This window comes from Atractosteus spatula, chromosome 14 (assembly GCF_055471065.1).
Source record: "Atractosteus spatula isolate fAtrSpa1 chromosome 14, fAtrSpa1.hap1, whole genome shotgun sequence".
Classification (NCBI taxonomy): Eukaryota; Metazoa; Chordata; class Actinopteri; order Semionotiformes; family Lepisosteidae; genus Atractosteus; species Atractosteus spatula.
The window spans coordinates 17,152,409-17,213,780 of NC_142719.1; the positions used below are offsets into that span (position 1 = coordinate 17,152,409).

Below are 61,372 nucleotides of genomic sequence, written 5' to 3' on the forward strand. Positions count from 1 at the left end.
TGCCAGTAGAAAACATGGAGAACAGGCATGAAAAGGCAGTGGTAGACAGTCATCATTTACCATTATCCAAAACACCAGGTCATTCATAAAGACCAGTGAACTACTTCAGGGCCCACAATTAAAGGGGTCCAAGGATACACATGGAAATTAAGAGAAAGTCTGTTCAAGGTTGGGTTAGCATTGCTGCTTTGCAGCACAGGGGCTCTGGGTTCCTGGGGTGTTGTCTATGTGGAGTTTGCATGGTCTCCTTGTGTTCACATGCGGTTTTTCTCCAGGTGCTCTGGTTTCTTCCCACAGTCCAAAAACATAGCGGTAGGTTGATTGGCTTTTGGGAAAACTGATCCCAGTGTGAATGTGTGTATCTGTGGTCCTGCAGTGCTTGTGGGATTGACTCTGGTTCCCTGTAACCCTGAATTGGAACATGGATGGGTTAGAACATGGACGGATGTTCAGGGCTGAGATTAAGAAGCGCTTCTTCAGGAAGGGGAGGAGTCCGAAAACGAAACAGCCAGTTTGAAAAATGGCACATGGCACCGGGGTGCTAAAGTGTGTATTTACAGACACACATTGAAACGAGGGCAATGAAGAGGACACACTTTGTTTAATTTCTCTTAGCCCTCCTCCTCCCCGCTCCCACTCCTGGGTCTCCAGGTCCTGTATTAAGGGATTAGTCCTGAGAAGAGGCACATGAACAAGATCTGTAGGTCCTAAGCAGGCAGAGAGCTGGTCGCCGGGGGGAGAGCAGAGTTAGGAGGCGAACACGTTGCTCTTAGCAGAGAGCAGAGTGTGAAGGCCAGGGTCGAGGGGGGGGCTCTCCCGCTGATATCTTTTGGAAGCAGGAAGGAGTGGTTGGACAAGTCACAGCAGCGCGGCACTGACTGGAAGCTGCTAAGTGGTTTTACCCCCCCCGTGCAAAGACTGATTTAATGCCGTGTTTTAAAGTGAAAGCCTGACACGGGGCAGGTCCCAGCAGGCAGATAAGAGGGCTTGGTGTTGCACAGCCTGGTTCATGTGCTTTGTTATGCAACAGCGGTTACGATTCTGCCAAACTGAGGTCTGGGTCGGCTTTTTTTTTCCGTTTTCGTTTTCTTCCCTGCTCCCGTTTTGCCTTCATTTCCCCGCGGTCCACAAACAGGTTCAGAGACGCCCAAGCGGTCACTTCTGCTCCCGGGGGAGAGAGAGAATCTGCATGCTGAAGCTTGTGCAGATTGAAAGGAGGCTTTTAATTCAAAGTCATTTTGTTTCCTTGAGCCTGGGCGTATTGTCGCTCTTTTACAGATCTATATCAATTAGGTTCATGTTATTGACACCAGCCTGCAGCTGTGTGTACTGACAGGCCTTTTCTGTGTAAACTGTAGGCTTCTGTGGAAAGTCAGAAAAGCAGATCTGATTTATAGCACAAAATGCATCCCCCTCCACCCCCCTACCTCCAGTTCGGCATTACTTCTTCCTACATATTCTCTTCTAAAACCCTGCACATTGTTTTTTAGACACTGATAAAAGCTCTTCAGAATTATAAAAAGCAACAAACCGGACACAGTGGCAATACAACTGTGACAAAAGTCCTAGCACAAAATGGAGGAGGCACAAACAACAGCATGCCCTCATCCTCCTTTGGCATGGAGAGCATGAAGCCAGTAGTCATTCAGAAGGTCAGGGTTTACCTATGAGATACAATACATATTTAGCTATGCATAGCACTGTCTAGTCTGTGCATGTGAATATTTATTTATATATATACACGTGTTTCAAAGGAAGTTTAACAGCATGGTGCAAAAGTATGTAATAGTCTGTTTATTTGTTTAAAGCTTTAGCAAATCACAAAAACTTTTCCCACCATATAAAAACACAGATTTCTTAGGCAGATAAACCGAAGCCTGTGTGAAAGCATGTGTTTAAACTTGAATGTCTTTTTTTTAACCACATTATACAAATTACATTTTGGTTGCAGGCATAATATTTCCAGTAAGGAGCAAAAAACAAATAATAGTTATCAGAAAAAAAAGAAGCAGTTCAGCATTCGAGAGTGACAATGCCACAGAGCTGTGGTCTGCCAGTTTGCAGTGTAAGACAAGCGGGGGTAGATAACCGCACTCAGAATCGACACACAACTGAGATGGGGCCCCCGAAACCAGAGCTGGGGGCTGAGGGGTGGGGGCTAGGGGGGCAGTGAATGAAGAATGGTTCCTGCACAGCTGGCGCAGCAAAAGTGCAAGTCCTTTGCAAAACAAGTGGCACGCTGGGCCTCCTGATGGTCTCTGCTCATGTAACGTTAAAGCGCACTCGAGGTACACGAGCCCCTTCCCGGCTGGGATGGGACACTGTATAGAAGAGCACCAGCACTGCTGTGGATTAACATCCCGATAAGGCTAATTCTAAACTAGGGCTGGGGCCCTTTTCATATACAGCTGGGAGAGGCTGGAGAAGGAGCCTAGCGCTACGATACAGCATAAATATCCGCACTATGACTGAGGGTGCAAACCCCTAACTCTCCTCTCTGCTACTCGCTGTTCCTATTGAGTCAGGCTGGATCTGGCAGTAAAAGAATGAGACTGGGAAGCCTTTTGGAATGAAACTGTTCACAACAAGAGAGTCCTCTGGCAGCAGCTCACTGAGCAGAGAGTTTCACATCCTGCACTGGTGTAAGACTCGCATCACACAGCAGTTTGATCCTTTAATTTCATGTAAAGAAGCTGAAACACACTTTGCAGAAAACGGAAGCAAAGCAGAAGAACAAATACATTAACACATATGCAGACTCGCGCTATACGCTCCATATGCTAAGGCCCATGCAATATCAGGAATAGTGAATATTATATAGCTCCCATTCAGCATAACTTTGTGCCACTTGGAGAAGAGATGCTAAAAATGTGACACAACACTAAGCACAAAAAGGAGCAAAGAGACGCTCATCTGCATGTGATGGATAGATACTTTATTGATCCCGTGAGGGAAATTGCAGTGCAACAGCAGCTTTACACAGACAACACAGCCACAGTGTAACGAATGATACAATAATAATAATACAATACATACAATACAATCAGTACAGTGAGGGGTGCACTAAAAGAGTTACTCACAGTCCAGGACACACAAAGAACAAACTAGAACAGAACAGTACGCAGAAAAATCGTATCACACATATGAATCTAAATATAGATGTAAATATAGATATAAATATATATCGTACTGTATTGCACGGGTCCCTGGCATATATTGCACAAAAAACGGTTGTAAATGGGAAAAGAAAAAGAACAGATGTGGTAGCTTGGCCTTTGTGTTAGGCTCAGTTCAGCATCAACCCCTCATGCACAGAAGCACTGGGGGTAATGGTGAGGGAAAACTCTTGGTTGGAGATGGAGAGTGCTCATTGTTATATGCTGGAGACCTGCTGAACAGTGCAACGGGGGTAGACTTGTTTGTGCTCAGGCTCTGGACAGTGTTTTCAGAGCAAGGAAGAGGCATTTTCCATCCAGCTACATTTAAACTGCTCCGACAATCCGGTTCAAATGTAAACGTTTAAATGTAGCTGGATGGAAAATGACTTCCTGTCTAGGAGGGATGTTTCCTCGGTTTGTCTTGGGGTATTTCTTTTTTCCTCTATACTGTAAGTCAACATTCGCCCACCCCTTGATTAGCTCCTGTTTCGGTGTCTGTTTCGTTTCATGATCATGGTGCTCTTTGTTGCTGCAGAAGCCGATGTTTATTCCGAGTTTGAAGCTAAATTACAAAACAAAATTACGAAATTGTCCTCAGTTTCGTCTCCCATTGCCCAAATATCCTATATTTTGTCCTCTATGTTGAAGAGGATTGTGCCAGATATACTTTCCCCCAGTCTCATAAAACGTGTGCTGTTTAAAATTACAGCATTAATGAGGTGCAGAGATCACCCAAGGCAGTGCTCTAGATAAACTATAATTACTATTACTACTGAAAACCAAATAAACTAGTTTGCTGACAAAACTTCCCAGCTTTGTTTTTAATTTCAAGGTCAATAAATTGTCAGACTCGTTTTTCCATGTTCCACAGATTTCTGTTTCTCATTGTTTTTGTGATCTGTAGAGGTTTTGCAATTCTCTTATTAGCTCTTACTCAGCAGATCCCTAAAGATCCTCAGAATCCCATTCAGATCTGAGAAAGACCTTGGTTTGAACACAAAGACATTAGTGAAATTCCTGAATTAAATACAACTGCAGTGCATTTATAATTTTTTAAGGAAATGGCGTGATACTGACTGCTTTGCAGCACAGCTCAACCACAGCTCACGTGTGTGTTTTTTTCTTTCAATTTACTGGCTTCAGCCAAATAAACAAAAACAGTGAAGCAGAAAACGTTCATTTAAAAAAATGCCAATTAATTTATAAAGGTGTAATCCCAAATTAAGCGGGGTCTTTATTGAAAGCTCTCTCAAAGTAGCCAAATTACTTTGGAAAAGACAACTTGGGTCATCATAGATCTTGATAAAATCCATTCAGTATTCAGCATACATCCAGTCCGAGCAGCCGGCGGGCTCGCTCTCGCGCGGGGCGCGCACGGCTCTGCGCACGGCTCGCCCCTGCCTGCCCCCCCGCGGCACGAAGCGATCGCCCTCTCGCTCAGCCTGCGAGGTTGCGAGGCTTACTCCACTGTAACCGCAGGTGTGTGATGGACTCGCTGATTGCTGCTGTGGTTTGAGAACGCCTGCTCGGGGCTCTCGGTCCTAGCCCGAACGAGAACGCTGACAGGCGAGAGAGAGGTGGAGAGACCATCAAGCGAAAGCAAATCAGCTGAACACAAACCCTCAGCCCACGCTGCTGTCTGCCGACACAAACTTGGCACAAAAAACACCTCCAGCTCAGTGTCCGACACAGGGTCACCTACAGTGGCCACCAGATACCCACGAACACCACTGTAATAAAGCAGTTAATTACTCTTACTTTGGGAGATCACCTTTTTGAATTCATACTTCTGGGGAAAGGAAAAATAAACGTTGTAGTGATTTGTATAGAGTGTACATGCAAAACACCATATCTTCTCATTAGCAATTTTCTTCAACCTGCTCTTAATCTGAAAAGTAATTCTTTGCATAAGTAACTTGTAGTGGCAACTATTTATGGGGAAGGATTCATTTCTCACAAGTTTCTCACAGAGAAAATACAGTGAACAGACTCTCCCAAACATTTCCAGATCTTGCTCTCAAAATAAATCAGAGAAGCAGGGTCCCAGCACAGGACAGGGATATGTTGGTGGGCTTTCTAACTGACCTCTTTCCACTTGGAGACAGGATGGCTCTTACATGTTGCCAGTGAATTGAAACAAGTCAAGCTGTGACCTTAAGTGGAATGACAACATAGGGTTAGTCTCTTCGTTCTTTTGGTCTATGAATGTTTCCATTGGGTCTTTACAGTGCTCCAGTGGGTGGCTTTGCTGCCTCGCATTGCTGGGGCCCTGGGTTCAATTCCTGGAGTGCCATCGGTGTGGAGTTTGCATGTTCTCCCTGTGTTCGTTTGGGTCTCCTCCAGGTGCTCTGGTTTCCTCCCACAGTGTGAAGACACGCTGGTAGGTTAATCCGTTTCTGTGAAATTGCCCCTGGTGGGAGCGTGTCTGTGTGCCCTGTGATGGACTGGCGTCCCGTCCAGGGTGTATCCTGCCTTGCGCCCACTGCTTCCCAAGAGTGGCGCAGGGCCACCGGGGGCTTGGATAGGATAGGCGGTTAATGAAAATGATGTGATGGGAAGCGAAGCCAGAGCTTTGACCAGGTCTGCACCAGTGAGCTCTGTGTGGCAGTGCCAGCCTGCTGCGTGTCCCCACAGAGTGGCAGACTTCCGGTTTGGGAACCTGCTTCCTCATGGCATCAAATGATGCAATGCCACGTCACCAGATGGACCATCTCAGCTCAAAGATGCTGATCACTCACCACCGAAAAGAGGGAAAAAAAAAACTTGCGGTCCTATTTTTTCCGGTTGAGAATGGCAAGAGATCTCACAGCATGTTCTTTGCCGAATCCTCTTATGTCTATATAAAGAGCTGGTTAAAAAATAACTAGCGGGGGTTGGGGGGGGGGGCGTTTGAACAGGGTTGAATTAGCTTGGGGAAACATGCCGGTTTGAAAGACTGTTACATGTGCATGCAAAGAGAGAGGGAATACAGGATGTGGATGAGAAACACAGCTCGTTTCTTTCCCTCCAGTGCTTTCGCTTCTGCTTCGCTAGGAATGTACGGTCTCATTGTGCTCGGATTCCGGACCGGTAAGCTCTCCGCCACAGCGCTCGCATATTGTTGAACTTTCTCATTCATCTGCTGTTGCTTTCAACCGCAAGGGGATTTTCTCACCCTTTCAGAGACGCCCCGCGGGCCGGCACGGCTCTCTCCTGTTCATGCCAGGACAAGACCTGCAGGTAAAGCCTGTTGTGCTGTCCCATTAGACCACGGCGCAGGTTTTTCTACACAGTTTATCTAGGTGAAGAGTCCATCAACTCTCGGTGCTTTATGTTTTGCGAATGCCTCAGGCTCTGAACATCTTTAGGAAGCAGTGCTAGACCGCGGTTAAGGAAACAATATGAGAGACCAGTCAGCTTTGCCTTTTTTTTTCCCCCCCGATATTGTATAGCAGGACGAGCCAAATTAAAAAACTTTAATGCAGTCCAGGACTGTCTGCAGCGTATTTTCTCAACATTCACTGGAATGTCCCTCCCCTGCTTCTCCATCCCACCCTTATTTGGAGCAGGGCCACGCTCTTTTCGAATCGGGACCCTCTGTAACACAAACCGCCGGAAAACACAAAAGTTGTGGGGAAGCCAAATTTGTGCTAAAAACATTAGGCCTTCCCAGTCTCCAATGTATGTGGCCATGTTATAGACAAAAATAGTGGGCCTCAACTTCTATATTTAAATCAAATACTCTAACGGAGCAGGGACTACCTAACCATCTTTAAGAAGCATTCCATTTGCTGCACATGCTGCAGAAGCACAAATATTAATATTATCATAAATATTAAAATTATAATTCCCACTGCACAGAAGTTTGACCCACTTCTGGTTTGCAAGCTGCATGCCCTAGTATAAGTATTGCCTGCTTTATTGATACATTAACCCCAGTTGTCTGCCCATGCACATTTAGGCAAAACTGGTGAATAGGCTTAAAATATCCGAGCACTACCTCTTAACTTACACTCTGAAATGGACCGCAATTGTTAAGGAAAGGGAGCAGTACTTCTCTGCATGGAATAGGTGCAGTTCATTGTGGGGTTTTTTTATGTTCGTTTCTGCCTGTGTTGCCCTTCACCACGCTATTGAAATGAAGAGAGGAGAGCTAAAAACACTGCTGGGAATCAAGAACTCCCGAGTCCTTGAGAATGATGGATTGCAAACATTAGGCTCACAAACTGACAATTCAGATAAACTACCCTATCCAAACTGTGCATAAAATGCGGTTCTCAAAATAGTTCTGCATTCATTGTGCCTTTCACAATCTGCCACACGTCACATCCATTGCAGTTGAAGTCTATCGGTTGTGGAACCGGTACAAAGGAAATGCTGTAGGTGACAAATTTCTTTCTTCCCTTGCTTTCCCTGCAGTGGTGTTAGACAGCGTCAACATTTCCAACTTTCCTCCCACTCTCACTTCTCCCATTCCCCTCCCTGAAAAACATCCAGACACTACCTGTAGGTTTGAGCAGTTTTCCCAACGGGAAGGAATATCGGCTGTCAGCCTGTTTCATTTGAATGTCTCGCCACACCTGGAGGAAGGTGCGGCCTGAGAGTCAGAGAGTAATTGGACTGAACCGGCATTGTCTTCTTCCCAAATAAAAACCACAACATAAATGAAGAAATATTGCATTTCCTTCTAGATCACTGCTTCCCAGCTCCGGTCCTGGAGGAACACTGTGTTTGCTGGTTTTCATTCCTTGATTATTTAATCGATCTGCTGAGTTTAGACTTTTATTTGACTTGATTTTTCAGTCAGTGCGGAATGTCACAAATTAATTATTTTAAGGGTTCTGTTTACAACACCTTCAGCACACAGAACTGTAGGCAGCTTCTCCTCAGGTTTCTTCTTGTAAATTTCTGCTCTCACTAGTTGACCAGTTAATGATGAACAGTCACAGGTGGGAATGACACTGTATCAGACATGCCCACAATGAATGTTTTTTTTTCTACAGAGGTCCAATTGGTTACATTTCAGGCAGCACACCTTAACGAGGGCACTCGTTCTGAAACTCAGAAATTGATACCAATTACAAATCCCATTTGACCATTGAAAAGCTGAAAGCAAATTTTCAAATCTGCCCAAAAGAGAAAACTGAAATCAAGTACCCTGTGATTAAGAGCTCAACTGGAGCAAAAACCAGAAGACTCAGTGTTCTTCCAGGACCATGACTGGGAACCACTGATCTATTGTGTTAATTCAAAATCAGCCAAGAGATGAAGATAGCAGTCTGGTCTAGATATTTGTTCCTTGCCTTCTTTACATAATGCCTACAGCTATGGTGCTTCCAGCTCCACTGAACACTATGAGACGCCATCAACAGGGAAAGCCAAGGCCCCAAGCTGCTATTTTTTTTGCGTGGGTGATGTGGTGACACCTACAGTATGTCTGGGTTCTCCAAGCAGAAGCTCACAACTGACTTGGCTTTTAGTCAGTCTGGGATCCCTATGACTTGCTGGGCACCTGTGGCCCTACAGCAACATCAATGGGATGTGTCCCGTTTCTCCAATTGGCATTAATGTCAGTTTTCAGGTGCTTTGGAGACTGCAATGTGTCGAGAGGTAAATATAATGATGGGTGGGCATGTCCATCCTTATTCTCCCCAAATCCCGCGGCCGGGAGAGGAATCCTACTCCGTTGGGCCGCTGAGCAAGGCCCTTAACCCCAGATGCTCCAGGGGTGCTCTATAAATGGCTGACCCTGCGCTCTGACCCCAAGCTTCTCTCTCCCTGTCTGTGTGTCTCATGGAGAGCAAGTATGGGGTATGTGAAAAGACAAATTCCTAATGCAAGAAATTGAATATGCCCAATAAAATGATTGATCTTATCTTAACAGGCAGTGCCATGCCCCCTCCTAGTGGAGCACTGCCCCTTCACTCCCGGCTTCTGTGCCAGTTGCCATTACAGCTGGCTACACCTCTTTTCTCCTATCACCTGTGCCGGTTCCCGTGGCAGCTGGCTACACCTCTTCAGTCCTGTTTTTTGTACCAGTTGCCATGGCAGTGCTCCAGCGGGAACTAGCACGACAACCCCATGTCCATCAAAAACAAGAGAACATGGTTCCAAACAAGAGAAGGTCCATTCAGCTCCTTCGCTTTCTACCAGGTTTCTATTAGAATAAGGATGCAAAGATTCCAGCTGTTTCTTGAAAGAAGCTCAAGAAGAGGTATGAGCTTCAGCAACATGGCTGGGCAACTTGTGCCAGATAGCCAGCACCCTTTGGACAACAGGGCACAATTTGGGAAAGTTCTATGTTCTGCATGTTGTGAGTCGCCTGACTTCAAAGCCATGTCTCTCCAAACCAATGAGAAACTCAGTAATTTTCCTCCAAAGTCAGACATTGTTCCACCACCTGGAGATCTGCTGGGGATGGGGTGATAAGGCAGGAGAATCGGGACTGGACTTGCAATACCACTGTCTAGCCCAGTGCAGCAGATGCCCCTTGAGCTTGCCGATCTATTTGGGAGATATTTCACTCACTGCAGATGGAAAAGTAATGGTTGCGTCCTGACCTGGCAAGTAAATCTGAGCTCCTTCCATCAGCGTGTTGATTTAGACAACTTAGTTCTATTGCACTTAAATCTAGGAGATCTTGTATTCCCATGGCTACTAACTTGCTCAATTAGGACAAGTCACTGATTGATTGTTTTATTTTATTTCACTCAATGATGACCCAGCTTTTCTATTTCTTTGGGATCACAAGGATCATTTCAAGCTTCTGACTCGTTTTTTTATCCTATGTTTCTTATCTGCCGGCAAAGCAAATTTCCCATCTGGGACAGTAAAGGAAGTAAGTCAGAGACCAGAGCCTTCTGATGACGTTCCACGCTGCTGAGACATGTAAACAATTGAACCCTACTTCTGCCCCACAAACGATCCTTTTACATCGTGCTCGTTTCCTTGCATTAAATCCGTAATCCCACATGGAAATTACTGGGGAATTTCTGACTAAAGTTCCATCTTCTCCTCTTACAAACACGCAGATTTGAAATGTGGTTTAACTTATGAGTGAACTTTGCTGTGTTTTAGTTTCTCTCATTTCTCATTTCTCTTTTAGCTCATACAGTAAATGTTTCAAATTATACCTGTGGACTGGGTTACAGTACATTTTCCTTTGTTAACCCACCATAACAAGAAGCCAGGCTAAGACACTGATTTAGATAGATCAAGTGTCTTCATGTCAGAACTGTAAGCACAAAGCTACAAATGAACATTTATACAACATTCGGAAGAATGCAAGAAGTGTTCTTTTCTTCCCTGATGTTGACAACAGGGGCAGATTAGTTTGTTTAAAAATACACCAAGCCAGGACCTGCAGTTTCAGAATCAGCTTGTGTAACTAAAACAAAGTTCTGACAGCTGTGAGACTGATGTGTTTGTTTTAATATGCTTTAAATCCCAGAGGCCTCCAAAGAGCCAAAAATAATAGGTTTAATGCATCTTGTTTCTGGGGGAAGGACTGGCCCGTTGGGGTGCTTCTTAGAAAACAAAGTTGCTTTGTACAACAATCAGGACAGCGACTTTCTGTACAAAACCACACGCAGAAGCCACCAGGATTCTAGAGCCACGGCTTCCCAGCTCGTGTAATGCCCATTCCACGGTGAATGAAACGGTTCATTCTGGAATTAGTTTGTTTTCAGATTAATTTCATCAGGATTTCTCTGTCGAAAACACACAGTTCCAGTGGGATTCTGGAAACGGAGCCCCATTTATTAGGTTTTCAAAGAAATTTGGCATTACAGAGCAACTTGAAAAGCCATCGCCCCCCAGAACCCTGACCGAGATATCCAAAGGCATTGCTGCGACACCACAATCACACCGTGTTTTTAAGATGCACGACTTCAAGGACACCAATGAATTACTATTTTTTTGCCAACAACACAGTCATCTTTAGAAAAGCTAGCCTGTTCCCTCTGGGACAAACAGAACAGCATAAAGATCATTAAATTTGGGGGAGCTGACTTTATATTGCACGGTTCGTTGCACCTCGGACAAAAAGCAAAACTGCACTGTAAACTGCACGCTGTGGCTTATCTTGAGCTGCTGGGCTGACGATGATTTGTCAGGCTGCCGTATTGTGCGTTAATTATGTCACACCACAGAATGGCTTTACCCAGGGGGTATTTGTGCTGATAAAAGCGACAGGCAGCAGTTAAACTCCTGCACCTAATCTCCCCTAAAAATGTTTTGCCCAGACTGAGAAACGCTGCTCTGTGCAGTATCTCTGTACTCAATCGTTCTCTGCTTGGATGGGCTGCACAGTGTGAATTATGACCCAGGATCTCCCTGTAGCAGTAGTGTGGTTTTCCAGCGTGCTTTTTCACTCTACGTGCAGAATAGGAAACACAGCGCAGTACTGTATATCACCACATCAAGCCTGTCGCTTCATGTACTAGGCTTGTGTGGTGCATTTGTTCCAAACCTCTCTGATAAGGAGTATAAAAGAGTTTTTGTGAAGAGATGTTAGGGGTGGCTGTATATCCCCAAAACTTTTATCAGACCTCCCCAAAAATCAAGGTGTGTGCAAGTTTAGAAACTATCATTGTGTGCAGCAATGACCAACACATTCCAGTGGCATTTCTAAGGAACAAAGGTCCTTCTTTACCCAAGGGTGGTGGGAGTGTGTAACAGGCTACTCAGCCATGCGATTAAAGCTGATATCCTGGCTTATTTCAAGAAACAGCTGGATGGGGTCCTTGGATTAATTAGCTACTAACTGCCAAGCTCGATGAGCTGAAAGGCCTCCTCTGATTTGCAACCTTTCCATCCATCCGTGTGTGTCTGTATGTCTGCCCTGCGATGGGCTGGCGTCCCATCCAGGCTGTACCCCGCCTGGCACCCGTTACTTGCCAGGATAGGCTCTGGCTTCCTGTGACCCTGAATTGGAAGGAGCAGTTAGAAAACGGATGGCTGGAACATTTTTTTCTGTGATCAATTAAACAGGAGGTTTATTCAATAAAGTAATTTGGAGAATATTTGGAACAAAACTCCTTCTGCCTTCAAGGCCCTTTGCTGAAACGCTACTCGCTTAACTGATCAGTGGCTCAATCGAGTGATCCTAACCTCTCAATAACAGGTGACTTAGGGTGTATAGGTCCAGATCTGGCCTTTACAGAAGTGCATGGCAACAGTGAGTGAGATTTAAATAGTGATCAATTATAGTCTGTATTTTCTTTATTGACTTTTTTTGCAGTGGTATAATATTATGCCTTTAATCTGAACTGTTCTGGTAACGTTGGGTACCGATTTCAGCACTAATTTGGGCTGTTGCTACAGAAGTCCTCCACAGCCAATTGGAATCGTAATCGCAGAGTACCGTTTCAAGAAAGAGAACGATTAGACACACGGGGTGTGGAGATAAGATTATCTCTAAACAATCGCACATCTGAGCATGGTATTCAGAGCAAAACACAAAATCTGAATGTGTTTTTTTTAAATGGTCGACATGTTCTGCATTTGATTTTTCAAAGCTTGTCGAGATCAAAATAATCATTTAAACAAACTAAAACAAAAATTAAAAACGCCATCATGACAGCAGGCATTTGGCTGGTGATTATACAGGCTATAGGTGCCTTAAAGCCTGACGTGTACCTGGAATCAAGTTTGAAAAGCAGATTCTACCTTTTAACTTTCCAAGCAGCAGACACAGTGAGTATCTGCGATGATTTTGCAAAACAATGTATATTATGTTGTCATAGCTACCGCGCTTTCAGCCCATAAATGTGTGAGACTTTAAGACTTTAACAATTTAATAGATGTTTAACGTAGAACATTGTATATCTCACACAAAGAATTTTAAATTAACAACCGTTAAATTAGGTGTTATTTCATGCTTTTAAGTACCGAAGCAGGCAATTGAAGTGCAACTAAAACACATTATCACAGACTAAAAAGCTAACATTTTGAAGTTCAGACATGTTTCTAAATTTTAATGACACATATAGCGTATTATCGCATTACGGTAGAATGTGAATATAACGAAGATGGGAGCTTGCCGTTGTGTTTTACTTGGTAAAAAATGTCATGAAGTTTACTATCTTTATTTGGAAAAAAAACAAATGTTTATCTTGAGGGAAAATAAAAAGTTGCCTGGAACGTGTTTTTTTTCCTTAGATAACAGGACTGCCCCCAAAACTCCCTAGAGATCCAAACTGAAGGGCGCGCAACCCCCTCCCCAGTGCAGCTCGAGACTTTCCCTGACCCTGTCACCTCCGGCACGGTCCGCGCGTCACAGGGCCCCGCGGGCCTTCGCAGCTGCATCCGAGAGGCGGGTGGTCAGAGAAGGAGCCTGGGGGGGTTGGTTAGACACGTCACTCCCATCCTCCCCGGGCTGTCTCTCCTCGAGCCCCCTTTTTTTTAAGGTCTGGGAACACGAAACGGAAGAAAATACCCTTCCCTTTAAAAAAACATCAACAACACACAAACACATGACACTTTTTATTTCTTCTTTTTGAAAAACTAAATTTCCTTCCCATTTTCTTGAGCAGGGTGTGTAGTTGACGAGGGGGGGAGGGGAGGGGGGTACGCTTTGTTTATTTTTAAATCTCTGAGTTCACCTTTCCTTTGGGACAATGCTAGGATATGACTGCTCGATGACAAGTCGTGATAAGGGACACTAAGTAGAAGCGAGGGGGGGGTGCAGGCAGGGAAATTAGGTTTCTTCGCTGCTTTTAAGGGCGGCCTGTTTAAGAGTTCAAGACTGATAAAGGCGCGATGTTGGAAGGACTCCTTCGAGGTGTGAAACATGTCAGCTATTTTCAATGACCTTAAATGAATCAAAGGAAGATCATCATACAGTAAAAAGTGCCCCACTCAAGCTGAAAAATGTTTTTTCTACCACTTCCAGGGATATTAGGCATAAATATGTGGATATCTCATTCTATGATTAATAAATAGAAAGACCTGTAATGTAGGTCAGGTTCACAAATTATATACTTCTCTTACAGGAAAGCCGGTTAAGACATCTGAATGGTTTTTGCTTTTCTCTTCAGGCTGGAAACTGTAATGTTCCTTCTAGGATCTTGAGGTTTCACAGCTAATTTCACAAATATTACAAACAGAAGTAACCGCTACCTAAAACCAGCGGGCGAATCGCGTCTGTTTCCAGCAGGGAATGAACAGAGCAGCACGCGGACAAACGGAGTGAGCAAAGCTGAGTCACTCGAGATCGATACTGAATTATCGCTTAACCACATCAGCCTGAATCATTCACCTCCAGGGCTGCGACTGCTTTAAAATAAGCAGAAATTAGTCTTGGTACGTTTCAATACATGCGGACGACAAACCTTGTGCCTAAAAGCCATCAAGTTCTAGCTAGCTTGAAAACAGTTCTCATAATGACTAAACGGAAAAAAATAAACTGCACCTGAATTTTTTATTCGATAATTACAATAAAAATGTTTTTGAAACGTTTTAAATGTTTTAAACACCTGCCACATGAGTCGCTTGTTATAATGACGAAGAGAGCCGTCTCCACTGGGCAGGCACTGAGCGAACATGGCGGAATGAGTTGTGCCCTGAACATGGGAGACTCAAGACTCAGGGCTGTGACACTCAATCCCGGAACTGAACACGCAAACACACAGTTTCCTTGGAAGCGAAAGCTTCTTGGCAGCTTACAATTCTGAAAATACTGGTCGTTGGGACCAATTAAGTCAGTAAGGGATTGAGCTAAGTAACTGACTCAGGTGGAAGCACAGCCAGGCAACCCCCTGCTCTGACAAGAAAAGAGGAGTTTTAAAACTGAGCGACTGTCACTTCCCCACGCCTTTCCACATCATCTGCGTTTGAAAGGCAGAGAGAATTCCCTAGAAACGTTTTTGTAAGCGTTGGCGGGTGTTATTTGATCTCTAGTGTGGGCTGAAAGTAGGCCAAAGGTTCTTTGCTCAGCGTAGTCATGCGGCTCCGTTGTAGCCAGGGAGCAGTTGTGCCAGATGTGCGCGTTCTTAATCACATCCGAGGACCGGCCTGGCTAAAAGGGAAGGGACAAATTGTGACATAGTGACTGAGGAGAATAGGAAATTCAGGGGTGTCTTGTTTATGCTCACTACAGCAAACCTGCCAGGGTCTTTGCCAGCTCGAGAGACTCATTTACCTCCATTTGCTGTGGTTTCCTACACTGTGATTCATGCCTTGATTCATGTTGGGCTGTCAGTATGCTTCTGCTTCAGTTCACCGTGCTTTGCCCTGATGCAGACCATTTTGACCACAGTGCAGGGCATGTACTTGGACAAACATCCCCGACGCTTGCTCGCAGCCCAGCCTCATTGAGAAGCCCACGGTACATTTGGATTTTCTTGGCCCTTTTAAGATTCCCCTGTGTTCCTCATTCTGCCTCTTCTCACAGCCCTCCCAAAACACAGAGCACGATCTGCTACAGATCGCCAGCGTTTAATGATAGGTTTCGCTCTCCAACCTTAAACCACGAAGAAGAAAAATCCTGGCCCCCGGAATGAATGCAGCATTTGATATTGCAGCTTGGCTTGCGGTCGGCGGGTAGTGATTCCAGTTGTTTGGAAGCCTCCAAGACGAGCTATTTGTTCTCAAGTAAATTACAGCGTCTCTCCCCCGGCTATGCTGAGCGACTTGGCAGGGGGAGAGAATCACAAAGAGCAATTAAGAAAAACAAACATACAGCAGGCAATTCGTACTGGAGCTGTACAGGACACCTCGGACACCTCAGCTGTCTGGCTTTTCTGTTCATCCTCAGCGAGCATTGGGCATTTTTCCTCTCTGGCTACAAGAACAGAAACTACCAAGGATGATGCTTTGAAACACCATCACTGTCCCCAACCAGCCAACAGACGCACATTTCATACCGAGCTCTGCCTCGGTGAGTCATCTTACGAAGGGGGGCACAGCAGGCAGAACAGTCAGGCGGGTTCCAAGTTCTACACAAAGCACAATCAAGTTTCAGAACACAAATTACACGAAGCCCGCAGTGCCCGAGCCCGATACACAGCGCTCTGTACGAAAACACTCTCGAAGCCCCAGTGCTTACAGGAAGCTCGCGAGTTTACAAGAAGCTAGAGAGTTCTCAGCTTGGTTACAAATACTGTACCAACAAATAGGAAAATCAAAAACACAATCTCAGCAGGTCAGAGAGAAGGAGAGCACAACAGCTGGTTAGAGGACAAGTCAAGTTCAGCCTTCAGGAGGCAAAGCAGCCTTTATTGCCGGGAACAAAGCTTTGAGACGAAGCCTAAAGATCGGGCCACAGTACAAAGCTTCCAATTGTTAATGTACAGAGTATATACAAACAATATCACAGTTTAAGGTTAAGCCTCCTTCCATTGGGGCTGGTGGCTTGGTGTCATTTGTTTTTAACTCGAAAACAGTGTTGATGCTGGATAATCTCACTGGGGAAAAGACATTTTACACAGCCTTTACTGTGTAAGAGCTCACTGCAAGGAAGCAAAAATGAGTAATAGGATTGTGTCGATTTAGATGTGCTGTCATTACTTTTGGTGGTATTTTCCCACAATCAGATATTGATATTATCAATTGAGGCTTTAGCACCACACACAGAAAATATACAAGAAGAAATACCCAGTTTCAGAAAGGTGATGGGATTACTTTATTCTTAAGAATACATGACTAATATTGGATTCCCTTTCCCTGGCCATTTAAGGTCATGTTGATATGTAACCCTCAAAAGACCTCTATTCTACAAGTCTTTAACTTAGACTTGTATTTGATTTTCTTTTTTAGATAAATTAAAAAGATAAATTGGAAAAAAATTAACAAGAAACATAAAAAACAAACACAAAATACATTAAAACTAAATAAATAAAATAAAATAAAAACTTGCTTATGCCTTTTTACACCTTTCTTGCTGAAATAAAAAGAATCACAGAATGACTGGATATGTACAAAGCTCAATCTTTTCCCAAACATTCAAGAAAGAGACCTCAGATCCTATGGAATTGCTCCACAGTGCCTGTCGCATAAGAAACAAATCCCCTCCATTGTAATTGTGGAGATAATCTTGAGCCAGCTCTAGAAACGGGGTACAGGGATAGATTTCCATCTTTTAAGAATACAATTTTTGGCAACAACCATTCCAAACAGTAGTACCAATTGTTCCTCAATTGTTAGTCTAAGAGCTGCCTCTGAACAATCAAAGAATCTGGGGGCATGTTCTTCCTGAACACTTTGAGTACTACTGAAGTGAGTCTTTCCAAAATTTTGGAACATTGGACACAGCCAGAAAAGGTGTGTGACAGTGTTGTGTATTTGGTTTTCTTATTGGCATCTACAGTACGTCTGAGGAAGAGTCCCCTATTTGCTTAGAATGATCACTGATGGAACTTTATCAGATGTAACATAGCGAGCCCCAAAAAACTGATGACAGGAAAAAAAAATAGCCTTTTAAAAATAGCAACAACATGGCTTTCCACGTTGCCATATGGTGGCGAAAAAAAACAGGAAAACATACATATTCCCAAGATCAGAAGTATTTTACAGACCTAACAGCATTAAGCCAACATTGCCGCACAGTTCTCAGCATTCTTAACATCTCCCCAGGCTTCTGAGCATCCCCATGCCAAAGAACTGCTTTCACAAACACCAACACGAGGCAGGGTGATCAGCTAACATTAAGACCGAAAATGCACTTCTACAGATATTACTGACACATTTGACCACACTGATCTGTATGGGGGCAGGCCGTCAAACAGCGGTGTTGTGCACTTTCAGGTTAGTTCGCTCCCTTACCCTTGAAAAAAAAAAAACAAGTTCACACTTTCCATTCCGATGCAACCTTGCTGCAGTATATTTTCTGATTCCTATGCACAGAAAAAGACACCGTGTACGGCACGAATCCGAGAAATCTGCACCTTAGAAAAGCGGTTTCTACCTCGGTTTTCCTTGAAGAGTGGAAGAAGAAGTCAGGCCAGGAGATTTCTCTCTAAATACAGGAAAAAAAACTCCTCACAGCTGCCTGTCGTCATCTGCCACCCCTGAGGGCAAGGGCCTCTGGTTAAGGAGCTGCTTGCGGTGCTTCGGAGATGGTTCCCCTACGTCACGAGGGAGGAATCGGATATTAAACCATATAGGCTGCGGTCTGGGAGCCCAAACTCTGAGTCACCCAACCAACTCCGATCGCAGCAAGATTGAATGTATGGCTACATATGAAACAGACAGCCGCCACGCATCAGCAAAACCCAGCTGGAAGAACACCGGCTTCTGCATCTGCGTGTGCCTTATTTCCTTTACGGAAGAACTGAACCTAAAGCCCCACACAGCTTACCAATGCAAGAGCAAAGGCATGCAATGCTGCAAACGTCTTTTTTTGTGGGCAGCAACAAATTTGCTTGGCTGTAAATCAGCTGTTGACCACTCCTCCTCCAGATGATTTTGCGTTTTTCTTCTCTGCTCCAGTTATTGGTTACATGTTTGTTTATTTTTAAATCCTTTCGCTTTACTCCTGTAACTCCCAGTATTGTCAGATAATGTCCGATATGTTGGATACCCAGTCAACATGCACTTTCCACATTTACTCTATTGCTGTCTGCGAACACCGTTAGTCGGATCCACAAGTGCTCCAGTATAGGCACCTTCCCGCAGGATGCCTTGGCTTAATGCAAGCCACCTTATTAACATCATCAACGTTGCACAAAGCTGGGAGAATAGCAGTAAAATGCTCAAGTACTTCTCACTGCCTTTCCTCTAATGCAACCTTTAACTTTAAATATTGCAAGGCGTTTAGGCAGTAAACTGCTTTTTATATATTAACCCCATTTTGTCTGTGTGCAGATTTACTCAAAACTATTGAATAGTCTTGAAATATCTCAGCACTAACTGCTAATTTAAACCCTGAAAGGGATTAAAATGACTAGAAAGAAGGTATCTTATTTTCTCACATGGTAATAAGAGCTATGAGTTTTTCATTTTTTGGAGTCTGGTTCTGCTTGGGGTGTCCTTTGCTGCGCTCACTTGCTATCATTATGGCCGGAAACTCAGGCAGCACTGACAATGTGCAGAAAGAGGTCCAGTGCACATCACACCCTAATTTCAGAAGCATCCGGTCTGCATCTGGTATATTTTATTATCGAGCTGCAGCATGCAGTAAGACCAAGCCTTTTCAGCAGACATACAGCAGAGCTTTTCATGCAGCTCGGCTCTTTGTGCTGGGACAGTTAGCAGAGGTGTTCTGTGCAGAAGCATCAGCAGAGAGCCATGAAGAACGTGTAGAACAGGCTGATCAGATCAACAAGTGAGGAAAAAGGTCATGGTTACACACTGCGCCTTCTTGGTTTTGGGGGATTTTGTGACCTGAGCTTAGTTCCCCCACCCCGTGATCATTAATCCTGTTCACAAGACACCCACGCGTATCTGGAGAATCTGGCTCTCACCGTTGCTTGTGCACAAAGGAGGCCTATATTGCTGGGATTTCTAGTCCACACAATTAAAAAAAGTTTTAATTTCCTGATTTGGTACCTCAGGGTGGCACGGTGTTTAGCTTTGCTTCTTCGCAGTGCCGGGGCTCTGGCTCGAAATCCTTGGGTGGCTGTCAGTGTGGAGTTTGTACGTTCTCCCTGTGTTTGTGTGGGTTTCCCTCAGGTGCTCTAATTTCCTCCCCAAGTCCAAAGACATATGGGCAGATTAATTGGCTTCTGGGAAAGTTGGCCCTGCTCTGTGTGCGTGCGTGCGATTAGAAAATGGGTGGATGGAATGGATGGATCTTGGTGCCCTGTGTGTGTGTGATTTGTTTCTTTGGCTTGACTTGTTACTGGCTGTGCTGTGACCTCTTACTCTGTCTTAGTCCCCTCCAGGTAGACTGACCAGAGAGAGCCAGGCAGCTGTGTGGGTGGAGGAAGCGACGTGGTCTGGGTCAATGCCAGTCACGTTCTCTACCACCCATTTCCTCCCCCTTCTTCACGATCTCTCCCAATCCTATCAGAACCCTCTGAGTCTAGGCTGAACCCTCTGAGTCTAGGCTGATCAGCAAGTACAGAACAGAATTAAGCAGCGTAAAAGCATATGTAGACAGGAAATTCAACAAATCATCTCAACAACAGGAAAGCGATGCTGAAGGAATATACAACAGTGCGTCTGCGGAAGGCAGCACTGTAAGGAAATAATCAGTCGTTCCTCATTAGAAACACAAAATGACAATCAGTGAAAAAAGTAGGCAGTTTCTACTGGTTACCCCAGGGACAGGCAACTCCGGCCCATCCACTCACTGTGCCAGTAAAGACTTAATCGAGGCTTTATTGCTTAATTGAACCTTGCTTTCCTAACCAAGCCCTAATTAATCAGAACCAACCTCTGCTGATCACTTCAATAATTAAGGTCTAGGTCAGAGAACACTACAAATTGTTACATTTTTCTAGTTTCCTGCAAAGTGTAGTCCCCTGTACTGTACTACATACTCCCCTAGAACATTTAGACATGGGGCACCTATGTTAGGATGCGGTTTACAGCTGGGTTTTTAACAACTATTCCTGTCACGTTTGACTCAAAACTCAGGAATCTGGGCTTATACAACTCTATCTGCAGCTTGATACTGGATTTCCTGACTGGCAGACCTTAGGTGGTAAAAAATGGCAACAATACCTGCTCCACAGTGATCCTAGTCACTGGAGCTCCCCAGAGCTGCTGTCTCAGCCATAGGCCGTACTCCTTGTTCACTTACAACTGCACGGCCACTTCTAACAGCAACCACATTATCAAATTCGCTGATGATACCACAGTTATCCAGCTGATCAGCAACATTGATGAGTCTACATATAGAAGGGAGGTGGAACACCTTCCAACAAGGTGTCTTGATAATAATCTGGCCCTGAATGTCAGCAAGAAAAAGGAACGCATTGTGGACTTCAGGAGAGCCAGAGGGAGTCACGCCCCAGTGTGTCTACTTTCTGAAGTGCCTAAAGAAATGCAGTGCGGGGAAGCAGCTACTCATGAACGTTTGCTCCAGCACTACAGAAAGTGTCCTCACCAGTGTATCACCAGTGTGTGATACAGCAATACTGCCATGCATGACAAAGATGCTCTACAAAGGTCTGTAGCAACGGCACAGAGGATTACAGGATGTGACTTATCATCAATTGATGAGATTCACACCATCCGCTGTTGCAATAAAGCCCAATCCATCATTCAGGATCCCAACCATCCAGGCCACAAACTGTTCTCCCCCTGGCAGGTGGTACCGCACTATTAAACCTCTGACCACTAGATTTAAGAACAGCTTCTACCCTACGGTAATGAGCATCCTTAACAGTTAACTATGCAGGGCCACAGAATTCTATGCACCTCTGCACTCTGACATTCTACCACATATTTATTGCTTTGTTTGTATTTATTGCTCTGTTTGTTTATTGTCCGTACATACTGTCACTGTTTATAATTTACTGTTTTGTAATGTACTGTCTACATTGTGTGGTGTTGTCTGCTGCACTGTGCCTGTCCAGAGAGAACAGCATGAATAAGAGTCCCATTGTACATGTACATATAGCACATAACCTCCTCTATCTCTATCACTATTTCAACTACAAATTTTTATTAGTCCCTTCCACAAGTGCATACTCTGTTACATAAGTAACACAGCTTATTATTATCTTCACTTAGTTATATTTTTCTTTTTTCTGTTTATAAAGTATTGTATTTGGATTGAGGGTGGCATGGAGGGGCAGTGGTGAGCATTGCTACGTAGGTTCAATTCCTGGGTTGCTCTGCGTGGAGTCTTTATGTTCTCCCTGTGTTCCTGTGGGATTTGCCAGGTGCTCCGGTTTCCTCCTACAGTCCAAAAACATACTGGCTGGCTTATGAGAAAACTGGCCCTGGTGTGAGTGTGTGTGTCTGTCCCTGGGTCTGTGTGTGCCCTGTGACAGACTGGTGTCCATCTGGAATCTGAAGGCAAGAAGGATTCGGGAAGTACAAGCTGCACACGGAAGCATGGATGAAGTGCGCGGGAACAAGCAGATGGGACAGAAGCAGGGATCAACGATGGAGTTAAACTGTCAACAAGAGAACAGAAAAAGAGCAGCAAGGGGGCCTCAAGGAAGATGACTAAATGGAATTAAATCTGTAGGAGTAACGGTCCCAAGACAGGGATCTGTGGAAGAACTGTGGCGAGATCCTCATCTAGCAGCAGACTGAAAACAATTACCGATGATGATAACGACGATGACCAGGCCTTGCGAGGGGGGGGGGGGGGGGGGGGCAGCAGAGCCATTTGGCCAGGGCCTCACCTCAGCCAAGGGTGTGTGGACCTCCACTTTAACCCTTTGGCTGCGTTTTTTGACTTGAGGTGAATTTGGAACCTTTACCATATACCGCGTTTCTCGACTAAAGTTCCCGGCTGTTTCAAAATGGCCGCCTTTATCCTCCCACACTTTTCTCCGCGAAGTATTGGGTGTCATACACATACAATTATGCAATAATTATATATTTTTTGGTTGTATAATACATTCTGTGAAATGAAAAAACATTGTTACAATTTGACATTCAAATTTTTTGTTTTTACGCCTCTTTCCAAACAGTGAGGGGGCCTCAGCGTGAAATGGCCCGGGCCTCATTGGAGCTCTCGGAGGGCCTGCTGATGACTTGTGATAGAACTGAATGGAAAGCTAAAGCACTGAAAGCCTGGATTCAGCCTTGTGTGCTGACTCGGGCCTTCTGCTTTCTCAGTCGAGAAAAAGATGGCTTTAGCCCTGCAGAGGAATCTATTGGCAGGCTGCGTGCATAGGGCCTGGAAGCCCTTTCTGAGAAACGCGGCCCAAGTTTAGTCAAAGAAAAACTCCCCCACGCCACCCTGACCACTTTTCCTTCCCTCCCGGGGAAGAGCGATGAAGCTCACCTCTCCGTTGCTCTCTCGCTGTGCATTGCTCCGACTACAAAGACCTCGAAACCACAGCAGGGCCTGCTATTAATATAGGTTTAAGGAGGAGTTCTTTTTATCAGTTTCCTATGTTAAAACTAGATGCTGCCAGAACAAACCAAGAAAGGAGAATCTTTTTTTATTTGCAGTAAAACCAATAGGAACACAATTCACCCAGTTTCAGTTAGTTAATGCCTTCTGCTGTTCACACCTTAACCGTGTAAAGGTCTGGCACTGCACTTCCTAATGGCGATGCCAAGGTCTCTGAAGGGATTCAACGCGGTTCCTGGACTGAACCAATACTTTTATTAAGCAGACGTCTCTTTTCAACTGCTAAACGTTGCTAGTTTTAAAGTTACTTATGTAATTAGCTTCTTTTGTTTAAAGTTGTTACTAGAATCGTTAACTCAGAAAAGCTCTGTCGAGTAATTAATAATTCTAAAAAAAATGTTTTTAACACCGCTATTACATTTTCATCATAATCTCGTTGAACGGTATTTAAATTTCTGCGTGTACTAAACGTGTGGTTTGTGTCTCTTTGCATTTGTATACAGCATACAACAATATAAACATTTTCTGGTTTTATTGTCACATTTTCTGCAAACATCATCGTATTTGCTCACACACGATGCAGGGGTGTCATCTAACTAGCACTCCACCCAGAAAACCACAGTGCTTTTATTAAGAAAAAAAGCCGCGTACATTTCTCGTGGTTAACAGGTTTGCTTTTCTGCAAAAGCCTCCTCTAATACTGGCTCTAAACCCTCAGCTTCAGAGGAAAAAAAAAAGAGGAAGCGATAGATTTCTACACTCAGAAAAAAATAGTGATTTTGGTTTTCTCACCCATTGCTCCAGTCCGAGGAGTACTGAAGGGCTGAACGCGCCTTCGGTTTTGCGACTGCGCTCAGCTAACGCAGTTGATCAAGGGATGCGAGAAACACGAAAGGTTTATGTAACCCATTTTCTGTTGTTTTTTGCAAACACCATGCCTGTAGAACAGGCCCACATTTTCCACCCGCATCGAGGGGGCCACAGAATCGCTATAGATCCTCAGCTGGCACCACATTAAACCACACATAGAGCATGCATCGAGATTTATCAAACCGTAGTACCAATAACGTACTTTCAACTCTACAAAAATGCTTTACACGATATTTGAACTGTACTCACGACACAGGGAAAAAAAGGCTACGTGTAGTCTTGCTCTCTGTAGGTTTCTCTATTGATGCAAGACACGTAGTGAACTTGTTGATTTGGTTAAACTAATTGGACAAGTTGGGCTCTTCCCTTGTTCTTGAGAAGATGAGATTTAAAGACTTATAAAACCTGCTGTACAACAACGCTTGGGGATCGGGGAGCCCATAGGAATCTTGTATAAAGGTACCTTCTTATTTAATTGATTACATATCGGTTCCATATCGCCTACATTGTTCTTCTGTTACAATCTGAGAAGATGCTTTCAAATTCAGAAGGTGGAAAAAGGTCAAGATTTCTGTAGTTTGTGTTTGTGTAGTTGGGGGACACTAGTATCTCTCTGTCTTCGTTTCAGATGAGCTGTTAATCTCAGTCTTTTGCGGAATCTATTATTTAATTTGATGTATTTGCTTGTGTATAGGCTTTTGCTTCGTTGTTTCGGTGTATTGTTCTGCACACAGACCCTGATGCAGTCTCCCTTAAACTTGGAAGCGCGTTTAAAAGTGAGAACAGGAGGCACCTTATTACACAAAGAGCTGTGGGAGTGTGGAACAAGATGTCCAGCTATGCTATTGAAGCTGATCCTCTTAACTTTTTACAGGATCAACTAACTACTAACCACCAGCTTGATGGGCTCGATGCTCCGTTCTTAACGGGTGATCAGTCGGACAACAGCAATGGGTTGTTTGTTTTTCCCTCGGCGAGAGGTTCCAACTGGTTATACAGTATGTCAGCAAACAGACCTCAACGAGGGCAGTTCTGAAATTGGTGTAGGGTTGATGATGATCCCAAATAATCCCATTCAATTTTAAACACCATTCCTCGCGTACACACTATAATCCTATTAGCCTGCGATTAAGACAATGCAAGGAACATAAAAAAACTGAAGGCACAAGAAGCCTAGTCTATCGTGTGTGGTCTTGAAACAAAAGCACGTGTGATTTTTTTCTGCCCACTGTGGAGGTATTTGCGCTGTTCAGAATCACCCCTGTTCCCGCACTCCGACTCTCGAGGAGGAAATCTTTATCTCGCGCTCAGCGAGGAAATGAATATCAGAATATTCCCAAATGGACGCCGCTTAGTTCCATAGTTTATTTCAGACGTAATCATTTCCTTTTAAAGACACGCTGGCCCATTCCGAAAATAGAAAACATCGTAACACATGCATCATTTTCTTCAATTAAAAAAAAAGATCTCCAGAAAAAAAGTAATTGATAAGAGAACGGTCTCTATCTTTCTCAATGTGAAAACGTCCCGTTTCAGGTCAAGCGTATGGACGTGTTTCCCCCACTTAATCATGCATCACTAATGTCAGTGACTAACACATTGATTATAATTAAATTATTCAGCTATCATCTATTTTTACGCTTCTGTACAAGCAGCTTTTTAATACCTAAACAGTGATAGAAGAACTGAAAACAACACCTGTGTTATCAAACATGATCCTTGAGATAACACGTTTGCGTTACACTCCAAAGCACAAAACGGATCCAACTTAAACGAAGCAGGCAAATCTTGAGGCAGTTCCTGCTGACATGTATACTAAGTGGTTCGAGAGTAACTGGAGAACTGCACTCCGTTTCGAGGGAGGTGGGTCCTAATTTAAAAATGCATTGTGTTGTGAAACTGTGTTCAAGACCGATATATCTTTGTATAACGCAAAAAATGGGCACTATAGGTATTTATATCGCTTCGGTTTTCTCACTGTGTGTGAAAGGACAGGCTTACCCCTCCCTCCCGCAGAAAATCCCCTTCAGAGCAAGAAGACCGAGAAGGCACAAACTCTCACGCCTAGCGCTCCTACGCGCAACAAGTGTGACTCATTCCTGACCAGCTAGGCTTTTCTTCAAAGGGAGCCATTAAGGACCCCGGTAACGCGAGGGAAAGATCGGCGCACCAGTGAGCGACGAGCCCTGCGTTACTCAAGCGCACTGCGCCAGTTCTCGCTGCCTCTCACAGAGCACCTCCACCTGTTCTCGCGCAGATTCCATGACAACTGCACTCGGCTGAGGAGACGGAGCTTTTTTTCGTCTGGTCGCCTTCATTACAAATGAGTCAGCAGCGATTTGCAATCGTCTACAGCCGCAAAGGGCACACTGCTCATTTGTGCCAAGAGATTGTCTGCAGCATTTGCAGGTGTGCGACATTTCGTTTATTGTCATCATTTACAGAGAGGCATTTTAGCGTCATTCCCGAGATCTCAAGTGATTGCCGGGATGTAAGCGGTGTTATCGGGTGACACACGATCGTGATTCACCGGGAAACGCAGCTCAAGCGACGGAAGGATGCGGTCCAGAAGAAAAGTGCTTCAAAATTCTAACCCCGTCGCGGTGGGGCTGTGACAGGAGCGACTCTTCCAGATTGGAGGTGTCAGTGTCAAAGTCAGGCAGACCCTTCCGCGGGGGAAAAAATGAGATAGTTCACACTCATTTCCACACAAATCCATTTCTGCTCATCTATATCATGGGCGATTGGGCATATCCTTAAGACGCGTTGCAGGAAACCTGCAGCAGCACATTTCCTTGCAATTGGCATTCCGTGGGTTGGTTAACATTTCCCACTGCACGTACCCCGTTTTACAGCGTCACCTCAGCAAGAGACTGAAACTACAGGGGAAACGCGCTCGCTGGAGGAAGAGTCAACCCCCTCGCATTCCTTTGGAATTAGGTCCGGTCCCAAATTTAACTTCAGACGCTTAGGCACACGGTTGTTCTCTTCTTTTTCCATGAAGGAAAGGACACCCCTGCCAGCACCGTCCTACTCACATTTTAAGGGGTCTGCTGTGTTTCTCTGGGGTCTCATTTCTCCGTGCCAGCCCCCTCGCAGTGCGGAATGACAGCGCCGAGGAGGGCGCAGGGCCTGCACAGGTAGTATTATTCCCAGTTTCCCACAGTAATCCAACTAGTCAACGGGAGGATGGACCAAGAACGGGTTTTGGCGACAAACTGACCACTGCGTCACATTTCACCTTTACAAATATCTCCCTTATTTACCTGCATGTAATTAAGCTTATCGTCTGATTAGCATACTAGCATAGCTAACAGCAATGACAGTGCCTTTTTCTATTAATAAAAGCCTATTATATGCTTTATAAGTTGTCATTTATAACTAACACGTTGTCATTTATAGCTCACAGTGAGTACGATATTTTTCAGTCATTAACTAGTACAGATTGTCCACACTGAAGCCGTACCGGGTCTCAGAGAGGGCAATGGGAAAATAGATTTCAAACTGAGGTTTGGCCGGTCCTGAACGCTTTTAATGTCTTGGTTGGAGAATCTCCACCAGCCCTTTCTCGGCCTCTGATTAGTGCGCAGATGATGCATTTGTGTTATCTATGTATTCAGACAAACATCAGTGTAAATAACCGAGAATTTTTAAAAAGGGGAAACTCCAAAGCTGCATCCATTTTTCGCAGGTTTACGCAAACGGCCCCTTCTCGGGCGGTGAGGAAACCCGAGATCAGGTCGCAGCGCTGAACGCCAGGGTCCCGCGTGGTCTGTCACCCGCGCGGCACGGCGAGCAGAGGAACCCGGGGTCTCGCGTCGCTGCAGCCTAGCGTGCAAGCGCGAGATGGGGGGAGGGGGGAGAATAGAAAAGTGAGAAACCGGTGCCGACACCAAAGGCAGGAAAACGGCGCTGTGCCTCTAGGCTGAGCTGTGCGTGCAGTGCCCAGTCACGTTTCAGGCTGCGCTAAGATGAAAAGGGAGGTGATGACTGCAGACAGACTTTAATTACCGCGGTAGGTCTGCTCAACATCTCATCTCATTTGGTTTTACCACAGTGTGCGTCTTACTTTTAATTATATCTCCCCCACGTACCATGCACGCTGTATTTAGTTATTGCACAGGACATGACAGAAGCCTATTGACAGCACATGGTAGAGTATATTGCAGGTAAGGTTAGCAACATGACATTGGTCACAAGTTCCTCCCGACTCTGGTCCTCTGCATCAGGAATCCAGTAAGCCTTCTTTAACTCTTCAGATTATTAACCGCATATTATACACCACGTACAAAGAGGTAATCGAAAACAAGAAGTGCAAAACATTAATTAGCGCCACGGTGTGCCTATGCAAAAATACAATTTGCATGATGGCGAGTAGTCACTGCCAAGCTTCTCTCTGCCAGACAAGGAGGACCCTCCCACTTAGGTCTGGGACAGGATAAAACACAAAGCAGTCTGTACAAAAAAGAGCTGCACCCACATAGGAGGAATTCAGAGAGAAAACGCAGGTCCTCGCTGCCCGTTTCCGAGACTGACCTCTTCTTGACTGGTTATGGCATGTAGCCAGGGCCAGATTTTGGTGCTCGTAGGCCCTGGGCACTTTCACTCTGAAATATGCAAAAAGAGGGGTCAACACCAGTTGAATCAAGTCAATTACATGATGCATTTTAAACTAATCTGACGCTAAACCTCGTGATGGATGGAGCGAGTCAAGTGACCATCACTTCGATACTTCTAGTGTCTAGAACAGCCGCTAGGTAGCGCGTGATTATCGATTTGGAGCACCTAGAGTCGATCGCAAGCACGATGTTTCAGCTGGTTTTTCGTTAGTCGCTCAAGTTTCCCTCCATCATAGGCCCTAGGCACTGTGCCTACAGTGCCTCATGGGAAATCCAGCATGGCACGTATCTACAGTTACCACACACAGGCCTACAACCTGCTGCGACATGGCATCTTCAGAACTGAGCTCCGTGGAGACTGCCCCCCCTACAAACAGCACAAACACTGTAACCCACCCCATTTGTTTGCCTGGCAGGGCTGGCAGTGCCGCCCACTGCGGAAGAGAAGGACTGCATATACAGCTGCCACCTCTGACCTTACCCAGCGACAACTGGTCCGCAGAACTGGACTCATTCTCGCAGTCGGTGAGTGAGCCGACTGTGGATCTGCCTCCGATGGAGTTTGAAGACGGAAGCTTTGTATATTTGTAGGTATTTTTCTAAAGCATTGGTCATTCGTTTTCATGTTAGCTGCTTATTAAAGTTACAAACGGCTGTCAACTGATGTCAATCACTGTTAAGCGAGATCTTTCATCTGTTTCCAGATGCTATGGCACTTTAAAATACTTAACATTGCACAGTGTTGGCAAGAGATGTAATGCCCCAGTGTTAAACAGAGGCATGGTCCATTTTTAGTATTTGCTCTAGTTACTAATAAATTTTTTGGTTCTGAAAAAACATGTTTGTGCTGCCTTGCAGTGTTGACGGTAGTAGTATTTGTGTTGCTTTCGTTCCAGAGATGCAGCATTTTTTTTTCCAGGGTGTTTCGTCACTCAGTCCCCCCCTACAATGGCAACAAGAGTCATGTGACACCCCAGGACAAGAAGGCGCTATATCTCTAGAACGGAAGCAGCTCAGATGCCATGCTGTTAGTGCTGATTGAGGGCCCCCCCCAGTTAGAGATGTAACGTTCAAGACAGATGCTGAAATATCCACTACTGCTCGTTTTCCCCCACATCTCTACCCCCGTATCAAAAACATGAAAGGTACAGGATTTTTCTTTTGAAAAAAAGAAATACAATCGCAGAATTAGTCTTTTTCCAGAGTGGGAGAGGTGCCTTGCTTGTCTGAGCAGGCTCAGTGATCTGCGCCCCATGAAGCTGAGATCTGCAAAAGAGAGAGTGGGAGAGAGTCTGGGAGCAGACGTCCACTGCAGTAATCATGTCAGGAACAGCTCTGCTGCTACAGGAAGGATCCCCTTTGGGGTTGATCCAGCCTGAGATCCACAGTCCTGGCCTGTCAGCGCCCAGTGCTCTCACAATCAGTGAATGCCGACTGTAAGGTGTGTAGCAGTATACTGAGCAGATAAGCAGTTTGAAAAAGACAATACAGTGCAAAGCGGTGAATGGTTATTTAGCCAGTCGTCAGGAATGATCGGATGAGAAGCTTGGACAGTCTTTGAGAATCAGTGAGGACAAATCAGTGAGGACAAAATAATTTGCTTAACCTAGATTGTAGATCTGCCCTCCAAGTAGGGACAGCCTGATCCACATCTGCATGAAACTGAAATCTAAAATCTTCTCAGTGCTGAAAAACATCATTGCAAAAATGCCAAACAAATCTGATACAATAACAATATATATTGCGTAATCTGCGTGCTGGTGATTTGTAATATTTGCTCACGCACTCACTGGACAAAAAATAGGAAATGCCACCAAAGAACACGTGAGGTCTCTACCAGGATGAGGATGTGTTCAGTGAGATTGTGGTGTATGTGCAGCCCAAGGCAATCCCATTCTTTCGTCTTGCAGCTGGCGTCTTGGGCTGAGGCTGTGATGAAGATGGTAGCACTGTTAATTCCAGCACTTCCACAAGTTTTCACCAGGACTGTGATCTGCAGGACTTGTTCTGACCAGCCATTTTCTAACCACTTTGTCCAGTGCAGAGTCTGGGGCTGGAGCCCATCCCAGCAACAGGAGGTTGCAATCAGGATACGCCCTGGATGCATCGTAAGGTGCACACAGACACACCAGCCGGTTATCCCAGATTCCAGTTAACTTACCAGCTTGTCTTTGGAGTGTGGGGGGAAACCAGACCAGCTGGAGGACACTCCCATGAACACAGGGAGAACATACAAACTCCACACAGATAGTGTCCCAGGTCCAGAATTGAACCCAGGGCCCCAGCATTGTGCCTCCATGCAACCCGGCCAGGGTGCAAGATGAAAAGTCTGCTTCCTGCTCCTGAAGCCCAACCACTCATTGTCTGTGGCTAAGAGAGAGTTTATTTGACTGGGAGAGGGGAGGGGGGGCAATGTTTTTATAAGCGAGACTGCTTTAATCGGTAAATCAATTTTTAATGTGCTAAGCATTGTTTCACACCTCCAGGTCATTACCAAAAAAGGTACTGCTTCATGCTGGTAGAAAAAGACGCAGGCAGACTTGAGGAGCCAGCCGATGTGCTGTGTTTCTGGGTAACCATGCATGGTGTTCTGTTTCACTCTGTGGGACATTGTGTATACACAGAATGACCCATCCTATTGACATCTCACACATTAATCTGCCTGCCCAGGTAAACTGTGTGACACTCTGGAGAACCGCAGAGCACTTTAAAACAAGAGAAATGAAGGTTTTACAAAGACAGTTGTTTAAGATCAGTGTTTATTGCTGCTCAACAGCAACCACTTGTCCCAGCAGTCGCTCCTTTTCCTTCTGAAGCATCTGATTAAAATCCCTTAGACTAAACATTCCCAAGCAGGCCCCAATCTATCTTGCAATCCAGCATGTTTCTGGCACGTGAAGCCCATTACACTCAGAGCCGTGCTTGTGTCACAGAGTGGCTCACAGTGGCTATTCCCAGAGACGGAGACAACCCCTTCCCCCTTTCCTCCCGCAGTCCAAAAGCATACTGGTTAGCTAATTGGCTTCTGTGCAAACTGGCCCTGGTGTGAGTGTGTTTGTGTCTGTGTGTGCCCTGCAATGGACTGGTGCCTTGTCAAGGGGGTACCCTGCCTTGCACCCGATGCTTGGTGGGACAGGCTCCTGCTTACCTGTAACCATGAATTGGAAGAAATGGTTAGAAACTGGGCTCAGTAAGAAGTAAAAGAGCATCTGAAATGTGAATGAAACCCTGTGTGACCTCCGGCAGTCAAAAGGGTAGGTAAGCAAAGCGGGCTGGCTCAGCCCTGCGTTTCTAAATGGTTCTCAATAAAAACACCATCAGATGCATACCACAGAAGCATTCTGTTCCAGTGCCTCTAGTAATATTTTGGTTTAAAATAAGCAAGTCTAATTATTACCAAGATTTCCCTGAAGAGCTGTGGCGAAGCAGCAGCAGAAAATATGGAAAATGGATTAACATGTAATTGTACTTCCGAAAAAAAAAAAACAATGCTTGAACTACAACAATGTGACTGTTTCGTTATAGCCTCAGCAAATCTTAAAATTCTGAACACACTACAGGCCCCTTACAAACGATTACTCTAGTATATCATGGCAGAAGTGGAGAAGAGTGTAAGAAAGGTCAGTAACTTGGAAGTAACAGAATGAAGATTTTGACACACCTTCCCATGTTGTGGGAAAAACAGTGCGCAGATCTGACAGAGTTAACAGCCAGGCTGCCCCCACTGCAAGATGACCCCTGTGCACGCATCAGATGTTTGTGATCCAAACCAAGAAAGCTCTTCCCGATACAGAAGAGGCATCCCTGTCATCTATCCATCCTCTTTCCTTAGCTGCACAGAGGAACGGGGAAAAGATCCAGGTGAGAACGCTGTGCTATAGATAAACTGGGAATGGGAAAGCGGAAACTCTCATCACCTGGTGCTAAACACATGGAGGCTCGGCCTATAGCCAGAGGACATTCTTCAATGCTTTCAACCACCCTGGCTCGTAGAAGCCAGGCGGCTCCCTGAAAGAAAACAGTGTCTGGTTTGCTGACATGACCAAGCTGCTTGTTCCACACTCCCACAACCATTTTTGTAAAAAAAAAAAAAAAAAACACCTCCTGTTCTCACTTTTAAAAGGTACTTGCCCATAGTTCCCACTTGTGTTCTGTGATTTGAGATTTCACTGTCGTTTCGGAAGAAGTCGCTTAGGCCGACATCACATTTCTGATCCTCATGGCAAGCTGGATCACGGTTTATTCAGTGCCCGTAGGTTTGTCCCAAGGGGACTTCACTTCCCATCGGAAAACTATGACATGAACTCCTAATATATCTGGACCAGCTCAAAATGTTTCATTCATCAGCTCAAACAGAGAACAACAATGTTAGAGACGGACGTGCACATACAAGGATAAGAGCAGCTTTTTCAGGAGTTTTTTTTGCTAGAAAGACATAGCAGTCTGCAGCTTTTTCTCAGAGCTCACTGGATTTAGTACAAATGAACAGCCTTGAGTCCAGCAAGACATCTGAACAGCTCAGTCCTTGCCCTCACCTTAGTCCTCACGCTAAACCCAGAACATGAAACCTTCTGGTTTTGCTTCAGGAACCAATAAGTTATACTAGGAGGAAAAACATCCCGCTCTGCCTCCTTCATTTTAAGTCAGTTTTTTAGGCTGGCAAGAGTCAAGTATTTGGTGTTAAATTCTGGTGCTGAGTAAATTTCCCAAATCCCTGGAATCAGTGGAGGTGAACAGGAGAGTCAGATTAATCGACCAGGCAGTAGTATGTATGAATGGGTAGTCTGTCACCCCATCACCACCAAATAGGGAGTTAAAGAACCATGTAAGGAATTTTAGCAGTAACTCAGCTCCTGTAAAGGAAATCTGGTGAAGACATTCATCCCTGGAGCTCTTCCGAACGCTTCCTGAAACTGCCTGTTCTTCCCAGGTCTCACCAACGATGAACATCGATCTGTATCCCTTTTCATCCCCTGTAGGGCTTTCTCAGATCCCATGTCTGCACTGTGCTGCACAGGCATGCAAGCCAGCCCAGAACGAAAGCTGTACACGAGATTTTAACCCTCTGTCGAATACAACGTAGGCAGCAGTCTCCTTGCCTGCACAAACAACCTTTGCAAGCAAGAACATAAGATCGTGAGAAATTACTTCAAGAATGAAGAGACCATTCGGCTCGTCACACTTGTTTGGCTCGTAGAAGCCAGGCGACTCCCCGAAAGAAAACAGTGTCTGGTTTGCTGACATGACTAAGTTGCTTGTTCCACACTCCCACAACCATTTTTGTAAAAAAAAAAACACCTCCTGTTCTCAGTTTTAAAAGGTACTTGCCCATAGTTCCCATTCGTGTTCTGTGATTTGAGATTTCGCTGTCGTTTCGGAAGAAGTCGCTTGGGCCAACGATGTCGGTGACTGATGTTGAGGATTTCACTCACTGGATTCGGGTGCCCTCATGGTCTTCTCCGTTCAGGGTTAAAAAGGTTCACTTCCTTTACCTTGTCACAGCAGAACATTCCTTTAAACCTACGAATGTGCCCTGGCTCTTCTTTTTTGAACTGATTCCAGATCAGCAATGTCTTGCTTGCAACGTGGTGTTGAAACTTTATAATTTCGACATCACCATGAGCTTATCTGCAGATACACAGGAGAGCAACTCACTAGGTCACCTGGCGTTAGAGTGTTCCACATGTGCGTTACCTTTGATGCATGAAGAGCCCTTATAGAGGACACAGCTGCTTCCCACACAACCCATAAAAAAATACCTCTTATCAGGGGATATCTGTGGAGGACCAAGGTGGATCCTAGACCCAGTACATATTTCTGCAACTGTCAAGAGTTTTGGAGCCAAGATACAGTAGCTCCATGGGCAAAAGCATTGTTTTTGAATGCTCAAATGATTTCAGGAGATTTCAGGTTCAAATCCCACCCTTGGCTTTTTAAAATTTATCTGGTACTCCCAGCTGCCAAATCTATTCAACAATATACAGTATACTGTGGGATCCACGATGGCACAGTGGTTAACATTACTGCCTCGCAGCAGTGGGGTCCTGGGGTGATGTCTGTGTGAAGTCTTTATGTTCTACTTGTGTACGTGTGGGTTTCCTCCAGGTGCTCCAGTTTCTTCCCACAGTCCAAAAACATACTGGTGGGTTAATGGGTTTCTGGGAGAATTGCCCCTGGTGTGAGCGTGTTTCTATCTGTCTGTGCCCTGTGATAGATGGTCACCCTTACCAGGGCATACCCTGCCTTGCGCCCGCTACTTGCCAGGATAGACTCCCTCTCAATCTTGAATTGGATGAAGTGGATAGAAAATTGATGGATGGATAGCAAGAATTGTCCAGTTCACAGATTAGAGCTATGCCAAAGAATGAAAAAAGGACTACACACAAAAAACGCACAATGATTAAAGATCCATTTCCATGTGTTGTCTGGTATTAAACATCTAGTATCATGGACATCACAACACATCTTCATGGTATGAAGGCTTCTATGGGTAAAATTGAACCACGATCACAGGATGGACGGATTTTCAAGGGTTGTAGATTGCACCACAAGCATCATGATTATTGTGGGTTGTTTGGGCAACTTTGAGGGGAAAAAAAACTCACCCAGGACCTGTTTGGTCACACGCTGACCCCACCTTCTACACACAACAGTCAAGCAATGACGCTCACAGCGCAGGATACCCCAATGGAAAGCGAACATCACCCGAGTGCCACTCCTTCCCGAAAGGAGAAGATGGCGAATGTGAGCACAGAACACGCATTTTCTCCTTTAAAAATACGCGCTGCCTTCAAGCCATAGTTATAATTTAGGGTTGGATCCTGTTTTAGCTGCTGTCAAAATAACAAAAAAAAGAAAGCGTGGATCCGGCCGAGTGTGTGTTTTTGTGGCAAGGGTGGGCAGTTATCCATCTTTTGATCCCTCTCTTTCCACAAACCGAATCCCTCCCTAGGGGGGTCGACAAAATGGCATGTATTTCTTTCATAAACAAAAGGCCCCGACTGCAATAAGAGCTACACGATTACCAGAAAAAAAGAGGAATTCGGAAGAGATTTACATTATCTTCCCGAGGAAAGTTTGAAAATAGATTACGTTTGTTTTTTTCTTTATTGCACAATAAAATCTTACTGTGGCTGTTCAGCTAACTGTAACTTTAAGTGGGTGTTCTGTTTAATAAAACTGCTGCGATCACATAAAAAAAATGCTTTTGGAGCGCACGTTTGGGTTTTAATGCGATCTGAATAGTATGTCAAACACCCAAGCCAGCTTGGCGTCAGTTTTAGTATTTTTTACATATCTTTAACAACCGATTGAAAGTAACAGCACTTCTGAAATGCTGATAATAACAGGGCTCAAGTCCGTGACCCCCATTTGTTTTGGATATAGATATTCTGAGCAGACCATTAAACCCACTGACATTTTGGAACAGGGCTTTGGGGGTGAATGAAAACCGGCCATCAGTGTTGAGTTTGTTGAGATCTTTTCAGTTAGTCACGCCAAAGATGTGACTGCAGCCGCCGTTGTACATGTAATCAAAACGTCTTCGGCTCCAATTTAAAAACCAACCCCATAACAAAGGGAAAAAAACTGATCCGGGATTACATCTGTTTGTACTTTCACTTCTCTTTATCAGTTCATGGTTTCGTGTGCCCGTTTTAAACTTTGACCTCAGACGGGCGATCGGCATATAGTCGGCCTGGAGCTCATTAGGCTCAAGCTGGAAACCCCCTCTTGTTTGTGCGAGGGCGAAGGATGGGATTTGCAAAGGAGAGGGGGGTGAGTCATTGATGGGAGGGGGAGGCCGCACCGATGGAAGGGTAAACTGTTCGTGCACATCTCCCCCCGCCCCCAACGAAATCTGGATCTGGAACTCATTACTGAACGGAGGCTGCCAATACCGGGGAGTACTGCGCTCTCTGAAGTCTGACTTTTCTCACTGCAGCTCCGGGAGAGAAAACAAAAACTGCCTGGAAATCGACCAAAGCAAAGAATAACATTCTTCCTTCTAAAACTGTTTTTTTTTTTGGAGGGAAAAGGTTGGGGGAGAGGGGGCCAGTTTTGTGTCCAGCGTGAGGGGAGTAGGAAACACTTCCAACTCCTTCAACACTTTTTTGTTTTCTGCAAAACTTACATATGTATGCCTGTACAGTGGCATTTAACTTTTAATAACAGGCAAAACATTCAAATAAAATAATAATCGTAACGCACTGAGCTAGTGAAAGTGTAACGGCTCCAGTGGCCTGTGATGTCATTGTTCGCGTGTGATATCCATAGAAAAATAATGCCGACGCCACTTCCTTTCGACTTGCTATTTAAACGCCCCTTCTTACATAATTGTAGGTGTCACTTGACCTCAAACCACGTTGTGGACACAAGAGAACAAATTAGTCTACAGCCGTTTTATTTTAATAGGAACAACACTTGTGTGCTCGAGACGGCCTCCCAGTCTCAACCCATTTTCGGAGCCACAGCGCAGCGAAGCTGCTTTAACTTGGGCCGAAATAGCACACGAACCTCATCTGCGCTCTGTGTACTGGGACGAATTTCATATTCCTCTCCCGAAGAACCGACATTGAAGAGCAGCAATGCGGTCATTTAACTGAATTCACTGATTTAACTAAATGAACTCATTTCATCCTTAGGCCCTGATACATCGCAAGTTCCGACCCTTCGCAAACTTCCGACTCCTCCGGCTGGGGAAGAGGTTCGGGGTAGGACCCGAGCTCGTATCAGCTGCCCACTAGGCGAGCGTGTTGAACGCTGCGCTCAAACTCTTGACTGACAAGCGCCAGCTCGCTCAGACTGCAGTGCATCGGTCCCGGGAAATGCGGACATAGCTGAGAATTGTTTTGCTTTTTTGTTGTTTGCGTTTCCCAGAAATCGATTGTGGGGGGGGGGGGGGGGGAGAAACAGAATGAATGGCATTGCTTATCGAACAATGCCAGCGGTCCAGAGCTCGTGGGTCTTTACAATGTCATGCAAAGAAAGGACGATTTAAAAAAACACTACTACAACAAAAACACTACTAGAACAAAACAATGGTGAGAAGTGGCTTAGCTGCCCCCCTTCCCCGATCCCCAGCTGGTAGACAAAACCACAGACAAACCAGGAGTCCTACACAAAAAGAGCAAACGTATGAAATGATTAAACGCGCCTTTGCGTGTACAAACAGAGCCTTTCAGCAGGCCCATTAGATCAGCACACCTATTTCTGTCCGGGGGATTCTCTTCCAAGCAATTCTTACTCGCAAGATACACAAGTACAAAGGGACAGTATGGGTTTGATCCAAGTCAACAGGTTCTCCATTAACTTTCGCCTGGAATGAGCTTCCTTTAAAATGAACTAGATTAGGGGTGAAAAGTGTTCCTTTGTTTCTGAAGCTCCCCTTTAGACCATCTTTGAGCCCCCCCCCCCCAGTCTGCAAATCACTGGAGCATCATGGGATGACAAGGTCTTCATGGTGTAATAGTTAGTATTCTCGGCTCTGGAAGATTTCAGGTTCAAATCCAGGGTGGGACACAGCTGCTGTGCCCCTGAACAAAACACTGCGCTCAGACTGCTCCGGTAAAGGTCCCGCTGTATAAACGGGTACTTTCACGGCGGTCATCGTGGTTTAGGAGAATTTGTTTCCAACTGACTTCGGCAACTATAAACAAAAATTTGGCGTTAGCAGATTATTTTCGGGGCTTTTATCACTATTGGACCAAAACCCGAAAATGCCTGCTGAGGAAAGGACAGAGGAGGGGGAGCGAACTTTGGGGAGGGGAGATACTGGATACTGGAATCCACAGACCTGCGGCTGATTGGACATCTGTCTGATAGGAGCCACAGAAAGGAAGCTGCATGATTATCAGAGCCAGAGGCAGTGACAGTTGGCCTGCAGTTAAACCGTAAACCACTGTGTTTTTAATTACTTAATGCCTTCATCTAAAGTGACATGCATTTGTACCCTTTTACACAACAGGGCATTTAACCCAGGTATGCAGTGTGAAGGACCATGTGTAAATACACTACTTCAGTGTGTCCCCTAGGATTTAACCTCCCAGATACCAGCGCCAAGCCCAGGCCATTACTCCATTTTTATTGCCCTCACAAGTTAAACAACTTACATTTGAGTTGTTTACAACTTACAACCACACCTGAAGAAGGCTCCACGGCCGAAACGTTGTGTTCTCTTTCTTCTTTTTTTCAGCATGGAATAAACCTATTACTTGTTCCTTTGCAGCCTACGCATGCTGACGCAGCTACCCACCTGAACTACTACAACTTACATTTGAGATTTGCTCTACAGTTGTTTTTAATAATTGCTCACTTTAATATTTGCATAGCATTTTACATCTCAAAGCACTTCAAATGCATGAGAGGACTTGCTGCATCTACCAATGAAAGGCTGCAATCAGCCCCACAGCACAGCAGATCGGGTGCAGAACTGAGCAATTCCTTCACCAGTTGAGTTCAGGGCAAAATGTTACTTTTCTAGCTGTATTGAACGAGCCTCAGGTGAAAATTAGCCAGGACACCATGGATAGTAGGCCAGCTCTCATGAACAGTGCCACAGGGATCTTTAATGAGCAAGTAGTCAGGACCTCACAGTGTCTGCTAAACTGGGCCTAAGCTCTGGAAATTCTGCTCAAGAATTAGAAGCGCCACCTACTGGTCGACTTACAGCAGCATTCCTTAGATGTCTCTCATCCCAACACTGAGCAGGCCCAGCCTTGCTCAGATGTGATCAGATGAGATCAGGCTGCAAAGCTGGTTACTCTGTTGCTATTTGAAAGAATGCATGCTGTTGCCCCTCCTATGGGAGCAGGTTTCATAGGTATCCATTAAATCGCCACTGTCTAAAGGCGTGGAACAAGTTAAAATTGTCATAAAATACTGTTACATGTTGAAACAAGGGCATAAAACGCCTTTTGTCTAGCTGTCTTTTGGCTCTGCGATGCAGATGTTTGATTTTTCACTTAGCTTTCTGGAGTACAATACTGTTCTTGTTCAAGCCTTTTTCCAATGGATCCTTATTAATTAATGTGATCATCAACACCTGCTCAGTTAAGCAATCGAGAATCAATTTGGGGACTTTCCAGCAGTGCAGCTAACAAAGGCATTCACTGTGTCTACTGCGTGTCTACTGGTTTTTATTCCAGCTTGACCCTTAATCACCAGTGCTAGTAACAAATGTACTTCAACATTTTTTCTTCTACGCTCAGTTCTTGGTTTCAACAATACCCAATTTAAAGTGCATTATTTCCAACAGCTTCAGAATGCAGCCTTTCCTCAACATGCCAATAACTGGCTTCCCTGCGATTAAACAGCTCCTAACATCGGCTGAGGATGAACAGCCACAGGTGGGAATGACACTGTATCAGACAGTTGGCACAGGAAAATTTATCGGGTGACTGACGGCAGCTGCTGATTCCATACAGCATTCTGGGAAATGTGGTTTAGGCAAGGATCTTCACCTTGTCCGAATCTACTCCTCTGGCACAGTATTAACTTAAAAGACCTTAGGTAATTAAGTAAGTAACGCAGCTGAAGGACCTGCCTGGACCGGAAAAGAGGAGGTCGTATACCCTCTTTATGCATCAGTCGCATGATCATATACGGACAGGTGCCGCTTCCACCATCTTTTTTTGAGGTCAGGGTTTAGGACTCTAGGCTTGGCGTTTGCCAGTCTGTGATCATGCTGCTTGGCCACTTGGGCCTGTGAGGTGGCACAGATGTTGGCTCCAAGTGGCTCTGAAGAGAACGAGTTTTTTAAAAAAACCTCCTGCTTTGCATCCCGTTTTCATACACACGTCCGTTTGCATATTACACGAGACCTGTGCAACTGTCACCTTCAAGAAACAAAGCTTTTGGCGCACGGCTTAGGAAATTTCCTGGCACAATGAAATGACATTGAAAAGCACAGTGCAGCATTGTATCGAGATGTGCAGCCAGCTTAGGTGCGCAAGAGTTTAGGTACAAATGGCACATCCTGGCTTCAGATTACACTGGAAAGCACAACAGTATAATAGGATATCAACCAAAATGCTACGCTGTGTTACACCTGAAAGGCGAATCCTGCTCTGGGGGCTAGAGGTTTAGTACACTCCCAGTGGCCCTTTTACACTTGAGTGGAAAAGTTCACAACTCTGGGGCCTGGAGGGCAAGGAGGAGACGAGTTAATCTTTACGGCAAAATGATTTTAAACAAAAGAAGACTTGAGGACAGCCCCCCTCCCCCTCTCCTGCCCATTCTCCTTGTCAGAGCAATCTTGTCTGTCAACAGTGTTAACCTCTAAAGTGCCGAACATTTCACACCTGAGCCCGCAAGCCTTAAACACAAGGCTTGGTCAGGGTGGGCGCTACAGTACACTAGTTTCCTTCTGTTATTTTCAATTATCATCATTATAATTAGTTGATTAATAAAAATGGTATGGTTGTCAGTGCTGCTGTCAGATTCTGGGTTAGAGTTTGGCCTATGGATCCTTCTGTGAGGTGTTTGCATGTTCTCCCTGGGGGCCTTGTGTGGTTTCCCCAGGTGCTCCAGTTTCTTCCCATTGTCCAAAGTCATACAGCATACATTACAACTATGTTAACTGATGTCCCTAAATTGCACCCTGTATGTGTGTGAGTGCCCTGCAATGAACTGGTATCCTGTCCAAAGGGTATCCGGACTGGACAGAGGGACACAGTACCTGCTGTGGCTGCTGGTGTCCCTAAAGGACTGTGGAGCAAGAGGAACACTCTCATCCCGCACAACACAGAGGGGGAGCGAGGGAGCTGGAGGAGGGGATCCTGGTGAACCTCAGAGGCAGAATGGAGCGCAACAAAGCCAGATGGGGTTTCTCCATGGCAAAGGAGCACTGGAAAGGACAGTGGGCTCTGTACAGTTTCAGAGCCAGGACAGGTTTTAAAGCCATGCAAGGGATCCCACCCAGGAGGCTTGGAGGGACTCTGTTGTGCAAATCCAGCCTTAATCCTGATGGATCGATTGATAATGGAAGGTCACTTTTTTAAGACCTTTTTAAATTGTTAGAGATGTTATGTTAGAGTTCTACTCTTTTGTATGAACTGTTTACATTGTAGAAATAAAGTTTTTTTTCTCTTTAAAAAAAAACCTGCCCTTTGCCCACAGTCTGCTGGGTCTGGTTCCAGTTCACCACAACTCTCGTGTTAGAATAAGGGGGTCATTGAAAATGAATGGATTTCTTGGATTTTAAATATCCTTTTTAATTAGAGCAAAGACCAACAGGCTGTGGCGACACGCAGAGAGGAAGTTATTAGTAATTTTACAAGGTGCTAAGTTTTTTTATCTAATTTTTTTTTCAGCAAGTGTTTTGAAGCGCAGTTTGAAGTGAGTAGTGAGGAGCCCGGCTGACTCACAACAGCAGGCTCTAAAAGAGATCCCCACAATCTGGAACAGGGAAACATTCCTCTGCGCTGAAGCCACAGCAGAGAGCCGCTAAATGGAAATTGCAAATAAAACTTCCTTTTCAGTCATGGGTGCTTCCTCAACAGCTACAGACACATTTCCAAGAAATATTAAATGCAATAAATTACCATATCTATGGTGGCACTTGCAGTAGCAGACGTGTTTAAAACCCTAACTGGAATCAGCACGGATATCCCAGAGGGCTACTTCAGGACTACTGAAGGAAACTAGGGTACGAGGACAAAGGTAAAAACCAAGTGCGGTTGTGGAGGTGTGGCACAAACTGCCCTGTTGGGATGCAGAAACAGATTTCCTTACATCTATATACAGTGGTGTGAAAAAGTGTTTGCCCCCTTCCTGATTTCTTATTTTTTTGCATGTTTGTCACACTGAAATGTTTCAGATCATCAAACAAATTGAAATATTAGACAAAGATAACACAAGTAAACACAAAATGCAGTTTTTAAATGAAGGTTTTTATTATTAAGGGAAAAAAAATCCAAACCTACATGGCCCTGTGTGAAAAAGTGATTGCCCCCCCCCTGTTAAAACATAAATCAACTGTGGTTTATCACATCTTTGGAAAGCTGAGTTCAATTTCTCTAGCCACACCCAGGCCTGATTACTGCCACACCTGTTCTCAATCAAAAAATCACTTAAATAGGACCTGTCTGACAAAGTGAAGTAGACCAAAAGATCCTCAAAAGCTAGACATCATGCTGTGATCCAAACAAATGAAAAACAGAGTAATTGAGATTTATCAGTCTGGAAAAGGTTATAAAGCCATTTCTAAAGCTTTGGGACTCCAACCAACCACAGTGAGAGCCATTATCCACAAATGGCGAAAACATGGAACAGTGGTGAACCTTCCCAGGAGTGGCCGGCCGACCAAAATTACCCCAAGAGCGCAGTGACGACTCATCCAAGAGGTCAGAAAAAACCCCACAACAACATCCAAAGAACTGCAGGCTTCACTTGCCTCAGTTAAGGTCAGTGTTCATGACTCCACCATAAGAAAGCGACTGGGCAAAAATGGCCTGCATGGCAGAGTTCCAAGACGAAAACCACTGCTGAGCAAAAAGAACATAAAGGCTCGTCTCAGTTTTGCCAGAAAACATCTTGATGATCCCCAAGACTTTTGGGAAAATACTCTGTGGACTGACGAGACAAAAGTTGAACTTTTTGGAAGGTGTGTGTCCCATTACATCTGGCGTAAAAGTAACACAGCACTTCAGAAAAGGAACATCATACCAACAGTAAAATATGGTGGTGGTAGTGTGATGGTCTGGGGCTGTTTTGCTGCTTCAGGACCTGGAAGACTTGCTGTGGTAAATGAAACCATGAATTCTGCTGTCCACCAAATAATCCTGAAGGAGAATGTCCGGCCATCTGTTCGTGACCTCAAGGTAAGGCGCACTTGGGTTCTGCAGCAGGACAATGATCCAAAACACACCAGCAAGTCCACCTCTGAATGGCTTAAGAAAAACAAAATGAAGACTTTGGAGTGGCCTAGTCAAAGTCCTGACCTGAATCCGGTTGAGATGTTGTGGCATGACCTTAAAAAAAGAGGTTAAGGCTCGAAAACCCTCCAATGTGGCTGAATTACAACAATTCTGCAAAGATGAGTGGGCCAAAATTCCTCTAAAGCGCTGTAAAAGACTCATTGCCAGTTATCGCAAATGCTTGATTGCAGTTGTTGCTGCTAAGGGTGGCCCAACCAGTTATTAGATTTAGGGGGCAATCACTTTTTCATACAGGGCCATGTAGGTTTGGATTTTTTTTTTCCCTTAATAATAAAAACCTTCATTTAAAAACTGCATTTTGTGTTTACTTGTGTTATCCTTGTCTAATATTTCAATTTGTTTGATGATCTGAAACATTTCAGTGTGACAAACATGCAAAAAAAAATAAGAAATCAGGAAGGGGGCAAACACTTTTTCACACCACTGTATATATGTATCAAAAAACAGCTGGATGAGATCCTTAGATTTCGCTATAATGTAATTGGAATTACAGTAGGTCTTAGCAATCGAATAAGTAATATGGGTTGAATGACCTTCTCGCATTCATAACCTTTTTTGATATTTAATTGAGGCCCCCTGTACGTCAAATGCTTATCAATCCCTTGGATTAAGGAGTGTTAAACAAATTCAAGCAGTTTTTATTCTTATTAATATTTACAATAGAGGTCAGCACGGTGGCATAGTGGTTAGTGGTTCTGCCTTTGTAGAGCTGGGGCCCTGGGTTCAATTCAGGACCTGGAGTGCTGTCTGTGTGGAGTTTGCATGTTCTCCCTGGGTTTGCATGGGTTTCCTCTGGGTACTCCGGTTACCTCCCACAGTCCAAAGACATACTGGTAGGTTAAATGGTTTCTGGGAAATAAGGCCCAGGTGTAAGTGTGTTCATGTCTGCCCTGCGATGGACTGGTGTCCCATCTAGGGAGTAATAATAATAATAATAATAAACTTTATTTTATATAGCGCCTTTAAAGGTGGCTTCTCAAAGCGCTTTACAGGATGACAATAACAATAAATAAGAAGACTACAACAATAAATAACAAGATTTCACAAGATAGGAGACAATTATAATTACAACAATACAACAATAACAATAGAGGAGACCGTGGAAGGTGGTATTAAGAAGAGCAGAGGGGTGAAGAATGGAACCAGTTAAGTAAAGGCTTTTCTGAAGAAGAAGTACCCTGCTTCATGCCCGTTGCTTGCCGGGATAGACTCCAGCCCCTCTGTGACTCTGAATCAAATTCAAATTTGGATATTTGCATTTGTTGGCAAAGTACACACACGCATGATGTCTCCCTCTCCACCTGCTCCTCCCCCCCCCCCCCAACTCTAGTTGCCAGCTCTCCGATTCCTGCCGTCGACTGAGGAAGGAAGGCTGGCTTGAAACTCCTCTCACACAAGCGCCTGCATATTGCCATGTTTCCAACTCATCTCAAACAGGGTTTCAGGATCTGACACAGTCAGCTACGCACAGCTGTCTTGGAAAAGCACCTTTCAGATCTTAGTGCCGATTGGAAGAGGAGATACCTTCATTCTTATTGGAACCGCTGAGATTTTCCCTGTTTGGTAAGAGGAGCACAACATACTTAGCCCGTGCCTGAGTTTAATTACGAGACGAAGCAACTGTGTGGGCTAAATATACATATTTTGGCAGCTGACTCGAAGTAGTCTACAGCCATAGCAGGCAAAAACCTATCCTAAAAACAGCCATTACATTATCAAGCAGATATGTCTGGCAAAAATGTTTGTTCAGCTGAATGCTTTCAGAGCTTTCATGACCAAGCCCACACTTCCAGAGAGAGGATGTATCTCAGAGGCCAGACAGCTTAGACAGAACAGCCAGAGAGTCAACGACTTCTTTTGATCATCAGCCTCCTGGGACACCAACGGTGCTACAGCCACTGTGAACCGAGAACAAAATCAGGAAGATGTGGAGGATATAGCTGTTTAATGAACTCCTGATTAGACAATGCACTTGGACAGTAACTTGCGGGCATGTAAGCGGGATCGCTCATCTGTACTGGAATGGCAATGCTCGTGCCGACATTTCCCCGCAATTTCATTTCTTTCCTGTTGTACTTTACTCGGCTTTAACGTACGACGGCGTGAGCTGCTGGTTTGACTTCTGAGGAAATGGTTATACAGTGTAAGGCAGCGATGATAAATATCCATCCATCCATTTTCTAACAGCTTCTTCCACTTTAGGGTCTAGGGGAAACCTGAGCCTAATCTGGCAAGCAATGGGCACAAGGCAGGATACACCCTGGACAGGGTACACAGTCACAAACACAGACAGGCACACACTCACATCAGGGCCAATTTTCCCAGAAGCCAATTTACCAACCAGTATGTCTTTGAACTGTGGGAGGAAATCGTAGCACCCGGAGGAAACCCACACAAACACAGGGAGAACATGCAAACTCCACACAGACAGCACCCCAGGTCCAGGATTGAACCTAGGTTTGCAGCACTGCATTGCACTTAAATGCTTCCCCCATCTCATTTCATATCTTACTGCTTCAGGACATCTTTTAAGGTGCTGCTGGTAATAAGACATGATCAATGTAAAAAATTTCAAGGAATAAAGAACAGCTATTGCACCCACAAGCACATCATACATCCAAGCTGCTTTGAATTCTGCTCAGTGCAGATTTGCTATCAACTCAGATAAACTGGAGTGGAAATTTACTACTCCATCAGGTGGCACAAAACAAAAAAACGTCCACGTTTTCTAAGTTATTTTTTTGTTTTTCCGATTTTATCCAGGTCATGATTTTGGTGGCATCCGGCATGATTTTATTCTTCCTTTAACTCCACTGCTTGTACTCCAGGTCAACAGTTCCCTTTCCATTCAAAGAGAGCCATCAGACAACAACCTACCCCCCATCCCTAGGGGGAGAATACTCCACATTTACAACAGCATCACCAATAGGAGAGTCAGCAGCATGACACCCTATCTCAGCCCCCCTCCCCTGAGGGAGGTATAACTACAGATCAAGACAGATACAAATTCCTGCTGAACTGAGCCTGCCCAGGTCTGGGCATTGGAAACACCAGATCTTATGATCTTCTTTCCAGCCAAGTTACTCCACTGAATCCTTAATCAAACCAAGGCCGATTTGCTCCATTAGACCTTCACTTCCTATTATTCAGTTCTTGACCATCTGGAGGCTGGTGTGAACTACCCCCATAATAATAATAATAATTGCTTACACTTATATAGCGCTTTTCTGGACACTCCACTCAAAGTGCTTTACAGGTAATGGGGACTCCCCTCCACCACCACCAATGTGCAGCCCCACCTGGATGATGCGACGGCAGCCATAGTGCGCCAGAACGCTCACCACACATCAGCTATTAGTGGGGAGGAGAGCAGAGTAATGAAACCAATTCATAGATGGGGATTATAAGGGCCAATGGGAAATTTGGCCAGGACACTGGGGTTACACCCCTACTCTTTTCAAGAAACGCCCTGGGATTTTTAATGACCACAGAGAGTCAGGACCTCAGTTTTACGTCTCATCCGAAGGATGGCGCCTGTTTACAGTATAGTGTCCCCGTCACTATACTGGGGCATTAGGACCCACATGGACCGCAGGGTGAGCGCCCCCTGCTGGCCCCACTAACACCTCTTCCAGCAGCAACCTTAGTTTTTCCCAGGAGGTCTCCCATCCAGGTACTGACCAGGCTCACACCTGCTTAGCTTCAGTGGGTTGCCAGTTGTGAGTTGCAGGGTGATATGGCTGTTGTTATTATAATGTTATAATAATAACAACAACAATAACAATAATTGTTGTTGTTATGCACATTTCCAAACCCAAGGACACAGAACACAGTAATAAAGAAAAAGAAACGTACAATCAACAGTAAAAGAACAAATAAATAACAGCATACGGGTTCATGCAATTACAATGTGGGGCAATCAGACATTGGTGAGTAGTTACTTTTTATGAGTAGTAGTTTTGAGTTTGTATTTAAAGGGAGTCAAAGAAGGTCTGAGGAAGGGCATTCCGTAACACTGGAGCAGTGACAGGGAAGGCACAGTCAATCAAAAAATGAGATTAAGTCCTGGGATCGAGTGAGCAGGGGACCAGGGGATTCAATTGAAAATAATCTACAAGAAGTGGTGTAAACATGGAGGAGTTCTGAGATGTTTGATGGAGCTAGATTATTTAAAACCTTCAAAGTCAGTTACAAGATCTTATATTGAATTCATTCTGAATAGGTAGGAGGAGATATAGCACTACCTGAATAGTAGTACTAAATATTTTCCTTACTTCTGCCATGTGCTGTGCTGTGAGAAAGATGGGCGATACATGTCACATCATAAGAGACATGGTTGTTGGTGTACCTGCCTCTGGAGCATCACTGAAGGCAGTAGCAGACTTGGCTAATTTGAAAAAATCAGCCAGCCTCAATCGTTTAATGTCTCTGGGTTTCAACACTACCGAGCACATACGGGATCTTCTGGAACACTGTTTTAGGTGCAGCTTCTCCATCTGCAAATGACTAAGAGGTCCCATGTCTCTACGGATATCTGTGACCACCTGGTCAGTGGAATCAGCGACGCAGGCTTGTTGCCACTGGAGCTGAACCCACACTCGCTGCTGGAGGCGTTCTATTCTGTTCTAGAAAAGTGAGGCAAAACGCACAACTTTTTTAATGTAGCTGAAAAAAATCATTTTGAAAAGATCTGATTGAGTCAATCAATAAGTCTGTTAAGGTAGCCAATCAATGAACGGAGGAGTTCGGCTACAATGAAACATCAAAAAACATCCCATTAAACAGACTGAATAAACTCGGAAGCCCGGCTGGCATTTACAGCGCTGTCGTTGGTTCCGCTTGATAGGTTCCTTCGATTCTCATTGCCTTCGGAGAACAGATCCCCCCTGAGTGAGGGGCCAGGAGCTTGCTGGGATGGTCCTCTGTGCAGAGACTATTTGTCACAGGTGATCAGGAGGCCATGGCTCAGTACAGGGAGATGGGCGAGACCGTGTGGACATGCCAGGGCTTGAGCCGCCCACTCACAAAAACAAGGCTGGGTCAGTTCTCTCCAGAAGAGAAGGCGACACGACACTGGGATCAGGCCCCATTGTTATCTCTCCTCAGCGAGAGTTATTAGGCAAAAGGTTTAACAAATAACGGGTGAAAAATGATCACCACATGGCCCCGTGCCATGGAAAACAAAAAAGTTATTTACCTTGGCCTTGTGCCATTTCTGGGAACTTGGCAATTTGAGAAAAAAAAAGCTGGTCTATAATATTTGATGCCACTGGAATTTGTGGCATTCAGATAAGTTTTTCAGTTTTATTTTCATGTCATGGTAGAGTTCAGTCCACCCTGGAGCCTGTCATCTCTGAGAGGTAACTCTCTTAGTCAAATATTACAAGCCTCTCTATTGCTTACAAGGAATCTGCATGTTAATTCCAGAGGTGACCATCACCCTAGCCAGCATCCATATCACTCTGCAACTCACAACTAGCAGCCCACTGAAGCTCAGCAGGTGTTAGCCTGGTCAGTACCTGGATGTGAGATCTCCTGGGAAAAACTAAGGTTGCTGCTGGAAGAGGTGTTAGTGGGGCCAGCAGGGGGCGCTCACCCTGTGGTCCATGTGGGTCCTAATGCCCCAGTATAGTGACGGGGACACTATACTGCAAACAGGCGCCATCCTTCGGATGGGATATAAAACCGAGGTCCTGACTCTCTGTAGTCGTTAGAAATCCAAGGGCGTTTCTCGAAAAGAGTAGGGGTGTAACCCCTGGCCAAAATTTCCCATTGGCCCTTACCAATCATGACCTCCTAATAATCCCCGTCTCTGAATTGGCTTCAGGTGGATGCTGTACATTGGTGGTGGAGGGTAGTACCCATTACCTGTAAAGCGCTTTGAGTGGAGTGTCCAGAAAAGTGCTATATAAGTGTGAGCAATTATTAATTATTATTATTATTATTATCTCAATCCTGACACCTAATTTAAGATTTAACTGAACTCATAAACAAGAGGGAACTGAGTGATTTGTATCAATTAATGTGACACAGGACTATTTTACAACCTGAACTCCCTAGTGTTGAGCGCTATAAAGGATTCATGGCAGTGACCCTCTGCCCCCAGCCCCCCACAATGGATTCTTATTTACTTAAGTCTCAATTTCCTGGTTGGTTTCTAAATGCAACTTGCTGTTGAGGAGGGATGATGTTGCTCACGCTATAAACCTGCCTCCTAAATAACCTAAACAAACTCGCTTGTAGAAATCTGAATAATTCTAAACCATGGACCCTAAGTACCATAAAATGAAAAAAGTAAAATTATCACTTAAATGATATGGAATTCAACTCATGGAAAACAGAGCCTTGAATTCCTGCACTCAGGTAATATCCCACTGGACCAAAACTATACCTATAACTTCAAGGTCTCATTAACAATACAGTACGCTGTTCATTTTTTTTGCTATACTGTTTCAAAATGTAGACTCCTTGCCATGCAAAATGTTCAAAGAAGAGCGATTATAATAATCCCTGGTCTCGAACAAGCACGAGACGGAGCGAGACTCAAGGAACTAATTAAAAGCAGATCATTAGGTGGGAATTTCATTAAGAATCTTCAGATGTTTTGGACAAGATCAATGCAATGGTCCACTCCAATCCAGTCCAACCAGACAAAGATAATAATAATAATAATAATAATAAACTTTATTTTATATAGCGCCTTTAAAGGTGGCTTCTCAAAGCGCTTGATAAGATATGGGGATCGCAAGTGAGGCAGGAAACTCAGAGGAGCTGCCTCAGAGTCTGAGATTTGTTTGCAGAAAGCTTCTTTGCTGGAAACAGCCTATAGCTGGAGACTGAGTAACCAAACAAAGCATGATGGGCCGCATGGCCTCCATTTTTTTTCTTGCTGCTGTTATAGCACACAAAGTTAAGCCCTGCCTTCTGCAACTAGGTGGTATCTTACCTGTTTGCCTATTCTGCCCGCCTCCCCCTGCCCATCTACCCATTAGGACACACCCATCTGATCACAGTGGACTGTGAACAATAAGACAGACAACAAGCTTTTCACTTTCTGCATGAGAGCACAGTGCACCCCACACACATCCTTGTCTACTCCAAGATCTTATTCCAAGGCGGGCGTGACTCAAGGATATCCCCCCACAGACGAGCCTCTGTGTTTCCTGTTTCAGAATTAAAGCCTAAAATCCCCCCTCAGATGTTCCTGGTACTTCAGTCTCGTGTCGTGGGGGTGGGGAACTGGAGGAGAGATGACTTCCCTTCTCTTAACAATGTCAGTGAAACTCCCAAAATAAAACTCAGAAATAGATTGGACTTTGATTCCGTTTCCTCCTCACCCTCAACCCAGCTTTCTAACAGCAACAGCTGCGGCTGGTCAAAAAGCAGCCATCTGCCATCCCCAACAGGACAGTGACTCTTGGAGAAGAGTTGGAAACTCACACCAGTGGTGAACGCATCACAGATATTTCACACGTCGCACCATTTGAACACTCACGGGGAAGAATTGTTATTACAGCTTTACAGATAAATACACAGGATGCAGGAGGACCTTATACTTTTAACACTTTTAATTCTCTTTGGGCTGGGAGCTTTCTGTGCGAAGTCACATGCAATCACAGAGCATCAACTCCAACAAAGCAGCTGGGAATGTGGTTCACTGCAGCCCAAGAAATGCTCAGGCTGGTTTTCAAAAGGGACAAATGAGATACTACATCTGAAAGTGATTTCTAAAACCTCCGGGCACTGAATCGATCTCGTCCCAATCAGTATAAAATGCACAGTGTCTTTTCATAACATTTTAAAAGACCCAATTAAAATAAGTTGATTAATTGAACTCAAGCTTCAAAAATAATAAAAATCACACTTTTTTTTTACCCAGTTTTGAAAGTCAGAATTTGAATGTCAAAATCATGCTGCCTTTATGAAGACTAGACTCCAATGTTCACCCCTATGTGCATTTGCTAACTCTAAACTGAAATCACACTGAAGTGCCAGAGAGTAACGGAGATAAATTCATTTGATGCGTTTTGTGTTGGGGTTGGGGGGGAGGGTAACTGTTCTGTAATTGTGAATGAAACCAGCGATTTACAGCTCAAGCCCCAGATGATATGAACCACACGGTTTGGAAAAACAGACACTAGACTTGCTCCTATCTAAACCGCATGACATCACACCCCCTCCGGAAAAGAACAGTCCTGGAATCCTGAGAAAGCTGAGAGGCAGGACCCATCTAGCTTGTTAGGCTTTTAGTAGCAAACTGTCCAAAGGATCTCAGCCAGCTGTTTCTGAAAAGAAGCCAGGGTATCAGCTTTGACAGCACGCATGGTTGGCTTGTTCCATACTCTCAAACCTCTTGGGGTGAAGAAATGGCTCCGTTTTAATTCCTCTTCCTTTTCGATTTCTTAGTTTTGAACTAACTCAGTTCTTGAACTAAGCCTGATCTTGTCAGATCACAGAAGCTAAGCGAGGCTGATCCTAGTCAGTACAGAGATAGGAGAACTCCAGGGAAATCAATGTTGCTGCTGTTACTGCTACTTGTGGACCAGTAGGTAGCGCTCTTCCCTCTGGGTCAGAATTTCCTGATCTTTCAGATGAGATGTTAAACTAAGATCCTTACTGCTTGACCATTCAAGACACCCTGCAATTGGTTGCAAGAGTAGGTCTGTTATCCCCCGTGTCCTAGCTAAAGTGTGGGTTTATATAATCTGGCCTTAAATCCCTCCTTAAATTGATTGTTGTGGCTGTTTCTCTCTTAATTTCAATGGCTTCCTACAGTATATGCAAGGCACTTTGAGACACTTTTAGACTAAAAGCACTGCATAAATTGAAGAAATTAACTAATTCTACTGTTTTTTTATTATTCTTCTATTTGATTATTATTAAGAAGCTACTATCATTTTCAGACGTATTTTCATTTGCAAACCGCAAAGCACACCTGGTCTTAAAATGTATGACTTTTATAAGTCTAATGACAATAATGACAACAAGATCAACAACTATTCTTTGCTTTTTGGGCCTTGCAGAGATTTAACTTATGGTTTTAGGGCGGTTTTCGAGTCCACAGTGCAAACAGGCAGATACGGTTATATCTTGGCCTGTGACTGAAAGACATACAGTACCCAGCACACTCGAGAAACTCCTCGGATAGGGCATTGAGCTGATACGATGGGTTGAGCGATGTCGACGGCAAGCTCACTCACACAAGAGTTGCTCGGAGATGACAGGCGCTTCGTACTTGTGGAAAAAGGGGGAAAACGCTTATCAAAAACTCATACAACGGGTCTGAAGACCTGCCCCTTTAAATTCATTAGCTGGTAGCAAGCAAGTCGAGTCCTGCCCATTGAATACTCACTAACTCGCCTGTGTCGCTTCGATCTGTGCTCTCTGCAGCGGGCACTGCACTAACTTTGCATGGAAGCTGCAGAGCCGCCGTGCCATCTGCTGAGTTTTAAGGTATGTCTGTCGCTGGGGTTTTCAAATTGTTCACCGTTTCTTAAACTGTTAGGCTGGGTGCTTTATCACGGTATTTTTATGTCTGGGAGCAATGTCACTATTAAGGAGTTGAGCTTTACCTTTCTGCTTCTGAAAAAACACTTATCCAAAATATGACAATTAAAACTGCCATGGCTTTTTTTGTACGGTACTGTATTTTTCGCAAGGCTACTGGCAGCTCAGTCTTGACAGTATGATTCAACTTTCACAGAAATAAACTTTCACACTTCGTGGAGTTGTTTGATAGTCAGCGAAGCTGGGTTCTACTGTATTAAAAAAATCGATTTTTTCACTGCGCGTCGTGGGCTGACCAGAAAATAGAGGGAATTAGTTAATGACAAATAACTTAACTCGCTGCGCTCATGGTGACTCGTACTTATGAAAAGTTTACTGACTGTAGTTGCAGAATGACTGCTTACAGTGGGTTCAGCTGAGCGTGGGAACATTGCCGCTGCGATCCGTGTCAACTCTCGGTTCAAGAGCCGTCGTTGCTCGGACTTGCTGCGACAATTTCATCTGTTCGCAACTCTCCTTAGTGTGATTGTCGTCGCCCCCCTTGGAGCCAATTTAGGACTTAGAAAGAATTACTTGAGTGTTTATAAAGTACAAATCTCTCGAGTTCATTTTCTGGAGTGGTTGGACCCAAAAGACAGAGTCTGAACTGACGGAATGGGGTGAACGGTGGTGTTGAAGTCTGCAGCTGACAAAGAGCGAGCGAAAAGACCCGCTGTTATAGCGCGGTTCTCTTTAAAGGGCATACCGTGTCCGTTCCCAGTTCCTCCAAAAGCGTCGGTAAGGACAAACCAGATACCCCACAACCAGCTGGGGAGGAAAGGTGGGGTTCTTTTGAAACCGGTTTTTTAATTGTTTCTCAAATTTCATAAACGAACCTTCCAAAATGATTCTTTATTCGCACCAAGCTGTTCAAAGGGTTCTTTGCCGTGTTAATGCCTGAGCGCCTTTTCTTGACATTACATTCAGATGTTTCGACCGAGGAAAACCAAAACAGGAGCAAAATGAGACAAGAGACGAACTTAGGGGAAAAAAACGAAATTCGTGTGCATGGTGAAACCCGCCTCTATCGTTAACCTCTGAAGTGGAATCCCGAAACGTAAACCGATTGGCCACAATTACGCCTCACTCAATTCGACGTTTTCTGCACAGTTTCCCCTTTCTCTCTTGTTGTTACTGATTTACCCAGCTGCGTGCGGCCTGACACTTCTCAGCCTTGTGGGGGGGGGGGGGCAATTTGACAGCACAGCTGCCCCATGGCAGATTATCAGTCCCGGACACACTCTCCAACCACCGTCAAAACCAGTCCTGAATCCTTCAGCAAAATGCGCAGGCGCTCCGCAAATCATTCCAGGAGCCCCACTATCGGCAGGGGCAGCGTGCGTGGTCGTACCCTCGCTAATCACGATCTGGATCCGGTGTTTATAGCCGTGTACATTGGTTTCTCGAGGTATTTAACGCGTTTTACTAGGGATTGGAGTGATGTGAAAAATGACCGCCTCCCCCTGAATGAAGGCTTAAGTTGTCTTTATAGAAGACCAAGGGACACGCGGTTATTACATCCATCATTTTATATGTGGAGGATAACAAAAAGCACGCGCCCCCCGAGACTGCCGAAGGGGGAAAGATTGTGAAGTCGCGTGCGCGTGTCGGGGTACCCACTCCGTGTGGCGATTACTGGGTTAAAATGAAAGCTGACAGCCGACACAAGTGCTGCATTACAGCTCAAACGCCTTGTGCCATAAAACGATCAGGACTTGTTGAATAACATCAGACACGTCATTAATCATCTAGTCAGGACCTCCTAAAATGGTTACCAGGTATTTGAGTTTTAGTCTAAAGTGGAAGTAATCGTTTTACTTCACAGAATTCATACATTTAAAATTAAGCTAGAAAAACCACAAAACCACGCTGCAACCAAATGGCCTAATGAACTGTTTTTTGTTTATGAATAAAACGTTCTTAGGATAAAGTCAGCTGTAAAAACCACAGTAAAGGTTCGAGGAAGCAAAATTACATTTTTCTATCTCCTCACCGAAGTTAATATAGCAGCTGTGATGTCTACTTGAATGCTTTTTTGATTCAGCACATATTATCAACCAGATCTTCATTGAGAGGAAGAAAATTGTAGGCCTGCATTTTAAAACATTTTTGGCCATGGATCTGAACTTTCCAAAACACCTTGCGGATGGCGACACTGCCCAGAGGTCAAGCAGGAATATCGTCTTACTGGGGAAGAGTCGAAACTAAAACCCCATCCTTATCCTGTGGCCTTGTGTTAACTACAACACTCTGACCTACCGGTTCCCTTGATTCACTGCTTAAAAGAGCACAGTCTTTAACCAAGATCGACTACACAGCTAAATCTGTCCAAATACGTCATTTAGAGACCAATTCGAACACAAATCAGTATACCCCGATGACGGTTCCCTCAGTCGAAGAAATCACTTGCTTAACGGATCAATACATTTACAGAGATTCATCTTCATTCAGTAACAGGCGATTTAGGCTGACGTTCATGACCCACTAGGCCGGGGGCTCTGCAGGACCAGGGCTGGACACAGGCACGTTCTGACTCATCTATCTAAAGTAACCCACGTGAAAGAATTACAACACTCACTCAGCTATCACTTTTGGCGTTGCTGTAAACCACTTGAAAAGTGCAATACGTAAAGCAATGCACTGAAAATGAGCTTTTCCCGGTACCTATTGAAGTTTTTGAAAGTAAAATAGACTATACACATCAGGCAACACAGTCGAAAGAAAAGACAAGAGAAGCCCACTCGCTCGCCTCCTGCTGGGTGCGAGAAACAGCCACGGCCCCTTACTTGGCGTGTCCGTAAATAGCCCAGCCCCCCCCCCCGCCCCGTAATTTAAGGAAACATCTCTGCTCTGTTTCCTTTCAGCCTGGTCCCGGATTGCAAGCTGGGCCCAAATCAACCCGGCACCTTTTCTGAGCCCAGACGGATTTTGGGTTATCGAAACACGCAGAAAATACATTTTTGTTGACACCAAAGCTTCCGCCGAGTGCAGGGTCCGAACAGCTGATCAGCGCCGATGGTTTCAAGCAAAGAGGCCCAGCTGCTCAATGCGATGTTCAGGGTTAATTAATTCAGGGTGGTCCAATTCCGGTACCAATTTTAGTTGCAGTAAAGTGGTAAGATTGACAAGTTCTTCACGATTCTCTTCAGAACACAATAAATTTTCTAATATCACTGCAATGCACAGAGATCTACGCGGACAGTTGATTACTTCCTCTCGTCTTCATTGTGGTCTTTACTATGTTTTTTCCCTTTTTATGATTTCAGGATTTTTCAAGAACAAGATCACCCACAGGGACAAAACGGCAGGGGCAGTCGGCTTGATGAAGCGCTAGAATCCATGCGCCCTCTTGTGGTCACATGACGTAAGGACACCTTACACCTGTGTGCTTTCTCTCGAGTGCAGGGTGGATTTTTTTTATTTCCTCTACCCACCTACCCACCCTGGAACCCGCATTCTTGGTTCCATAATGAGTGGGATCTAAAAATAACAAATCAAATAATAAAAAACACTTCAGGAGCGCATTCCCGATAAAACACCATCCCACAGCGATGGAGATCACCAAGGCGCCCCCCCGTCAGCTGTTCCGCATCTTCCGGGAATACCAGAACAACCACATCATCACCCAACACTACAACTACACCGGGAAGCTGGAAGGCGACCGGTACAAGGATGGACTGAAGCCTGAAGCCATCGTGTTCCTGGTCATCTGCCTCTTCATTGCGCTGGAGAACATGGTGGTGCTGATCGCCATCTGGAAGAACAAGAAGTTCCACATGCCCATGTACTACCTGCTGGGCAACCTCACGCTCTCGGACTTCCTGGCTGGCTTCACCTACATGGTCAACATCGTGCTGTCCGGGCCCAACACGCTCAAGCTGACGCCCGTCCTGTGGTTCATCAGGGAAGGGGGAGTCTTCATCACCCTGGCGGCCTCCATCATCAGCCTGCTGGCCATCGCCATCGAGCGGCACGTCACCATGGTCAAGATGAAGCCCTACCACGGCGCCAAGAAGGGCCGCATGTTCGCCTTGATCGGCGCCAGCTGGGTACTGTCCGTCTTCCTGGGCGTGCTGCCCATCATGGGGTGGAACTGCATCAGCAGCCTGGAGGAGTGCTCCACCGTCCTGCCCCTCTACTCCAAGAGCTACATCCTCTTCTGCATCACCATCTTCACGGCCGTGCTGCTCAGCATCGTGGTCCTGTACGCCCGCATCTTCCGCATTGTCAAGTCCAACACGCAGCGGCTGGGCAGCCTGCGCAAGGGCCTGGCCCGGAAGTCCCAGAAGTACATGGCCCTGCTCAGGACGGTCACCATCGTGCTGGGCGTCTTCATCGCCTGCTGGCTGCCCCTCTTCGTCCTCCTGCTCCTGGACTTCTGCTGCGAGGTCCGGAAGTGCGCCGTCCTCTTCAAGGCCGACTACTTCCTGGGCATCGCCATGGTGAACTCCCTGTTCAACCCCATCATCTACACGCTCACCAGCAAGGACATGCGCAAGGCCATCCTTAAGCTCCTGTGCCGGCACTGCCTTATCACCAAGGACGGGCAGGTGAAAAAGTTCGGGATACCCTTCTTGGAGTGCAGCACCAGCAAGTCGGAGGTGGTCTCCCATCGGCTGGAAGGCCTGGAGACCACCCTGTCTTCTGGGAATGTCACCCCTTCTACAATCAAAGCCTTGTACCCCAGGATTTTAAAGTCCTGAATCCGATATCGATTGACCCATCAACGCTCAGGCTGTTGTGGGCTGTCAGCTTTAGACTTAATAGCTGACACAGTAGCAGCTTCCTATCACTGTTTTGTGATACAGGGCAGAGGCAGCAGAAAGCAGAAACATTGCTTTAGGACAGGTGTTTGCACGACGGCCCTTGATCTTGGAGGCAGCATTTATTGTAATGTCGGCATGAAACCAAAAAATCTCCAGTCGCATTACTGTGTGGCTAAGGAACTTCTTGAGCCCCACAGATAAGTGGATGCAACTGTATCAAGAGAACAGAAACTCATTCTTTCTCTAACTGTGAAAACGAGTCTCACCAGGCTTGTGTAGTCCCACGTGCGCTCAGATCAGATTTTAATGTCTGAAAAACGAACGTATAATAACTTGCACTGATAATCGCCGTGAGGGAAAGTCTCACAGTAACTCTGGTGCTGGCACTTACAAAACGACAGGACTTCGGCCGTCCTTCCAGAGTAAGAGATTGCTTGGCATCACTAGTGTCAGCTTTACAGAGGCCTGAGGGTGGAGTGTCTGGGGTCCGTGGGGGAGCTCCAGCTGTGATATGCGAGTACCACCGGTCTGACAGCACAGCAGGAGTGGCCTGCCTTGTGTACAGGGAGCTGCAGTCTCGCAGGTATTTTTCTTAGGGACTGATCATTAACACTTTTTAATAACTTGGACCAAATGGAAGTGCCTGATCAATCTCAGCAGGGAATGAGCTACGCGTCTTCAGCAGTAGCCAGCTCTGGTCCTGAAGGGCAGATTGAACTTTCTTTCCAACCTGGCTCTAAACTGCTTAATCGAACGAATTCACGTTTGTGACTGTGCCCTTTAGAAGCTGACCGAAATTTTACAAGGACAAGAAGAAACAAAATGAGAGAAATTATTCAGCACTGTACCTTGTTTTTTTTAAATAAGGAAATTCCTGGTAACGATTTGGCCTCTTTTTTATAAAATGTATTAAGTTAAGAAATAGCTTCTCTTAAGTCACGAGTAGAGATAAATTTGAAGGGTGTTAAGGAGGGTGACTGATCCCCAGTACAATATCTTACACATTTCACACAGAAGCACTTAAAAGCAAGGACAAATTCAGTCTGAATTTCTTTTAAAGCACTTTTAAGTCTAAATTGCTCTGGGATGGAAAGTGTTTTTTCAGGGTTCCAAGATCAGACAGGTTGGAGCATCTCTCATCCCGCCAGGAATATACTGATGGCCTTTGCTCAACCTTGTTGAGAGCATAGCCGTTTGCTGGCAAGATGAAATGCCATCCGTGAACAATGCATTTTCACGAATTCAAGATCAAACCTACTGTTTTTTTTAAACCTAGCTTCTGCTGAAGAGTTCTAGCCCCATGGGATAAAAGAGTAGATAAATGCACTTCGATCACTGAAGCCACATCCTTCCTGTGACCGAGAAATACACCAACAGGCACTGCCAAGCTATTCAGAGGGGAATGCACACTGGGACGTCTCTCTTCATCTTCAGGGGGGGTCTCTGTGGCCCAGGGCAGTCAGTAAACCCAAAAGACATCCTCTGGCCAGACAATGAGACAGCAAAGCTTATATTTCTGCTACCCACGGCCACGCCCAGGCCAGCACACTAACTTGGTTAATTCCGGATACATGACTATTATGCCTATTTTCATTGCAATAAAAGTACATTTCTAAAAAATTAAAGTGGTGCTACTACCATTACGATGAAAACTGCCAATAGTTAAATCCTTTCCAGAAATTCAAACTCATCTTAAAATCGCATACTTGCACAAATGCAATTTTATAATAGAATTAAAAACTGTATTTTCAGCTTACTTGTGTGTAGGTTTTTAAATGTCAGTTCCTTCTCGGTTGCTAGTGTACCAAAGTAATTTCTCAGTTAAAATATGCCATTTATAAAAATATTTTCCAGATCTTAATCATGATAAATTAATACTGTACATCTGAGTTGTGAAAATGACATTTAAAAAGCAATCTGTTATTATTATTATATATGTAAAGGTACCTACTGTACATATATGCTTGTGTTTTTTTGGATGAAAAAAACAAGTTGGGGGAAATTGTGTTTTCTTAAGAGTTAATGATACTTTACACAGTAACCAACATCACTTGTATCAATCCAGTGAACCACATATCTCTTAATGTTAGCAGTTAAAGTGAATAATAATGGCACTTGGCATATAAATATAAAGATATAAAGCATTTAGCAGTCATATATTACAGCAAGAAAAAGTCCCAGTGTTTGGACCTAACCTTGAGGATTACTGGATGAAGACTATGCACACTAGCACACTGACAAACGTTGAGACAAGGCATTTGCAAGCTCAATCATTTTAACAGCAGCCAGTCCAGCGGTTACCTTAAATGACCACCCACACCCCCCCAAAAGAGCAACTCGCTTTGGAAGAAGTCCTTTAAAATGAAAAAAGGAAACTAAACATGAATTAACTTAATAAGCTAGCAGTAAGGGCTCCAGGTTTTGGGTAGGCAATGCTGGCTTCTTTTGCATGGAGTCTTTGAACTAAGGAAGGCATTTCCAAGAGTCTATAATGTTTTAAAACCCAAAGAGTCTGTGCCTTGGCTGTTATTTACGGCCTTGTTGTAAATATGTTGTAGATGTGACACAAAAAGCATTATATTTTTAAGTTTTTTTTATTAATCTATTTTGTAAAACTGAAGCATCAACTTGCTTGTCACACAAGTGCTTCCACTTCTGATTTGTTTTTTGTATTTTCAGCCTTTTGTATTTTCAACTGTCAACTTAATTTAAGTAATTTTTTTTTAAGTTTATTATATTAAAATTGCAAGTGTAAGAGTAAATAAAGTGTACGAAACTAATCATTTGTGTCTTTGGACATTTGTTTCTAGGAACATGGCAAAAGAGACTAAAGTGGAGGATTTATTACCCGTGTACTGAGTTTTTCCTCTTTTTAGTTAACATTCTTGACTTTGTTTGCTTATGCAACTACATACTTAGATGTCTGCTTACTAAGTGTTTGTGGTCTGCACAGCTGAAAACACAATTCGTGTAATCACTGGAGCACTTTAAAATGTCACCCCTTTGCTGAGCTCTAATTTCCTAAAAAAAATCACTTTCATTTTCCTGACGTCTTAACCAAAGGCTGTGATCTTAACCACTGCAGACCTGGAGCTCGATGTATCTGGGATGTCATACCATTTAGAACCCTACCTTCTGCCCTTTCCCTTTGAAAGCTGATAGGGGGCTGTCACATGCAGGAAGTGCACCCCTCTTACAGACATGTTTACACGTGTCTGACCCAAATAAACACATGCTCTTTTAAAGGGCAAAGCTCAAAATGCTAAAAGTACAAAATGGCTCCTTTTACAATGATGGTTCTTTTGCGAAGATCAAACTTTTTAATATCAGAATCTGGGGGAATGATAAACTATGGATCCCCCATCCTGGTCTAGGAGGCCCACACACTTGCTGGTGTTCATTATGCTGAACTTAATTACTTAACTGATGCCTTAATTGAGTTAAAAATTTGCTAGAGTGGAACATTTGTAAGTTTGGAGCAGAGGAAAAACTTTGGAATTTTATGATAGTTATTTAATGCAGTAGTTAAAAGGCAACATCTAACATGTTTAAGAGCTGAAAACAGTCAGGCAGT

At 44.7% G+C, this 61,372-nt stretch overlaps 1 protein-coding gene across 2 annotated transcripts; it reads left to right on the plus strand.

The window, feature by feature from the left end:
- Positions 1–52,814: 52,814 nt before the first annotated feature.
- LOC148820787 (sphingosine 1-phosphate receptor 1-like) lies at positions 52,815–60,578 on the plus strand. 2 transcript variants are annotated; one of them, XM_088933008.1, is made up of 2 exons: positions 52,815–52,939; positions 56,299–60,578. In XM_088933008.1, the coding sequence occupies exon 2, from the start codon at positions 56,584–56,586 to the stop codon at positions 57,733–57,735; it is 1,152 nt and encodes a 383-aa protein (XP_088789134.1). In that variant the 5' UTR covers positions 52,815–52,939; positions 56,299–56,583; the 3' UTR covers positions 57,736–60,578. The 2 variants fall into 2 exon arrangements, with proteins under 2 accessions (XP_088789134.1, XP_088789135.1); XM_088933009.1 differs by lacking the exon at positions 52,815–52,939 and adding an exon at positions 56,084–56,147.
- The last annotated feature ends 794 nt before the right edge of the window (positions 60,579–61,372 follow it).

What these genes read in the sequence shown, in the direction of transcription:
- LOC148820787 (XM_088933008.1), top strand. Translation starts at nt 56,584, where the DNA reads ATGGAGATCACCAAGGCGCCCCCCCGTCAGCTGTTCCGCATCTTCCGG.